Source organism: Medicago truncatula, chromosome 6 (assembly GCF_003473485.1).
Source record: "Medicago truncatula cultivar Jemalong A17 chromosome 6, MtrunA17r5.0-ANR, whole genome shotgun sequence".
NCBI lineage: Eukaryota > Viridiplantae > Streptophyta > Magnoliopsida > Fabales > Fabaceae > Medicago > Medicago truncatula.
In genome coordinates this window covers 36,434,927-36,507,015 of record NC_053047.1, presented here as the reverse complement: position 1 = coordinate 36,507,015, position 72,089 = coordinate 36,434,927, and the positions used below count along the sequence as shown (strand labels likewise).

At 33.8% G+C, this 72,089-nt stretch overlaps 9 protein-coding genes across 10 annotated transcripts; 1 reads left to right on the top strand and 8 right to left on the bottom strand.

Annotated features, from left to right (window-relative positions):
* Nucleotides 1–10,126: 10,126 nt before the first annotated feature.
* Nucleotides 10,127–11,383, bottom strand: LOC11419328 (uncharacterized). Its single transcript, XM_003620215.1, has one exon. It carries the CDS (start codon nt 11,381–11,383, stop codon nt 10,127–10,129), a length of 1,257 nt encoding a protein of 418 aa, XP_003620263.1.
* Nucleotides 11,384–18,140: 6,757 nt separating this feature from the next.
* Nucleotides 18,141–19,073, bottom strand: LOC11419329 (F-box protein CPR1). Its single transcript, XM_003620217.3, has one exon. The coding sequence runs from the start codon at nt 19,071–19,073 to the stop codon at nt 18,141–18,143; it is 933 nt and encodes a 310-aa protein (XP_003620265.2).
* Nucleotides 19,074–23,826: 4,753 nt separating this feature from the next.
* On the bottom strand, nt 23,827–25,643 carry LOC11420207 (F-box protein CPR1). Its single transcript, XM_003620219.4, has one exon. The coding sequence runs from the start codon at nt 25,506–25,508 to the stop codon at nt 24,114–24,116; it is 1,395 nt and encodes a 464-aa protein (XP_003620267.2). The 5' UTR covers nt 25,509–25,643; the 3' UTR covers nt 23,827–24,113.
* A 1,475-nt stretch (nt 25,644–27,118) lies between these two features.
* On the bottom strand, nt 27,119–52,360 carry LOC11420208 (pentatricopeptide repeat-containing protein At1g62670, mitochondrial). Its single transcript, XM_039826683.1, is given in 6 exon segments — nt 27,119–29,578; nt 29,678–29,886; nt 30,047–30,244; nt 36,257–36,566; nt 50,861–51,868; nt 51,870–52,360. Coding segments are annotated over 3 exon segments (1,716 nt in total). The 5' UTR covers nt 52,280–52,360; the 3' UTR covers nt 27,119–29,578; nt 29,678–29,886; nt 30,047–30,244; nt 36,257–36,268.
* Nucleotides 31,875–32,552, bottom strand: LOC25497367 (uncharacterized). The gene has a single exon (XM_024786564.1). It carries the CDS (start codon nt 32,550–32,552, stop codon nt 31,875–31,877), a length of 678 nt encoding a protein of 225 aa, XP_024642332.1.
* A 5,028-nt stretch (nt 52,361–57,388) lies between the features above and the next one.
* On the bottom strand, nt 57,389–60,703 carry LOC120575769 (putative pentatricopeptide repeat-containing protein At1g12700, mitochondrial). Its single transcript, XM_039826684.1, has 2 exons — nt 58,892–60,703; nt 57,389–57,633 (listed from the first exon to the last, which is right to left on the bottom strand). Exon 1 carries the CDS (start codon nt 60,620–60,622, stop codon nt 58,904–58,906), a length of 1,719 nt encoding a protein of 572 aa, XP_039682618.1. The 5' UTR covers nt 60,623–60,703; the 3' UTR covers nt 57,389–57,633; nt 58,892–58,903.
* Nucleotides 60,704–61,275: 572 nt separating this feature from the next.
* LOC112422905 (uncharacterized) lies at nt 61,276–65,016 on the bottom strand. 2 transcript variants are annotated; one of them, XM_024786686.2, is made up of 3 exons: nt 64,856–65,016; nt 61,799–62,483; nt 61,276–61,683 (listed from the first exon to the last, which is right to left on the bottom strand). In XM_024786686.2, the coding sequence occupies exons 2-3, from the start codon at nt 62,480–62,482 to the stop codon at nt 61,480–61,482; spliced, it is 888 nt and encodes a 295-aa protein (XP_024642454.1). In that variant the 5' UTR covers nt 62,483; nt 64,856–65,016; the 3' UTR covers nt 61,276–61,479. The 2 variants fall into 2 exon arrangements, with proteins under 2 accessions (XP_024642454.1, XP_024642453.1); XM_024786685.2 differs by lacking the exon at nt 64,856–65,016 and adding an exon at nt 62,860–63,212.
* Nucleotides 65,017–66,558: 1,542 nt separating this feature from the next.
* On the bottom strand, nt 66,559–68,215 carry LOC25497365 (pentatricopeptide repeat-containing protein At3g22470, mitochondrial). Its single transcript, XM_039835008.1, has one exon. It carries the CDS (start codon nt 67,594–67,596, stop codon nt 66,709–66,711), a length of 888 nt encoding a protein of 295 aa, XP_039690942.1. The 5' UTR covers nt 67,597–68,215; the 3' UTR covers nt 66,559–66,708.
* Nucleotides 68,216–70,206: 1,991 nt separating this feature from the next.
* Nucleotides 70,207–71,782, top strand: LOC25497364 (inactive protein RESTRICTED TEV MOVEMENT 2). Its single transcript, XM_013597387.3, has 2 exons — nt 70,207–70,400; nt 71,212–71,782. The coding sequence occupies exons 1-2, from the start codon at nt 70,289–70,291 to the stop codon at nt 71,595–71,597; spliced, it is 498 nt and encodes a 165-aa protein (XP_013452841.1). The 5' UTR covers nt 70,207–70,288; the 3' UTR covers nt 71,598–71,782.
* The last annotated feature ends 307 nt before the right edge of the window (nt 71,783–72,089 follow it).

Genomic DNA, 72,089 nt, shown 5'->3' with positions numbered 1-72,089 from the left:
TTCTTCTACGATGGTACGTGCTAACGCCGCCACGAACGGTGGTGCTAATGGAGGTGGTGTTGTTCCAACAATTCTCGATCCGTCTCAGCAACCTTGGAACATCTATTACGTTCATGCTTCCGATGGTCCTTCCTCCGTCACCATTACTCCGGTATTGAATAACTCCAGTTATCATTCATGGGCGCGTTCAATGCGAAGAGCCTTAGGAGGAAAGAATAAATTCGATTTTGTTGATGGATCAATTCCAGTTCCTACTGAATTTGATCCTAGTTTCAAGGCGTGAAATCGTTGCAACATGCTTGTGCATTCTTGGATCATGAATTTTGTTCAAGATTCAATTGCACAGAGCATTGTTTTTCTTGAGAATGTTATGGATGTTTGGAACGAACTCAAGGAACGTTCAGATATACGAATTGACTTGTGTAGTTAGGATTTCACCACTTCCTATAATCATAAAAGAACGATTTTCAACAAATGTCTCAGTCAAACCCCTTATAGGAGTAAAACTCCGCAATTTCTCATTATTCCGCTTCAAGGTCAAAGAAGAAGTTATTCAATTCATGACAAGATTTATAATAGAATAACAAAAACCAAATTCTCTGAATTAAGATACTTTTGAAATGACATTCTCAAAACCTATGGGAAAAAGGCAATGCTTCTTTAAACTTCTCTGAAGTCCAATATAGAGTCAAAAACTGGAAGCCAGAAACAACTGGAAACAACAATGGAGATAGCATTTGAAGTATGTGAGAGCAAAGCGATTATATTAGTATTAAAACTCTAATGGTCAAATCCATCCAATTGCGAAAAAAGACTTCTTTAATCACGCCATCTTTGTTGAGGACAAAAACTGCAGCTTTGATCTGTTGATGGTGTGGAAGCATGGTCAGTAACATTTATATCACCAGTCATCAAATGAGGGATAACTTCTTCAGCAAGCAACTGTTCCTGTAAATGAATATCAGTACAAAAAAGAATTGTGAATTATAGGAACGAAATTCAGGAAAGAAGATGAAGCTAACAACCTTGCAGAACAAGAAACTGTAAAAGAATGAAGAATGTTCTTCAAAAACACGAAGAAACAAGGAGGAAGATGATGAATTTCCAATTAATTCACCAAGAAAACGCAGGAAACTTTGAGAAAATGCAAGAAAGAGCGACAAAATGCAGCGGAGAAAAACAGTTATGGATCTTAACTAACTCTCTTCAAAGAGAGATTCTGATACCATAATATGAAATGTATGAACAAGGGTAAAATTCTCATTAGCTTGAATAAGAGAGTACAAGATCAGTGTATTTATACAAGATGAACTGCACTACTCTCTATTTACTTGTACTGCAAGCTACACGTGTCTTCTCTTCATTGCATGTGTTTTTCTCATGGTGTAATATCATCTGGACTTCTAACTCATGAATACAACTATGCTTCCATCTTGCTTACATTTATAATCTTTCACCCTTCGATTCCATGATTCTTTAACACCAGCAGATATATATGCTAAAAAGACTGCAAACTAGTGAATTGTTAGATTCATGACCAGACGAGTAAAAGCAGATGTTGACAGGAAATTTAAATGAGTAATTCTTATAGTTTGAGATGTTTTCATGTGAATGCAGCAGGGTGTGATCGAAATGAGTCATATGTCTTTCTGTTTCAGCCAATGTTGTTGAAGCAGTGTTGTCAATTAATGTTGGCGGTCATCAAAAAGGCTCTTTATGAACTCAAATAAGCCCCATGGGAAGTTTAGTAGCATAAATAGTTAATCTCAACCCTGTGACATAGCTAAAGTAGCAGTTTCTATCATGCAAAAGCTTGAGATATGGAGCTAAAGTAGCATAAATAGTTTCTATCGTACATAAGAAAATTTAAAATTGATAGGAGTGACAGTGAGAATAACCATAGAAAAGTGCCAAGCTTTTAGATTATGTTAAGAGTCGATTATTATGTCATAATCGCAATGTTAGTTACATATCAGGTTAATCACCTTGTATAAATATTCATCACTCTTTTGTAATTGTAAATTAAGGAAATCATAATGAAAGTTGTAGAGAAATTATTATCAAAATTCTTCAATCTTTGTGGAATTCTATCATGGTATCACTATCTCATTCCTTCTAGGAACTTTTCTTCCCCGGTTTTAGAAAGTGTTCCAGTTAAAGGTTGACGAAGGATCCAGTTGACAAAATTAATAGTTCAAGGACTTGATTATAATTTTTTTAGCTCAATTGATATATTTAAAAAATTTCATATAGTTTACGGACCTACAAATTAATCAACTATTTTGATTTCTTTTCTTATACTATTATGAATCAAACTTTTTATAAAGATAGTCACAATTTTTCTTTCTCGTATAAGTATATTTCTTTATATAAGTCAGAAATGTGTAAAATTAAGTATATTTTTTAATTTGGGTGCAATTTACTAAAGTTGCAAAATTGAGTAAAATTATTAGATTGTATTTTTTTTAAAGGAGTAAATTTATTAGATAGTGTTTTTTTTAAGGAGAAATTCATTAGTTATTGATTTTAGGGAATAAAAAAAGTCTCCATCGTAAAAAAAAAAAAAGAAAAAGAAACCTGTATTAAGAGATTGGAGAAACAGACACAAAACAAAACCCTAACAAACAGTAGTGGCCGCATGTTCACCTTCAAAGCAATGAACAAAAATCACAGGCGAACAAGCTCTTCTCATCTTGAATTGATGGAGATTGGAGAAAAAGAAATCAGTGGTTGCTGCAACGAATGAAAAGGTGAGCACAGCATACATATCTGATGATATTGCCTTCTCCATTCTCTCAAAATTGCCTCTTAAATCTTTCAAGCATTTTGAATGTGTTCGCAAATCATGGTCCCTCCTATCTGAAAAACATCACTTCATGAACATGTTCCGCAATAATTTCTTATCCAATTCTCACCGTAACGGTGCATCTCTCCTACTCTCTGTTATTGAACACCGTAACAGTTTTGTATTCTGTTTCTGGTTAGAGGTTCAAAAATAAAATCAAATTAGATTTTTCAAATGCATTTAAAAAATATCTTTATTTTCATATTTTTGGTAGTATTAATGGTACACTTTGTCTCCATCAAAATGAATATAATAATTGTAACGAAATTGTAGTGTGGAACCCAACTACCCAAATAATTAAAGTTCTTACACCTAGTAAGGTTGAGTTGGAGAATTTGTTTAATATTTTTGCTCCTTCCCGTCTTCATGGATTTGGTTATAACCATGTTACAAATGACTATAATGTCATTCAGCATATAAAAGTTTGTATAGAAGAAAAACCATCATATGAATACTCTAGTGACCTCAAAGAAATTGTATCTTACTGGTTTGGAGATATTAATCCAGTGCCAAAATGGGAGATATATATATAGCCTAAGGAGTGACTCGTGGAGAGAACTTGATGTTGACATGCCGTCTTCTGTGGACTGTACTGATGTGTGAAAAACATGAAGATAACCCCATTGGACCATGTTTGGTATCATTTTACTTGAGCAATGAAGTGTCCCTCACAACACCCATACTCCCAGACGTAGATGACTGTTTTGATGTTAAAGCAAAGTGGATAAACTTGGGTGTGTTAAATGGGTCCATAGCATTGATCTCATATAATGAAGAGACGACTACTTTTCGTGTATCAATTTTGGGTCAACTCGGTTTCAGAGAATCGTGGATCAAACTCTTCATGGTTGGACCGTTGCCTTACGTTGAGCGTCCTATCGGAGTGGGGAAAAATGGGGAAATATTCTTTATAAGAAAAGATAAAGAAGTAGCTTGGTTTGATCTGAGTACTCAAATGATTGAGGAGCTTGGTTATACAACAGAAAATCTTCATTGTAGGATAATAAATTACAAGGAAAACATTCTTCCATTTGAAGAATAAGTAGTTTGTTGTTGTTGTTGTTTTTCACAAAGAAGTATATGACTGTGATTGTTGGGATATCACAATTATTGTCAAGTAAACTAAGACACTGGTTGATCTTGCTTTTGCATTTATTTTTTTAATTAATGTTTCCTCTAGTTTTATTTGCATACTTATCTGGCTTCTATATCAATAAAATGAATGATTGCAGGGACTCTCTCCTTCTCTCCCTTCCTCGCGTATCTGGTTCAATTTGTTTATTATTGTTGCTACTATTTTTTATTGTATCTTTCTTCATCTTATTTTCCAATCTTATGCTATTATATTTACTACTTGATTTCTTAAAATGTTAGCTAAATGATTGAAATCATGGTTAGGGGTATGGAAAATGCAAAGGAATAAATGGAAATGAAATAATAACATAGTTGTGCTGGAACTTAATTGAATATTAGTTAGAATTCGGCAACACCAAAACTAAGGAAATATTTGTGGAAACCATAAATCATCTCTTTTTTAATTGTCCTATCTATGTTATCAGCTGTGTGGAGCGAGTCATTGAAGTCGCTGGATTATTCGTGCGCCTTCATAAATCAGTACAGTCCACAGAAGACGGCATCTCAATTTGTGCTCAGAGTAGTTGAGCTGAACATCGTCTGTTTTCCACAAAGAAATAAATTACATATGCGTTGAGCTGAACAGTAGTGTGGAGAAAGTTATTATCACAACTGTGTTAGTAGAAGAAAATAAGAGTATTTACCTGAAAAGGGACTGTTTTTCTCTTCTTCATCTGCTTTGAACCTTTTCGCATTTAGTTCTCCTTTGCCATGCAACATATTGTGCATGTGATGTCGATGTGTTCTTGGATGATATTTGAACATTTGGTATTTTCTTAATGTTATTTTTAACTTGTTGGGAAATGATATTATTAGGTAGCTTTTAAGTGTCTTTGAGCATTGGTGCTTCCATCTTCCTAGAATTGAAAACATTAGCCATTGACGGTAACAAGTAGGGAGAGGAACATCTTCAAAATCTGAATTACATGAAAGTAACTTCATAAGGTGAATATTTAAGACAATAATCCAAAACCTTGGTGAAATGTTATTTGCAATCAAAACCTTGCATGTTTTTTATTTCTGTTTTGTTCTGACAACATAAAAAAAAAACTAGATTAAATCGGTTGACTCAAGGTTTAATCACCTTGTCTCAGTTAGTTTTAAGCACTAAATTCATCTTCATAGTTTTTTGTCTGATTTTAAATATAATGCATAAGAACTAAAGTAATTAACTCAAATCAATAGATTGTGTGTTGGGAATGCGGATAACGCCCATGTTTAAAAGCGTTGACCCGACCAACCAATTTTGGATAGCCGATGAGTTGCCGATTTTCACTGAATTTGGTCGGTTCACACCGATTCTCACAAGTGTGGTAGTATATGACAAATCCAACATGTAGTTTCAATCAGTAACCTCACTGATTCCCGACCATACAAGTTCAACCGCCCGATTCAATTTGGTGTTTTTTTTTTTTTTTTTTTTTTTTTTTTTGTGAATGTAAGAAGACAATGTGAGTTGCCAAGTTTAAAAGCGTGTCCATTTCTTTAGTGGTGCAGATTGATTGTTCCTCACTTGTCTTTTACTCATGTGTAATTTTTTTATTTATATATCTAAAAGTATATAAATAATTTCAATTTTTTTTTATAATTTCAAGAATTGGAGTCAAATATAGATCAAAATATAGAATATGCATAATTTGTTTGCAAAGACTAATGTTTTGGCATCTTTGATTTTTAATTAAAGAATACAAGAACAAAAGAAAAAGCTTCCAACATAAAAACCATACATATAAAATCTAAAAAATAAAATAAAGAAGAGAATATGAAAGGAAAAAAAAAATACAGAGTGAAAATAAAAGGTTGTATATATTACCGGTAGAAACAAACATTAGTGGCCGCTAGTTTACTACTTTCTCTTGCGAAACCCTAATAAACAAACACCAGTCTTCAAAATTTCTTGAAAGCTATGAACAGTAATCGCAAGCGAAGCTTTTCTCATCTTGAATTGATGGAGAATAATAAATCAGTGTCTGCCACAAACGAAAAGGTGAGCACATATGTATCCGATGATATAGCCTTCTCCATTCTCTCAAAATTGCCTCTTAAATCTTTTAACTGATTTGAATGCGTTCGCAAATCATGGTCTCTCTTGTCTGAGAATAATCACTTCATGAGCATGTTTCGCCACAATTTCTTATGTAATTCTCAGGGCGTCCCCATGAAATAGAGGCTCGGCTCTCTTTTTAAAATAGGTCTCTAGTAAAATAAAACGTAATTTTTTTGTGTAGCTAACTTTTATTAAAAAAAAAAAAATCAGAATCAGAAAGGAATTAAAAAAAATTAGGTGAAAGAGGTGAAATTTACGTAACGGTATCGTTTGGATTTGTCACTCCTCTGTTGTGGAAAAGGGTAAAACGAATGGTTTATGCGAAGAAAAAAATGATTGTTGTGATTCTTTCAATGAACTAACTTTCCAAATTGACTGATTAAGTGATTATACAAATTAGGTGTGGTTTGATAGGATCCGATTTATGTACAAAAAGGAGAACTAGAGTCTAGAAAAAAACAACTCAAACGTGTACTAAAGAAAGAAACGTGAGGCTGAGTCGGTTTAGTCGTCTGTCCCTGATGAAGCTCATGATTTTGTTTATGTTCATGTTGCGTCTCGTCTTCATGGATTTGGTTATGACCATGTTATAAACGACTATAATGTCATTCGGCATGTAAATGTTTCTATAGAATCATTAGGTGAATACTCCGGTGACCTTGAATAAATTATGTCTTTAGACGGGATGGATGCAATTAATTTAGGGCCAACATGGGAGATGTATAGCCTAAAAAGTAACTCATGGAGAGAAATTTATGTTGACATGCCGTCTTCTGATTTTGAATGTTTACTCTCATTTTATTTTCAAATTTACCTTTCTTATATATCAATAAATTGAATGATCATTTGCCGTTGTCAAATGGTCTTTAGTTTTATGTAGAAATAACTTATATATGGAAAAATCAGGAGAGGGAAAAATATAATAGGTGGGCTACAGCAGCTAAACAACCACCTGGTTTCTCTTTCACCCGCGATGGCACAACATGGTGGAGAGACGGAAGAAATCGGGAACGAAAGTAGTGAGGATTAAACTGCTATGGTTGCAGGGACTCTCTCCTTCTCTCCCTTCCTCTCATTGCTGGTTCCATTTATTTATCATTGTTGCTACTATTTTTTATTGTATCTTTCTTCATCTTATTTTCGACTCTTATGCTATTTTTTTACTACTTGATTTCTTAAAATATTAGCTAAATGATCAAAATCAAGGTTTGGGGTATGGAATTGAATGGAAATGAAATAATAACATAATTGTGCTGATTGTGTCTGTGGTAGAGACAAGGGTTGTTAAGGTGCTTAATGAAATAATAACATGCTGATATTTCAGTATCTATGCACTACCGATGCTTCTTTATTAATCAAATACTTTTGCTTTTCCAAAACAAAGGAAATATTTATGGACAAGTTTTATTGTGTTATAGCTATACATTTCACTACTAGAAAATCTAAGATTGGATAAATGCCTAAATCCCCTACCACCAATACAGGTTAAGCCCCTTAGATAATTGGTACAAATTTATAGGTTAAACTTAAAAAAAAAGTTTAAATATGTCTTGTTCTTGTATATTTTGGTTTTGGCCCTTGTAAACTTTTTTTCGGACTCCCTCTCTGCCAAGTTCAAAACCATAACACTTTTGAAATAGGCCAACTAAGGACAATCTTAGGTCAAGATCAGGGATAAACTTCAATTCGTCGGCGTACTGTATTAGCGGTTGTGGAAACCTTGAAACTGTAAATCATCACTTTTTTAATTGTCCTATATTATCGGTTGTGTGGAGAAAGTCTTTGAAGTGGCTGGAGTTTTCGTGCGTCCTCACAAATGGGGTGCCCAAGCACCTCGTTCATTTCAATGGTCTAGCTCTTGGTGGCAAACTGACCAAGAGAGAAGTTGGCGGTAGTACGGTTTTCCAAAATTTGGGTAGTCTTTGAAGTAGGAATATCTTTTGAGAATCCTTAAATCTAAGTCAAAAGGATTTATTTATAGATTAAATCAGTAGCTCTAGAATCCATTTGTTTATGTTGCTTTTGTTTGGTGGGATGGTATTTTTGTGGGGGCTGTGTTGTTTTGTTCTGCTCTGCTGATTTATTGGTGCAGATCTTGTAGTGATCCTGGCATGGCAGAATCCGCTTTGGCTTCCTGCGTAGTATGTGGTTCTGGCAGTGATCCTGGTGTGGCAGAATTTGTTTTGTTTTGTTTTGTTCTGCTCTGCTGTTTTGTTAGCATTTTTATTGGTCTGCTACTGTCGGACTATTTTTGGTGTGATTTTTTGCTTAATTTTGTGAGCAAGTTTTTGCAGCTTGGTTTAATATCGTGTTGTCTTTTCCTACTACTGTTGGATTGTTAGTGTGGGTGAAGCTTTGTTTTTACTGTCATATCAGACATTTGTGTTACGCATTCTTTGCACCGCCGTTGGCATAATGGCAGCCAAAACAGCCGAGTGCTTTTAAAATTTGTGTGGATTGCACTGCCATTTTTAATAATTTAGTAAAGAATAAAATTGTGATTATTGAACATGATTACCATTTTTAAGTACCAATAATTTTGATACTAGCATGTGAGTTCTTTAACGATTTAACAAAGAGCAAAGAAACAAAGGCACTAACAGAATTGGTTTTGTTAGTTGAACTGACTCTCAGTTGCATCAATTTTCTCAAAAATGACTTTAGGAATCCAAATATCTTGCATAGAATATGTGACAAAAAGAGTATCATTCTTGCTGCCAAAATGTGATAAATACCACAATAACATCTTACAACAAACAAATTTCATGCTCAATGAACTCACAAAGAAGGGTAGATATTCATGAAGTCCACAAGGAACTTCTGGGTAAAAAGGCGACCCTTGAACACCAAGTAATTAGGCAACGGTTCACATCTCTACTTGCAAGATCAATAAATTGACTCTTAATGAAACACCATATCATGGTTTGTTGAGACGAGAACTGTTATTTGATGACTGAGTTAAAGTCAGCTACGCTTATTAATTGATATTTCAGATAAACAAAGAATTGAATTCGAAAGAAACGTTTACACAAGCTAAGGAAGACACCCATATTTGTTGGGAGGGTCACAAACCATTTACGTCTATAGACGAGGTCATCAGCAAAGAGTATTTGAAGCCTATTAGTCAAACCCCTTATAGGAGTGAAACTCTGCAATTTCTCATTATTCCGCTTTAAGGTCAAAAAATATAATAACAAAAAATCTGAATTAAGCTCCTTTCGAAATGACATTCTCGAAACCTAAGGGAAAAGAGACCATGCTTCTTTAATCTTCTCTGAAGTCAACATAGAATCATAAATTGGAAGCCAAAAACAGATGGAAACATTTCTTAATCAAGAAAACAGAAATCAATATGCTATCTGTCACAATCCTAGAAAATTGATCAATGGAGATAATATTTATATCACTAGTGATCAAATGAGGGATAACTTCTTCAGCAAGCAACTGTTCCTGCAAAAGAATATTAGTACAAAAAAGATGTAGTTAAAATTTGTATAGCCTAAAAAAGCTACATGTAGATGTTAGAAAAAATGAGAAATTTTTTTGTACAATAAATAATATGCAAAGATCATGTAATTTAGGTATAAGTATGAAGACCAAAATACGTACAATGTTGTGTGTCATATATAATAATTGGGACCGGTTATAAGCTCTAGTATCAATATTTGTAGAAATTGTTAAGCATATATTTGAAATGTTCCACTTAAATTAACTTATAACACCACTTATTAAAAAAAAAAGCTTATAACACCCATGTATGAAGCATGTTATTGACGGTAACAAAATTCAAGTATGTGAAAATTGGTAAAGAATAAAACAGAACATACTCCGTAATAGTCTACTTTTGAGCACTTGTGTATGAAATTCAAAAAATTAATGCAACATCCAACATTAATTATATTCAATGATATGGAAATCAAATCAGTTTGTAAATGGAAAGAGAAAAAACATTCAAAATAAAATTGATAAAGCAAGATCAATTGATTTCATAATTTACTTGACAATAATTGTGATATGCACAATTGACAAACCAGTTTGCATAAAATGTAATATCTCAACAACCACAATCATATACCTCTTGGTGATAACAAGAAAAACAATTAGCTACTTGCTCCTCCAATTGGAAGAATGTATTCCTTGTATATTATTATTCGAGTAGAACAACCCCTAGCTTTATAACCAAGTTCCTCAATCTTTTGGGTACTTAGATCAAACCAGACTAATTCTTCGTCTTTTCTTTGAAAGAATATTTCCCCTTTTATCCCAACTCCGATAGGATGCTTAATGCAAGATAGTGGTCCAAGAATAAAGAGTTTGGTCCATGATTCCTTCATACCTAATCCACCCAAAATTGATATGTGAAAATTAGTAGTTTGTTCATGATATGAGATCAATGCAATGAAATCATTTATCACTGCCAGGTTTATCCACAATGCTTCAACATCGAAACAATCATCTAAGTCTGAGGGTATGGGTGTTACTAAGAACACCTCACTACTCAAGTAAAATGACACCAAACATGGTCCATCAGGATTTTCTTCTTCATCTTTTTCAGACAACCAATGACACACTCCACCCAGGTATACTTGGGTTCCCTCAGTATAGTGTGAAGAAGATGGCATGCTAACATCAAGTTTCCTCCACAAGTTACTTCTTAGACTATATATCTCCCATAAAGGTCCTAATGATATTTCTCCCGACCAATATAGAGACATTATCTCTTCTACGTAACCAGGGTATACCAGTGATGGCACTATAATAAAATGTACATATCGAATGACTTTAATGTCATTTATAACATGGTCATAACCAAATCCATGAACGTCGGAAATAATACGAACATCAACAAAATCCTTAGCATCATCTGGGATAAACCACTTAATTGAACCAATGTTGTAAGAAGGAAGGATCTTGATTGCCTGGGTTTCTGGCATCAACAATATAATTTTGCCCGAATGATCATACTCATAGAGACAAAGTATACCATTAATACTACCAAAACCAAAAATACGAAAATTGTATAGGTTTGCGAATGGATTTAAAAAATCTAATTTCACCTTATTCTCAAACCTCTCACCCGAAAGAGAATAAAAACCATCTTCATAATAGGGTTCATTCAACTGTAAGAGTAGAGATGCTCCGTCGTAATAAGGACCACAATGCAAATTAGATAAGAAATTGTTGCGGAACATGTTCATGAAATGAGTATCTTCAAATAAGAGATACCAAGATTTACGAACGCATCCAAATCGCTTCAAAGATTTAAGAGGCAATTTCGATAGAATGGATAAGGCAATATCATCGAGTATATAGTTTCTCACCTTTCCCTTTGTTGCAAACACAGTTTTCTCATCCATTGCAAATCGCAATCGTTGATCTGCGAATTCACCCGTGCACACGTAATTCCACTCTCCTTTATCTCACGCAAAATGAATTAGTTTCGAGAGCAGTGGTAACCCTAGCGAATTTACTGGTGTTTTTGCTAGAGTAATGAAACAAGCTACCCCTAACTTTAAAAGGGGAAGAAAAGGCATTGACATCATAAATTATAATTTCCTCTCTCTTCTATTAAAAATGATTTTCTTTAAAAAATAATCAAAATAGCTATTATAAAATTTATTTTTTAAGAAAACTAATTTTGTGAATACCTACACATAAGCAAATTTATTTTGTTCTCAAGATTTTGAATTTATTCCAATATTACGAATTTTAACCTTGACAAATATGAAAAATATCATATCAAATCAAATTGAATCGTAATAAAATCAAAATAGTACGTCAAAAAATATAATAATCCATCAAATTATCATGATCCAAAATAGTTTTATTATTTCTTTAGCCTGGTTTGGCAGGATTGATCCATGATTATTATTAATAATTTATCTTTTAAATAATTTTTATAAAATATATTCAAAAGCCTCAAATTTTATTTTTGAATGGCAAAAAATATATATTAAAACATAGTACAAAGGTATTCTAGCTCATCTAAGAAAGGTAAGATGCTATGGAAAAGTTTCCAAAACATAGTCACTTTACATCCTGTCTGTACTAAACATCCATTCCATCATTGGCTTTATACTAAAACTTTTCATAAATTTATAGAGCTATATTTACACACACATGCACTATATTTCACTGCATTTATATGTCAACATTAAGCTTAGACACACAATGTCAGCAACAATTACCTAGAACTCAACATTCCAGTCCCAGCCCTTCAATATTACATTGTAACATGGTCATTGCCATAGTGAAAACTACGAAATTTTAAAAGCATATGAGAGTTAGCAAGAGTACTGTTCATGCAGACAGAATGATCAATATTGCTATAGCATGTTATAGTTACCAAACAAATTATTGTGCAGTACACATTGTCAGAAGCATTACTTAGAACAACTAGGATCATATAGGTTGGATCTATAATACAGAAAAGAAAAGGCCGCCTGCGTGTGCATGCTTGTTTGTCTCAGAAGAACAAAATGATAAAATCATGCGGCAGAAAATATCTTCATAAACATTTATAAGGCACTGCAACGACATTGTTATGATACAAATGATGGAGTCAGAACTCCTATGTAAAGCCGGGCAACAAGACTGCCAGGTGGATGCGGTTAGAAATGATGCGGAAATCAAAGAGAGTATAAGAAGCTGCATGAAGCTGTGCACACACCAGCTCGCAGAAACCAGAAGCCAAACTAGCAGTCAGAACAGTCCGAAATTACCACTGCAAAACCATGACAGAAAAAAGCAGACCACCGAAGCAAACTAAAGTCAGGCAGCCCCAAAACAAAATATACATCTTATCAAACAACTATAAGGATCCCCATCTCCATAATACAAACAATGCAGCATTTTCAATCTGACGAATCCCCATCTCGACGACATAACTTTGATATCCTCCGCCACCTCTTTAGGATCCTTACCTTACCTTCCAAATGGTCAAAAGATGTGAGCCAAATCAAACAAAATCCCTTCCTAAGTTTCTTATTTCTAGCACTCCGCTCAGACAAGAAACGGAATAAATAAATTCCGGGGAATAATCACAACCAAAACAAGCCACAGAAAGACATCATACCAAACTTGTGAGACGAGATCACAGATTAAAAATATGTGAACATGAGTTTCTATGTTACCAACACAAGACACAATGCTTCGATGCATGCAAATAAATTACACAAGTATTTCTCATAAGAATCCTATTATGAAGAATTTTCCATGAGAAAGCAAGAACTTTGTTGGCGCCAGGCTTTTCGAAAGACTATGAAACACACTTTGTCTCCAACGTCACAAGATAAGTCTCATTCAACATCTTCTTAGCAATCAACGAGTATGCTGATTTAAAGGTAAAATCTCCATCATCATCGGGACTCCGAACCCACCTGTCCTCCTCCACAGATAGATAAGCTATTATTTAACAATCATGAAGCTGCATTATTGTTTATGCTTATTCTATCTTACATTATTATCCAATGCAAATTAAGCTGTTATGATGGTGCAGAGGAGTTGAATTTCTATCCATCATACATAACCAAATTAATTCAGCATAAGAACTAGCTATACCCACCGACAATAGAAAGAGCCAAAACATTGCATTTATAATTGTTTTCACTAAAGAGACTGAACTCAGCTAATATAATAATACTTAGCAACAACAGAAAGAGCCGAAACCCTGCAAAGATAACATTTCTCTTTAAAGTTACACCAAATGAACTCATTTTGTGTCGGTAAGTAAAAGCTATGAATCAAATGTGACTTTCTCTAAACGTACAAAATAAAGCTACCCCTATGCATTAACAAAATTTAATCAATCTGCATAAAAATCACAAGTGCATGTTACAAAATGATACTGTTGTAACACAACAATGATGAGAAATTGAAATGAAAAGTACCTAATTGTCACAAAGTACATATATCTAATCTTTTTTCTCGCAGTCTTTCAAATCCAATACATCTAAGTTCCCCCAGCGTAAAAAAACGCTATAGTCCAACCGCATCTCCCTTCCAATTCCGAAACAGAATGACTATAACTCAAACACAGCCCTTTTTAGACAACAACTAAGATTGTTAGGACTAGTCCAATAGGTGGGAGAACCTCATGGTTTAAGTACCACATGTGGGACTCCTAACATAGCCCTTTTTAGACAACAACTAATGCCCTTGCACAACACCATAACTTCACAATATGTAAAATAAGGCTACATGATTGGCACATGGAAATTTGTATTATTAAGCATGAAAGTAAATAACTGAGTAATTGGATGTGTATTGTAGAGATACATACATTATCATATTTAATCCAAGCTACAGTTGGCTTGAATGAAGTTTGAGTTTTTGTGATTTCATCCAAGCCATTTGTTAGTAACATGAATCACATATTAGCACAATAGTTCAGCTACAAGGCTATATGACATGAAAATAGTTGCAGAAAATATATTCCATATAGCAGTAATATAATTATGCCATGAACAAGCACTAAATGAAGCCTTTCTGGTTGTATGAATTTCAATAATCAGAATGGAATTCAAAATAAACTACTGGTCTTGAGCGAATTTAGTGAAACTGATATGAATCTTTACAGCAAAGATGACATGAAAGAGAATAGTTGATTTGAACTAACTCATCAAGCATAAACCAGACCAGTTTATTATCTGGATTTGGAATACAAAAGAAAAAATAAACAAGAAAACAAAACATAGTTGAACAGATATTGCTGGTACAATGTAATGAAAGTTCAAATAGAGATTTGTTGCTCATTAGATTATCAAGTTTTTCATATAGAAGTGAATTCTACATTAAACTAGAGGGCATCCGGTAAAGCAAAAAGATCATTCTATTCATTGATACTTGAACAAAATTATGTTGCAAATAAAAAGAGAGTAAGCATTCAAAATAATATTGTTTTTTTTTGTTTTTTTTTTTAAAATTCAAAATATATTAATAAGTTCAATACAAGCATAATGTGTGCAAGTAAAGAACAAGGATACAAAGATTACAAGAAACTTGATACAGAGAAGCCACAACAAACCAGCAACTCTAACCCCTACTACAAGATACTACCACACCTATATGATCACCCACCCCACCATAAAGCTAACAAAGTGCTAGAAGGAAAGTACCAGATACCTACAAAAAACTAAGAAGCCACCACTAGAAAACTATAAAGATCCTAAGGCAGTAAATACATACTGTTGAATGCATAGGACTGCAAAATGGTATGGATAAAAAAACTTATTTTTATTTTATATTTTTATTCGTAAAAAATATCGAATATTGATATCTTTATCTATAGATAATTAAGTGCAGTAATAAAGCCGAGAGAATAAGTTTGTTACATAAGTAGACCACTGAAAGAAACATTGATAATACATTCAAATTAACATAGTTCATTTCTGAAAAAGTAGAATCCATTCAACATTGTTCTGTCTCTCTGCCATAGGTACCCTTGACCTCCATAAAACTGGTTATTAACTACAACATTGTTCTGTCTATCTGTCATTCTCTGCATAACATTGCAACAAAACATGAGTTAACCAAAAGAGTACCAGTCTTGCAGCCGAAATATGATAAATACAGCTATAACATCTTAAAGTTACCAACCACAAGATATCTATTAGAACAGACAAATATCATGCTCAATGAACTAACATAGAAAGGTAGTAGACAATTTTGTCATCCATTGACAATTTCACTTGAGTGACTGGAATTGTCATTGCTTCATAAACAGAACTTTGAGCAATAACTGTGCAGTAAACATTGTCAGAAGCGTTACTTGGAACAACTAGGATCATATATGTTGGATTATAATACAGAAAAGAGATGTCAGCCTTGAGTGAGCGCATTCGTGTGCACGCTTGTCGTGGAAGATCAAAATGATTAAAGTGCGCGGCAGAAAATATCTTCATAAACATTTATCAGGTAAGAGAATTACAAAGGAATAAAACATAACATTGTTATAATACAAATGGTGGAGTCGACACTCCCATGTAAAGCCGGGCAACAAGACTGCCAGGTGGAGGCGGTTAGGAATGATGCAGGAACCAAGGAGGATATGAGAAGGACTAATCATAAACTAAGAGATTTGAAGTTAGTGTGACAGTGAGTATAAGGGTGGGGATAGCTATTGGAAAAAAGAGTGTGAAAAATCTATACTCTATCTGCTACTATCCTTCACTGCAATACCTTACTTGTTTCAATCTATTCTTAGTATGATTTCAAGCATATTCTGTAACGGTCTACTATTGAGCATTTGTATGAAATTCAAAATAATTATCCAACATCCATAAGTGAGGCTATGTTGAAATTAAGCTACTTATGAAATGACATTCTCAAAGTCACTGGCAATTAGAAATCATAAACTGGAAGCTGGAAACAACTAAAAACATTTTAAAATCGAACAAAATACAAAAGCCAATATTCTGCTATAATCCATGATAAATTTAAACAAAAAGATAAGTCTAGACAGTTCAGCCAGTAATCATAGGATAAATATGATGCAATCAATGATCACTCGGAAGAGAGAAAATCATAAATCTGCACATTGAATTTAGGCACTTATGAAGCAATGTCAGGTTTCTACCTGCATCAATAAATCGGCTTTATACATCATATTGTTACAATCAGAACAGAATAGTTATATGACGACTGAACTAAAGGAAACTGTCTCCCCCTTTTAACAGGTAAAGTGATCCGGCAAAGGCATTGTGATGCTTGAGCAACATTATGCTATGATTTTCCGTTTAAGTTATTCAAATCGACTGATATGTAAGAACCCATGTGTGATTGGAGAAAAACTACTAAATGACCATCAACCACTTATCTAAACAAATACATAGAATCCAAGTAACCAAATAGCATGCAATTATAGCAGAAACCTGACAGATTCAGTTAATGTGCCATTGAAAGGGGTAAATAATTTACCTGCCCTCTTCAAAGTGTAGGGTAAAAGATCGGAAACATCCCTAGCACAGGAAGCAAAATCCACAAACAGAGGAATGATCCATGAGCAGCTGAGAGTTTAATTATCGCCTGCATCATAAGACCTTAAATGTAAAACACCAACAAGGCGATAAATATCAATCAACCAAGCCCATATGAAACATTACATTGAAATGGAGTCCCGGAAAACTCTTCCTCCTAGAAAGAGTGTACCAATTTAAATTGACTGACCTACGGAAATAATTCATGAAGAAGATTAATTTAGTTGAACTATGCCGTCAAGCTTGAACACGCCCAGTTTGTTAATTTGGATTGGAATGTAAAAGGAAATATAGAGAAGAAAGATAAAGACAGTGACATTCAAATAGAGGTTTGATACTTATTGGATAATCAACTTTTTCAGATAGAAGATATTTCTACACAAAACTAGAGAGATTTGTGGCTGATTAGATTACCAAGTTTTTCATTCTTTTCATTGATATAGAAACAAAATTAGATTGCAAATAAAAGAGAGTAAAGATTCAAAATAAAATTGATTTTTTGAAAAGCCAAAATATATTATTAATAAATTCAATACAAGCACAACGTGTACAAAGGAAGGAACAAGGATACAAAGATTACAAGAAACTTGATACGGAAAACATCCCATACAGAGAAGCCAGAGCAAACCAGCAACTCCAACTGCTACTACATAATACTACCATTACTAATCACTAGAAACAAGATAGAGCTATGATAACACTCTCCACCATAAAGCTAACAAAACGTTAGAAGGAAAGCACCAAATGCTTGCAAAAAACAAAGAAATCTAGACTAGAAAACTATAAAGATCCAAGACAGGTAATACATATTGTTGAATGCATAGGACTGCAATATGGTATGCATAAAAATCTGAACGCATAACATCCCAACGGCGCAAAATTCCAGCATAACAGTACCAACCGTAGATACAGATCACAGTGTCCACAATGCAGCCATGACCAGGATACCCCTCACCAATATAACAAATGAAACCAGAGAAGTTGTGTTATCAAAATAAAACTGATAAAGCAAGACCAAATGATGTCTTAATTTACTTGACAATAACTGTGATGCGCACAATTGACAAGTCACTTTGTATACAAAGTAATAAACCAAGGACCACAATCGTATATACGTTGGTGAAAAGACAAACAATAATTAATTATTTAATCCTCCAAATGGAAGAATGGTTTCCTTGTAAACTATTATCCGACATTCAGGAAAATCCACTTTAAAACCAAGCTCCTCGATCATTTGGGTACTTAAATCAAACCAAGCTAGTTCTTTATCTTTTCTTGTAAAGGATATTTCCCCCTTTGTCCCCACTCCAAAAGGACGCTCAACACAAGGCAATGGTCTAACTGTGAAGAGCCTGGTCCATGTTTCCTTCATACCAACTTCACCCAAAATAGATACATGAAAAGTAGCCATCTTTTCATGATATGATATCAATGCAATGGACAAATTTAACACCACCAAGTTTATCCACTTCCACTCTGCTCCAACATCAAAACAATCATCTACATCTGAGGATACAGGTGTTATGAAGAACACTTCACTGCTCAAGTAAAACGATACCAAACTAGGTTGAAATGCGATATTATGTTTTTTCCAATATCCATAATCATTCTGACACAACCAATGACACACTCCATCCATGTAGACATGGGTGCCTTCCGTAATATCCAAAGAAGGCGGCATGTCAACCTCAAGTTTCCTCGAGGAGTTACTTCTTAGGTCATATATCTCCCATAAGGGTTCAAAATATTTGTTTCCCAGGCATCTGCAGTGCATATTTTCACGATCTGGAAAAAATAGAAAACGAATGACTTTATAGTCACCTGTAACAGAATCGTAACCAAATCCATGAAGATAAGATACAAAGCTACAATAACGCTTAACATCATCCGGAACGTATGATTCAAACGGAGTGGGAGGAAGGAGGTTGAATTTCTGGGTAGCTGGGTTCCATAATACATGTTTGTATACACAATATTGATGTAGCAAGATTGTGTCATTAATACTTCCAAAACCAAAAAGATCAATATAGGTTTTGTCTTCAAATGGATTTGAGAAATCTAATTTAACCATATTCTGAAACTTGTCACCCTAAAGATTATACAAAACTTGTAGCTGCTGGTAATGTGGCCAGGTCGTAACCTTTAGGAGTAGAGATGATCCATCATCAGAAAGAGAATTAGATGATAACAAATTGTTGCGGAACATGTTCATGAAACGAGTATTTTCAAATAAGAGAGACCATGATTTGCAAACGCATTCAATACGCTTGAAAGATTTAAGAGGCAAACTTCGTTTGCCACTGATCTGTTCTTCTCCATTGATTCGATTTTGGAATTATGGATTGTTAGGGTTTTGAGTCGAAAGAGCAGTGAGCCCAGACTGAAAAAAGGGTTATTTCCACCACTCTCTCTCTTTTTATTTCAAAGTTTTGTTTCTTTAACCCCGTAACCCTTCAAAAAATAAAAAAAAAGCTAAGCTCACCAGGACCCTTCAAATTTATTTAAAATAGTCATTAGATTTTTAAAATTTTTGTTTAATTAAGCTTCAATTTTATTGTAGATGTATCACAAAAGTATTTATATATTAATAAAATGAGAATTCGTTTAAGCTTTGTCTCTTCACTATTTTGTATATTTAATTTATTTTATATTTTTCTCATTTTTAATGATGTCATCGTAATAATATGCGTCAATGTTGTAATGAAAATATGGGCAAAACAGAAATTCGGATTTTATAATTTAAAAATTCCTACAATCTGGTTCGGATTTCATAATCCTAATATTTATACATAATAGTATTTTCGACAAAAAAATAAGGCACGCGAGTAAGCCATAATGTAGTAAAAGTAATAGTCTTGTTAGAATGGTAATGAATGAATATTCAATATTCTATATTTTTTCTTCTACTTACACCCTGAAAATTTTCAGGACACCTAAATTTCATTAAAATTTATAGATAATACAAAAATTGGTCTTATGCATCTATTTTGGAAAAAATACCTTATCACTCACTCTAAAGGTTCATTTGCTCTATCACAAACGTTCATGGATGTGCGTCAATCTCAATGAAATTATGCTTCTTCAATGATCATTTTATGTGTTTTCATAAAATAAAATAAAAATTGCCGCTGTTTGTTTGAAAACTCAGTTTTTTTTTTGCATTTAATTATTTCTTTCTCTTCAATTTCATATTTTTCTTCGGTTTTAGAGGTATAGTGTAAACCCGGTTTACATACACTACCGTAAATGCAGTTTACATGATTCACGTAAGTTGAGTTTACGTAGATTTTTCTTTGGTTTTAAATGTTTATGTGAATTGAGTTGTTTACGATGTAGTAGTTTGTAATGCATGCAACTTGAGTTTATGTAGACTTCAATTATTGGACAATATATACGATGAAGTATTTATTAAACTCACTTGTGTTGGTTTGGTGGTGTTGGCATGAGACCTTGTAATGTGTTTCTCTCAAGGTCTTAGATTTGGTTGATCACGAAAATTGAAAATCGTGACCTGGTCCTTCATAAATCGCGTGCCAATTTCAATGGGTTTGTTCAGGTGCGCAATTGCACAAGCTGTCTATGTTCAAATTTGAATGATAGAAAAGAGGTTGATAGAAAGGACCTATCTGAAAAAAACTTGAAATTTAAATGACCTATCTGAAACTTTAGAAACTTAAAGGATCTATCCGAAACAAACTCGAAACTTAAAGGACATATTTGAAACCTTAAAAACTTAAAGGATCTATCTGAAACAAACATGAAACTTAAAGGACCCGGAAGGTATTTGGCCTTCATTTAACTACTAATTTTAAGATGAACAATACTATAACCGTTTATCCTTTAAAAAAAGAAAATACTATAACCATTTTCTATTAGATAATATTTGAATGATGTCAAAATTGAAGTTGTTGACATAACATTTTACGAATTTACGTTATTTATGTAAGTTTAGTTAATTTGGTCAGTGATAAAGTATAATATATGTGAAGGTCAAAGTTTAAATCCCTAAACACCTCATTTATTCACCTTTAAGGTAAATTTCATTAACGATTAGACTGTTTGATCCAATTTTTTTTTTTTTTTAAGAATTTACGTTATTCCTCACCCTATAAAAAGTCGTGCTTCAAAATATAATTTAGACCAAAAAATATTTTTGTCGTCCAATGTGGATTTTTGAAAAATAATTAGACTTAAATATATTTTTGTTCCTTATAAATATTTTAACTTTTTGTTTTAATTTCTCTAAAATCTTTTGACGACTTTTAATCCACAAAGGTTTTCAATTACAACTTTGATCACGGCTTTTAAGTCAACTCTTGTGTATCATTTTAAATTATATATTTTTTTTCACAATCATGTTTAAAATATTATAACAATCTTTTCCAAAAAAAAATTTACTTATAACAATCATCCGGAAGGTACTTTTATGGTTTTGTGAAGATGGAATAGTCTTGAAGATGATAATGTGGGAATAATTGGTTTATATGGAATGGCTGGGGTCGGAAAAACTACCCTTATGAAAAGAATTCACAATGAATTAGGAAAGAGGGAGCATAGTTTTGATTTAGTGTTGTGGGCAGTGGTTTCTAAAGATTGTGATATCAATAGATTGAATACAATCATGACCGACATTAGCAGAAGGTTAGGGATCGATGGTACTTTATGGAAGGAAAGTAGTCGAGACCAAAGAGTAGCAAAGATTTATGTGTTGATGTTAGATGATTTATGGGGAAAGCTAGAACTACAAGCGATAGGAACAAGCTGTTTCTGATTGTGGTTCAATTGAAGCTAAAGATGAGGAACAAGCTGGCTATCACTCCGACAATGATAATATATTCACAAATCTTAAGGTTCTTCGGCTTTTTGGTATGCAAAAACTAGTGAGCATCCACAAGAGAGTAAACTTATCAAGGAGTTATACCTTTGGTAATGATAAAAATCATGACAGATTCAAGATAGAAATACGGATTTTGACCTATTTTTTTGTTGTTTCACAGTTCATGACAGATTGAAAAGCATGGAATCGAAAGTTGAAAACAAAAATAGAAATACAGATTTCTTAATGCAAACTGCAAAGTTGGTTAGCACTATCAGCAACTGTTACAGTACTTTGTACCAAAAACTCTTGCAGCACTTCTTCTCAAATCAAAATCCACAATGGGCAAAACCTCAGCAGCTCCTGCGTAAACTAAAGAGAAATATGTCATTCAATTATGAAAACATCATTAACAAAAAAAGGAGTGAAGTAATAATAAGATATAGCCATAGGATTGTATACCATTACCAGAGCAGCGAGGCCAACAGAAAAAGTAGCTTGACACACTCCATCGTTGTCGACATGGTTTCAGCTAGTAAGTAAGTTGGACAAGAACAAGCTCGTCTATCAAACTCAGTTTTTGCCTCAACAAACATCTCCTTGGCAACATGAATGCACATTATTATTCCAAGCCGACAGTCACATTTAAAAAATTTAGCGTCAACGTTGCACTTCACTTCCCCCGGTAAAAGATGATAAAAAAACAAATTGCATTGTAACATTATTTTCCATACCGTCTAATCTAAACACCATGACATTCTATATTTTCCCACAGCAACATTTCCATCACAAAATAAACAATAAGAATCCACATGTTTGATACATTTGTAATTTTGTCCACCATCGCGTCTGTCTATTTTGAAACGATCCTTCCAAAAATCTGGTCAAAATTTTTGATTAAGGAAAAGTTCTGAATATGAAAATTTCCATAACAAGAAATTACTAACTCTAAGTTCTCCACTTGTCTGGATTAGTAAATCCTGGTAAGGAAACTCGGTACAATTAGTTTCCAATTTCTTTTGAATACAGTTTTCATCAATGTCTTCTAAATGACGAAGCTTGTCTTGAACTCTCATAACTAAATTTGGAGAATACACAAGATCTGTGGGAAGACATTAAGTTAATGACGATTCTTAGTTTCAAATGAACCTGGAATACATGAAATGAAAACAAAAAATTACTATAGTAGACCTTTTCAATGTTTTCTTCTGACCTACATATGAATAAACAGTTCTAACAAATGAGATTTCTTGTTCTGTTATACTACCAACAAATTCAAAAGCATCCTTCATTTTACCACTTGGCCCTTTCACATTTGCAAATACCAGTGGCTGGCATGATAATCATGATTGAAAATGGAAAAGAAACTAGTGCAAGTATCCAAGATAGGAAGAGTGTCACTATAAAGCTAGAGAAATATGCTGAGAGGTAAACCAAACAAAAACTAGTGTGACTTCTGCTTTACTGTGCTTGAGGATGATACCACTATCATTAATCTAACACATAACAACTTGAAAAGTAATGTTCCAATTGTTTTTACATGGATAAAAATTTGCCACATAATTCTGAAATGACTTTTACAACAATAGAGATAAAGGTCAAGTATTAGTAATGAGAAATGTTACAACATTATAGCTCATGACAGAACACTGATTGACCGAAGTACTGCAAGAAAAGTAATGACACTAAATCTGGCAGGTATAGTTGGATCGTTGTTTGAAAAGAACAATAGTATAGAGAACATGATTGAGTGATAGAAAACTAAATTGGGAGACTGGTGAAGTAAATTAGGAAATTCATATGGCCATCTTGTCCAATACCTCATGTGAACCTTAATAAAAGGAACATGAAAAAGATTAGTTGATTTGAACAAGGCCAGTTTATTAATTTGGATATGGAATGTAAAGGAAAATATAAAGCAGAAAGTTAAACATAGTGGATACAAACAGAATGTAATCAAAGTTCAAGCAGAGATCATTCTTTTCATAAAACTAGAGGGCATCCGGTGAAGCTAAAAGATCATTTTTTTCATTGATATAAAACAAAGATACAAAGATTACAAGAAACCATAACAAACATGATACAGTTATGATCACCCTCTTCACCATAAAGCTAACAAAGCGCTAGAAGGAAAGTACCAGATACTTGCAAAATAAAATTGAAAAAGGAATATCAAATGATTTCTTAATTTACTTGACAATAATTGTGATACGCACAATTGACAGGCTACTTTGAATACAAGGTAATAGCCCAATGACCGCAATCATTTTCCTCCCAGTGAAAACAGGAAGAAAACTACTTACTTGTTCCTCCAATTGGAAGAATGTTATCCTTGTATATTATTATCCGACTAGTATGACCCACTCCTTTGTAACCAAGCCCCGCAATTCTTTGCGTACTTAAATCAAGCCAAACTAGTTCTTCATCTTTTCTTAGGAAGAATATTTCTCCTTTTGTCCCCACTCCAATAGGACGCTCAACGCCAGACAATGGTCCAACAATGAAGATCTTGGTCCACGATTCTTTTATGCCAAATTCACCCAAAATTGATATGTGAAAAGTAGTTGTGCCTTCATGATATGACATCAATGCAATGGACACATTCAACACTGCCAAGTTTATCCAATTTTCTTTAACATCAAAACAATCATCTACGTCTGAGGGTATGGGTGTTGTGACGAACACTTCATTGCTCAAGTAAAATGATACCAAACATGGTCCAATGGGATTTTCTTCATGTTTTTCACACAACCAATGACACACACCATCCATATAGACTTGGGTTCCTGCATTACAGTCTAACGAATAAGGCATGTCAACATCAAGTTCTCTCCATGAGTTACTTTTTGAGCTATATATCTCCCAGGGCGCTAAAGATATATCTGCCAATAAGTCCATAACATCTTCAACATCACCAGGGTATTCAAATGACGCAAGTACAATAATACGTACATAACGAATGACCTTATAGTCATTTATAACATGGTCATAACTAAATCCATGAATACAAGACATAACAGAAAGCGTAACAAAACCCTGAGCAAAATCTGGGATAGATGATCCAACCGACTCAACCTCGCTAGGAGGAAGGAGCTTGATTGATTGGGTAGTTGGATTCCACAATGAAATTTGGCCTTTGTTATCATAATGATGGAGACAAAATGTGCCATTAATACTACCGAAACCAAAGATACGAAGACGAATATGGTTCAGAAATGAATCTGGGGCATCTAATTTGACCTTATTCTCAAAATTCTCACCAGAAAGAGAATATAAAACGTATCTACGGAGATCAAAAACAAAAACCCTAAGGAGTAGAGATGCTCCTTCGTAATAAGAATTAGATAAGAGACTGTTGTGGAACATGTTCATGAACAAACTATTTTCATACAAGAGAGACCATGATTTACGAACGGATTCAAATCGCTTGAAAGATTTAAGAGGCAACTTTGAGAGAATGGAGAAGTGAATATCATGAGGTATATAGACAGTACTCACACTTTCATTTGCAACTGATTTTTTCTTCTCCATTAACCAAACATCTTCATTTTTCTTCCTTTTGAGAACTCTTTTACCTGAACGCAAGTTAATGAAACTGTTCTCCACTGAATCTAAAGTGTTCGTGTTCTCCATAGAAGCTAAATGAACTTCATTTGCCACTGATTTCTTCTTCTTCTTCATCTTCTCCATTGATTCAATTTTGGAGTGTTTTAGGGTTTTTTGATCTTGGAATGGTAAACCCTAAACCCTAACCAGCATGTGGATTTGATTTTGGAGTGTTAGGATTTTGAGTCGAAAGAGAGATTCATACTACAAAAAAGAAGGATGATGTTTCGTTTTTTTTTTTTTTATCAATTAGTCTAGTGGCTCACAATTTAACGGTAAAAATGGAGTGTCTATCATTTGAATTCTGACCCTCTACACATAAAATGCAATATCTCTAAACTCATGGGCATACTTGTATTTTTATTTTATTATAGTATTTTTTAAATATTTTCTTTATATAGGATTTTTTTACAATAGAAATTAAATTTATTTTTTAAAAGCTTAGATGTATTTTTGATCCCCCTTATTATTAATGGCCCGGGGCAATAGTTAAGAAGTTAAAAATAAAAAAATTTCATTAAAAATAATAATTTTTTGACTTTTATAAAGTGGAATGTTCCATTTTCCATCCTTTTTCAATGCAAAATTTATATACTAGTCTCTTTAACTAGTGCCCCGTTCCCTATTTTTAAAGGTTTAGATGTACTTCTAGTATTTTATTTTTTCTTGAATTTTGGTCCCCATCTCATTGTGGGATTAATTTTGATGATGTGTGAAGATCATTAATGACATAGTATTGTATAGAAAATATCCTCAATTTTAATTTTGAATCTTTAAAAAAATTCTCAAATTGAAAATATTTTGTATTATAAAGAAAAGGAAAATATTAACAAGTGTTCCAAGGGCAATTGTTTAGCAGTTTAAAGTGGAATTTTTTTTTGAGAAATTGTACATTTAGGACATTGAAACAACAAAAAGTAATTCTTTCTATTTAAAATTTATCAATTATTTCTATTTTTAAATCCTTAATAAGTGCTCTTAAGATACTTGTTAGCATAAATCTCAAGAAAAATAAACCCCAAAGCCTTATTCATTCTATTTTTCCTTTTTTTTCTCTTAATCCCAAAGTCTCTCATCTCAAAAATTCTCAAACAGGCTATGACGTAAACTATGCAGCAAAAGACAACCTACCATGTCTCTGCCCTCCTAAAAAAAACAGCATGTTAGTACCGCTATGACTGGTGTTTGCGGTGAGGTTTGATTCGATTTTAAATCTAAAAGTCATATGAACCGCAATATAAAAAAGCATGTAGTTTGATTTGATTCCGTTGATTTTTAAAATAAAATCCGAACCAAACCAAACTAAATAAAATCAATACGGTTTGGGATGATGCGGTTTTTTTTTTTTTTTTGAGACAATATAATTTTGCATTCACATGAATCATAAGATTTTTTTATTTGAACCTTTCAATTTCGATCCAACAAGAATGCGTGAGCACATCAAATTTTTAATTGCATGTAATTTGATTTTGTCATTTGCAATATAATGACATTTGGACTGTTCCATACTCTTTGTCATTGGTCTTAATTTTGAGTTTCTATCGACATTTCTAATGCTTTTTGTTAGGTGTTCATTAACATGTATATTATGAAACAAAGAACCTCGATTCATTATGTTCGAAAAGAGTTACAAACTTGAATCAAAAAGAAATATTTCTGCGCTGTCAAATTATGCATAATGTCGATGTTTCTTTACATATGTACTGTCGAATTCGACAGATGCTAGGTTCTATGATACAAAATAAAGGGGACATATCTCCTTCAAATATAACTCGAGTGTTCCTTTAAATGGAGCTCCAAATACACGCTTCATTTTGGCTCTTACTTTGAAGATGGAAGCACTAATGCTCAAAGACACTTAAAAGCCACCTATTATCATTTCCAGGAACAGTGTCATTAACATCGCATGCACAATATGTTGCACTACATCGGGAGAATGGTGAAGTGGATTTTAAAGCATAAATTTAAACATGAAGACAAGTGGTGGCAGTGATAATAGATGATGGTTTATTTTTTTAAAACATGGCTAGCACAAGGAGTACAAACCTGCGAAGGAGGAAAAAGAGTACAAGAAAGAGGGCCTTAAAATGGACAGCCCCTCTCCACCCGACAACAACTCAATAAAAAAAACCCTATAGTCCTATTACAACAACAGAAACAGGACCATAAAACAGATAAAACACCAACAGCAGCAGCTGCAACTGAACCGCAAAAACACACCAGGAACCCTGCTACAGCAGCCACACACAGCACTCCACCCTTGCTCCCCACAGCAAAACAAACACACAGGCCAACTGAACAACTGCTCCATACAGCAGGCTCGCAGCAAGAAAGAGAAGGCTACAGCGGAACAAACAGCACCCAGCAACCAGTATGCAATAGCTCGGACAAAAAGCCATTACACCATCCCACCGGATCAGCCCCCAAGACAGTAACGGGGATTCCAACACCATTCGTAGAACAAACATGTCGCAATTTTCAATCTAGCCGAACTCCAATTCCATGATAATACCTTAACTTGGTCCACCATCTCTTCCACCCCAATACTAATGTTATTAAAGATCCGATTATTTCTAGACTTCCACACCACCCAAACGGCCAAACCACCGCATGCCAAATCAACCACACCCCTTTTCTAAGAAGTTTGGATCGCACCTCTCTAGTCCTGCAAAAGGTGTGAATGAACAAATTCGGTAGAATGATAAAATTGAAATTCAACCAACGCATCACCTCCCTCCAAACTTTCGATACTATGTCACAATGGAGGAAAAGGTGAACCGTCAATTCGTCTTCACCATCACAAAAAACACACCGCCTTGACTCATCCGTCTCCATGAGCCTACGCTTATCAAGGTTCACCTTTGGCGGGATTCTATCAAGCAACAAAGTCCACGAGAAAGCCAGCACCTTTCCGGGTGCCTTCCCCCTCCAATTCTCCCGGAAAATAACCTCCTCCTCACGATTCAAAACTCCATTCAATAGACATAGATTTTGGAGTAATAGAAAGCAAGACTTAACGGTGAACATCCCGGCCTTGTCCGGTTTCCAAACCCAGGAATCCACACCAACCCCTCTAGCCACCCCCTCCAACCGCATCAAAAGAGAAGTAAGGAGATCATTTTCCCATTCAAACAACTCACGCCTCCAACCCAAAGTCCATCTTCCCCCCGCCGGGTTCGTAACATAAAACTCATCCACCCTCCCGTCGTGAGCGGTGGATAAAGAAAAAAGACGCGGGAAAGCTACCATTAAAGGCACATTAGACACCCACGGATCTTTCCAAAAAAATGTATTCACCCCATCACCCACCGTTCTAATCAACTCCTTATTAAACCACCTAACCCCTTGAAACTCCTCCACCCCCATTAAGTTTTTCCACCATCTCAAAGCATGTGAAGGCCAAACCTCCCCCACCAACCTACTTCTTAACCTCACCTTAGGGCCCATACTTGTCCTCTAAAACTTCTTTCCCCAACACCGGCTTATCATCAATAAGCCTCCATTTCCATTTGGCTAGGAGACTAATATTGACCAATTTAATATCTCTCACCCCAAGACCCCCATGACTTCTAGGTTGACAAACTTTCGACCACTTCACCCAACAAATCTTCTTATGACCCCCAATACCACCCCAAAGAAACCTCCTTTGAATACCCTCCACCTTGTTAATCACCTTAACCGGCATCTTCAAAAAGGAAAGATAAAAAATAGGTATCGAATTTAACACCGAATTTAAGAGGACAATACGCCCTCCTAAACTAATATATCTATTCCCCCAAGAATTAAGTTTATCTTTAATCCGCTCCAACACCGGCTCCCAAGTAGACATTTTCCACCCACCGGTAGGCCCAAGTACATAAAAGGAAGAGAACCCACCTTACAATTGAGAAAAGATGACGCCATCCCCAAAAACTCCGCCGAAACATTCACACCCATTAGACAACTTTTATGGAAATTAACCTTTAGGCCCGACACCATCTCAAACCCCCATAACAAAGCCTTAAGGGTCCAAAGATTCTCAATAGAAGCTTTTCCAATACACAATGTATCATCCGCATATTGAAGGTGGGAAATCACCGAACCTCCCCTCTTAACCTCAAATCCCTTAAAAAGATTCCGGTTTACCGCATTCTCCATAGATGATGGTAGTTCATCTAGTAATCAAGAAGATGATGCAGTTAAAAGTCACACCGAAGAACACAAGGCATATATACTACAAATAGAACAAAATAAATAACAAATAACAATAGAACCTTAGATTTTTCAGAACCACTTCGTCCAACTAGTCCTACTGTTTTACATGCCTGAACTTTAAGATTGAGTCCCTGGAGAATCACTGTATCTGGCCGTGAAGGGTAACTAAAGTCAACATATGCTTTCTGTCAATAATCTTGAAAATTCGAGTAGCGTCTAGTTATGCCTCTAAAATGAAGCTAGATTTAGTGGTGCACTCATCAGAGACCTGCATATATTGTAAATTCATGTCAAAATTCTACCAAATGAAGTCAATATTACAAACATGTTTTTTACAGGAGTCTTTACCTTAGAGCTTGAAACATGTGTTTTTAGTTGGCAAGAAAATTGTAACAAAAAAGGAAAAAAAATCGGTTGAAGATACTTACAATCCTCTCCAAATAATACATATTTCAGCACAAAACACTTGGCCACCCTTTTCTCCGTTGGTCCTGACCAGAAAACTCCCAACCCAAGATTGGAATGTCCACCTAGAATATAGCAACCCTAAACTTCCAGTAGCCACTCCCTTTGTTTGACATTGCTTTATGCCAAGCTCCATACATGTTTCATGAGACGAGCTGAACCTTTTCAATGTTTTCTTCTGACCTACATAGGAATAAACAGTTCTAACAAATGAGATTTATTGTTATGTTATACTAACAAATCCAAAAGCATCCTTCATTTTACCACTCGGCTCTTTCACAACCTTTGCAAATATGAGTGGCTGGCATGATCATCATGATTGATCATGAAAAGGAAGCTACTGCAAGTATCCAGGATAGGTAGAGTGTCACTATAAAGCTAGAGAAAAATGCTGAGAGGTGAACCAAACAAAAACTAGTCTGATATCATTAATCTAACTCATAACAACTTGAAAAGACCTTTACAACAGTAGAGATATAGGTCAATTATTAGTAATGAGAAATGTTACAACATTATAGCTCATGACATAACACTGATCGACCAAAGTACTACATGAAAAATCGAAACCATGCCAAAAAGTAATGACACTAAATCTGACAGGTATAGTTGGATCGTTGTTTGAAAAGAACAGTATAGAGAACATAATTGAGTGATGAGAAAACTACATTGAGAGACTGGTGAAGTAAATTAGGAAGTTCATATGGCCATCTTGTCCAATACCACATGTGAACCATAATAAAGGGAACATGAAAAAGATTGGTTGATTTGAACAAGGCCAGTTTATTAATTTGGATATGGAATGTAAAGGAAAATATAAAGCAGAAAGTTAAACATAGTGGATACAAGCAGAATGTAATCAAAGTTCAAGCAGAGATCATTCTTTTCATTGATATAAAACAAAGATACAAAGATTACAAGAAACCATAACAAACTAGCATCTCCGACAACACTTACTACATAACACTACCACTACTAATCACTAGAAACAAAATACAGTTATGATCACCCTCTTCACCATAAAGCTAATAAAGCCCTAGAATGAAAGTACCACATGCTTGCAAAAGACAACGAAGTCTCCACTAGACAGTACATACATACTGTTAAGGCACAAAAGACACAGATCAATGTACCCACGATCAGGATACCCTTAACCACAATCATATATCTGTTGGTAAAAACAGGAAAAAAAGGTAATTATTTATTCCTTCAAATGGAAGAATGCTTTCCTTGTAAATTGTTATCCGACATCCAGGCCTATCCACTTTAAAACCAAGCTCCTCAATCATTTGGGTACTCAAATCAAACCAAGCTAGTTCTTTATCTTTTCTAATGAAGAATATTTCCCCCTTCATACCCACTCCAATAGGACGATCAACACAAGGCAATGGTCCCATAGTGAAGAGCTTGGTCCATGATTCCTTCATACCGATCTCACCCAGAATTGATATCTGAAAAGTAGTCTTCTTTTCATGATATGAGAACAATGCAATGGTCCCATTTAACACTGCCAAGTTTCTCCAATTTGTTCCTTTAAAAAAGTTTCTCCAATTTGTTTCAACATCAAAACAAACATCTACATCTGAGGGTATGGGTGTTATGAAGAACACTTCGTTGCTCAAGTAAAACGATACCAAACTAGGTTGAAATGAGATATTATGTTTTTTCCAGTATCCATAATCCTTCTGACACAACCAATGACACACTCCATCCATGTAGACATGGTTGCCCTCTGTAGTGTCCAAAGAAGGCGGCATGTCAACATCAAGTATCCTCCAAGAGTTACTTCTTAGGCTATATCTCCCATAAGGGTTCAAAATATTTATTTCCCAGAGATTTATTGCGCTCATTGTTTGGATCTGCAAAGAAAATATAACGAATGACTTGATAGTCATCTGTAACACAGTCACAACCAAATCCATCAATATAACACACAATGCTATAATAACGCTTAACATCATCTAGAATATATGACTCAAACTGACTAGGAGGAAGGATCTTGTATTTCTTGGTAGATGGGTGCCACAATGCATGTCTGTAACAACATCGTTGATGGAGCAAGAGTGTGCCATTAATACTACCAAAACCAAAAATTTGAAAATCTCTATCATGTTTAAATGGATTTGAGAAATCAGAATTAACTATATTCTGAAACCTGTGACCAGAAAGAGTATACAAAACTTGCATCTGCTGCATATCTGGCCATGTTGTAACCTTTAAGAATAGAGATGCTCCGTCGTAATAAGAATTAGATGATAAGAAATTGTTGCGGAACATGTTCATGAAATGAGTATCTTCAGACAAGAGAGACCATGATTTGCGAACGGATTCAACTCGTTTAAAAGATTTAAGAGGCAATTTTGATAGAATGGAGAAGGCAATATCATCAGATATATAGGTAGAAGAGGAACGAACTTGGGTACTCACAATTTCATTCTTCTTTGTTGTAGACACTGGTTTCTTCTTCTCCATTGATTCAGACTATAAAAAGAATGTGTTTCTTCATGTTGTGTTTATGTTGTTTAATCATGGGATCCTTTGGGAGTGTATTTTTTAGTAGAAAGAGAGGGAACTTTACTTGTGCTGGAAATAGCAGTTAGAGACCTGCTATTTCTTCATCATAAATCAAAATCTTTTGTTCACTTCTCAAACTTTAATTTAAAATCTACAATACTTGACAATTTAATATTTCCTTTTTCAGCTCCATCCAATTTATTAATTCTCATTTACCTTTTTCCCTTTTCCATTATTGTGCTACAAAAGTTAAAGAGAGTGCAGGAATCATGCACGCCTATGCCTATTTTCTGCTGGCAAGAATCTTATACTATATATACATAAATTATTTTGTATGTTAACATTTAATTTGGATCATACATCATATCATATCATAGAACCAAAATTAAAATTTCGGTTCATCCAATGTTGGTACAGCTTTTGGCAGATCAATTAATTGTTTGTTGGTTCTCGTGAGCTTAGCACATTTGGGACAATGCATAATATATATATAAAGTTTGAGGTTCAAATCCCGACCACCATAAAAAAAAAATAATAATAATTGTTTGTTGTCTATATACATTCTCCGGTCACTAATAAATAAAAATCAACATTTTAAATTCATTTATTATATAATGTACGTGGTTTATAATAAAGACCACATAAATCATTAATTAAATAAAGAGTTTTTCTACTTGCACACCCTAGTTAATCATGGTTGCACCCCAAAATGACAAGATTACCCTTTCATAAAATTTGATTTTCAAAAAGCCTATTCCTTCTTTTTTGGTTACACCTCAAAACCCTTCTTCCAAAACCATAATTCTTCAATCGATCGATTGTGTTATGCGAAGATTTTCAAAACCATACTTTCTCACGTCCATTCATGATTTCAAAGAAAATTCGAAGCAAATCAGGTTAGCAAGTGTTGTTCTTCAATCGATTGTGTTTTTCTTATTATGGGTTCTCAGTTCTGATTTTGTGTTTTCCTTGTTCTGCGATTCACAGTTCTGCGATTTTGTAAAATCAGTTTAAGTAGGTTCATGTAAACTCAGTTTAAGTAGGTTCATGTTAACTCAATTTAAGTAGGTTCATGTAAACTCAGTTTAAGTAGGTTCATGTAAATTTAGTTTACATGAACCTACTTAAACTGAATTTAAGTTAACCTTGCCAATGTAAATTAAAACCGTAATCGTACAGTGCATCATTGCAGTTGAAGGAAAAAAATTGAAACTAGTAAATAGAAGAAGAAATTCATTTACTTATATCCAATTGAGTATGTATGAAAAATATTTTGATTCACTCTTTAATTTTCATGGAGATTGATATTGATTGATCGATCGCTTTGTGGGATGAAAGATGATGAAACTCACTGACAATGAATAAAATTAGGGTTTTAAGAAAATTTATATAAAAGGGCAATTTTGGTATTATAAAAAAAATTAAAAAAATTTGGGTGTAACCAGAAAACATGGGGTGTAAATAGAAAAACTCTTAAATGTAAAATATAGATTTTTATTTAAAATAGTAATGTACGTGGTGTATATGAATACTTTTTTTTCTTCCTTTTGTATTTTTTTTTTTAACCATTTTGTTGTGTGTTGTCTAAGTCTAACATGTGTGATCAAGTTATCAGATGTGGAGTAAGTTTCAAGTTTCGTGGCTCAATGTACTTTTAGGATGAAAAAGTGAACAATGTTTACGGGGCTGTTAAAGTTTACATTAGGGAAATCTAATATGTGAATAATTATTTCAAAGGAAATGCTAACAACAGGACATTTTTAAAAGAATTTAAATAATAGATTTTAATGAAAATTTGTGCGTGTTAATGTATTGGAAATGAAAAATTTTGATTTTTAAAAGAAATAATTTTTTGAGACTGAATAGTCAATTATTCTATGAAAATGTAACTTTCGTCAAAATCCTCTTGAATTTTGCATGTCAAATACCCTCTCCTTCTGTTTTGATTGCTTGTCAAGGATATTGAGTTTAAGCCTTCATCTATGATCTTGAGTTGGTTAACATTATCATTTAAACTTTGGGACTGATTGCTTGTTCAAATTACAATACAGTAACAAATACTTTCCTTTTTCTACACAGGATCATCATCCAATTGGATTATAAGAAGAAAAATTACAATACAAACCTCTGTTAAAGTTTTTGGTTCTGAGCTTACATCATATTCTTTCTTCTTCTGAAACCATATAGCAATCTGTCTTGGCCGCACTCCTTCAAATTTATGGTCACCAACAAAATTGAGAACACGAAATCACATCCACAATAACAAACTCATAATAATTAATAACATCAAGAACTCCGTTGAACAATCGAAGAATGCATAATCAAACTCAGATTTCATCATCACCACACTCACAGGTGCATTGCAGGTGGAGGACTTGGCCGCACACGTACTTGCAGTTTGTCCCTAATCAAGTCGGAGTTCGTGTGTGCAATCACGGAAACTATATGTGCATGAATATTATGCATGCGAGCTCATGAAATAAAAAATCATCTCGGAATAACACAGCTGTATAATGAAGGTGCAGGGCACGAAACCAGAGTATACGATCCAGAATGGGTAAAACCGAACTAATATTCAATACATTTCCATATTCAACAAATCATCAAACATAAGCTTATGCAACCCCTTGAACACTCTCAACCAGCATGATATATTAATATGTGGCCTCCTACCATACTAAGAAAGGATCTAGATGATTATCCCAGATTTTTAAAGATTCACAAGTAATGAAACTTTCCAAACAGTTGGCATATGTCGAAAAAGTTGGAGAAAATTGGGTATTTCACTCTACCATAGTTCAATATTTTGAATAGTTCACTTCTTTTTAAACCGATGCTTTGTGTCCCCAATTATAAATATCCAAGCATCAAATTATCTCAATTCAATTCATTTACATCTTAGAATTTCCATCCCACAGCAAGGAGATATCATGTTAAAATTAACTTAAAACTACTTTTCTATATTTAAACTAGGGGGAACAAAGCTGTAATTTTGATTCACTTCACTTACTAATCAATCTTGCATCACTTAATCACAATTTTAGAGTGATTTTTATCAAGTATACTAGTTTTAGAACCTTATTAAGTCTTAAACCAAACAAAAGCAAAAAAGATAGCATACTAGCCTACCTCCTTGCTAATAGCATTCAATTACCTAGATTTTGGGAAATCAATATATCCTAAAATCTCACAACTTTACATCCAGGTTTATACATGTTCTATAAACTATTTAAACCAATATTTCAGATAAATAGCCATTCAAAAGTGCAAAGTCAGCACTGATTGTAAAAAATAGAATCATGCTTTCTAAAAATCATTCAAGCTCCAAACTCTAAACCTAGTTCCAAATGACCAAACAATTTGAAGACCATTCTAGTTTTTAATTCTTGTCTTTGATGCATATCTGAGTACACTATGCAGCTGCAATGAGACCTTAGTTACTCATTACACATTAGTTAAATTTAGCCATAAGAACATAATACATAATTCTTTGCTTACTTCACTTAAGTTCCATGCCAAGTTTGTGCCAGTCGTGTAAGATACAGGTCATAGAAATTCAACCTTAAGTTTATCATACTAAACTTAACTACATAAATGAAATGATGAAATAATGTTGAAACATAAACTCAAAACAATAATGTATAAATACAAAAATATCTTACATAGTTTCAGTTTTACGGTAGACCTCTCGCGATCATTTCACGAAGAAGTTTCTCTGCCATATCATTTTCATCTTTTTTGAACAGAGAAAGGATAATTATTTCATAAGTTTTAGCATCTGGAATGCAGCCATTGTCTTCCATTTTTGACAGCAAGGCCAACGCTTCATTAAACAAGCCCTCGACACAAAACCCTTGGATCATAATGGTATATGCATAGACATCAAGATTGTAGCCTTTGACCAAAAGATCTTCAAAAACTTTACGTGCATCCTCCAGTTTTCCACTTTGGCACAGTCCTTTGATAAGAATACTGTATGTGGATATATCTGGTTGAAAACCCTTGTCTTTAAATTTCGTTAACAATGCAATTGCTTTGTCAACTTGATGGGTTTTGCATAAAGCATCTAATATAGAATTGTAAGTACATATATTAGGTGGTACACCTCTATCATGCATCTGATCGACAAGCTGCAAAGCATATGAGATTCTCCCTGATTTGCTTAAACCATCAATAAGGGAACTGTAAGTTACGACATCAGGAATAATGTTTTTGCGATGCATTTCTTTAAAGAGATTCATGGCTTCATCAAACTTTTTAATCTTACAAAACCCGTTAATCATGATACTGTAACTCTGAATATCAGGATTCACTCCCCCCTGAGCCATAGTGTTGAATATACTCTTAGCCTTATTCACTTCTTTAACTAGGCAATATCCATCCATTAAAGAGTTATAAGTAACAAAATTAGGTTTGATGCCTTGTTTCATCATCATATCAAACACAGTTTTACCTTCTTTCATCTTTCCGTCCTTACAAAATGCATTAACCAATATATTAAAAGTATACACATCCGGTTTGATGTTTTCCAATATCATTTTATTAAACAGATCAATTGCATCTTTCAGTTTACCAAGAATGCAAAAACCACTAATTAAAGCACTGTAAGTAACAACATCGGGAGAAATCCCCTTAGAAACCATTTCAGAAAATAAATCAAAAGCTTCATTAACAAGTTTAACTTTGCACATGCTATCAATAATGGTGTTGTACATTACCACATTAGGCTGAACCAAATTACCATCAACTCGTTGGAGTAAGTCAAGGGCTGCTCTTGTTTCTCCTACCTTACATAAGCCATGGATCAAGGTCCCATAGCTAATTTGGTCGAAATGAAATCCAAGCGCCACCACCTTATCATGAAAGAGAAATGCTTGCTGGATCTGACCTTTGAGACAAAGACCCTTGCTGAGTGTAGTGAAGGTTATGGTATCTGGCACGTAACCCATTTTGAGAATCTTTGCGAAAACAGAAAAAGCAAAAGGGATAAGACCCAATTGACAGAAACAATTGATAAGGATGTTGCAATTGACTAAGTTAGGTTTAATTCCTCTAAATTCCATTTTTTGAGAAAGGTAAAGAACAGTGTGGTAATGTTTGGATTTGACAAGGGAACCTAAAATCTTATTGAATTCGAAGGCAGGTGGAGTGGTATTCCGACGGAGCAAGCGATTGAACAAAGAAACAGCATCATCAACATCATTATTACTATGGAATGTGGTTGAAGTTGAAGAATAAGAAATAAAATTTATTTTTGAAGAAGAATAAGGAATGAAATTGAAATGGGTGTTTTTAAGAAATTGAAAAGATTGAAACTTTTTTGGAACAAAGTGAGAATCAGGAACAACACAGTACCTCGGCAACATCGAAGAAGAAGAAGAAGAACTAAACATTGCTGTGTCCTCCGCAAATGAATTTGAAATGAGATATGTAATTCCGTTTTTCGCAAATGTATTATCTCGTGACTGTGTCCAGTTAGGATAACACTCGATGACGAGAATTGTTTTTTCCCACGTTGCATAAGGATTTGGCACACGAGTAATTGACGTATTTGTTCTCTCGGCAATTAACTGTCGAAATTTTAGAAATCCGGCTGCAGTTAACTGCTGAGAAAAACTTCGGTAGTTAACTGCCGAAGAAAATGATATAAGAACAAAACGTAACAATGGAGTTTTCAGGTTTATACTGTTGTATTTGATGATTAGTATGATTTCCTAATCTATAATGTTGATATTGATCATAATTTGAAGTGAAAATAGAATATAATAGATGAATTTTTGGAAGTTCTGAATGAATGTTTGATTGGAGTTAATTGTTGTTGTTGATGCTAATTTGTTGTTTCTTTGATGTCTGGTTGTATATAGGACTCGTAAACATTTCAGGAAAACCTTTTGGGTGATCAGGGGATTAAAATTGAGTTTTTGGAGTGAGGAGAAGTCTGAAAATCGTAGCTGTTACCCTGCCCAGATGAGTGGTCGCTTAAGCGAACATCCCATCGCTTAAGCGAGCGATCACGATCGCTACCCAGATTTTGCTGAAGCCAGGTCGCTTAAGCGACCAGTGAGCGAGCCGTAAGCGTAGAATTAATTTAGATACGACATTGTGTTCGCTTAAGCGAACTGCGAGCGAACCGTGAGCGAGCGAGGACCTCAACCTTGTGTGAGCTGGTCGCTTAAGCGAACTGAGTGTTAGTCAGCCCTTTTCTGAATTTTGCTTCGTGCACAAGGTAACTTTGTGAGTACTTCTAGGTGTTTCCTCTAGCTTGTACGACCTTTGTATAGACATAAAATCCTACTTATTTCATGATGATATTTAGTTGGGTAACTTTGTAAATTTTGAAGATATTGGAATACGTGAATCAAGTGAATGAACATGTTGCATTAAGGAGTGGTGAGTCATATGAGTACATATGCATTAGTCGTTGAGTTGTATGTAGATATACACTAGAGGAGTCAGTTGCATAAGCATAAAATGATGTTATGATGAGGACTTCGGTTCTGGAACGCCTTGTCGTTCAAAATGATGGAACACTATGTGTTCAAAACGATGTTATGATGAGGACTCATGTCCTGATAAAAGAATGCTTTAACCATTCTATAAAGATGAGAGCTTCGGCTCTGTTATGGTACCACATGCATAGTTGCATCGTTGAGGAGTCTTAGTAGAGTTGTCATGTCTTGCATGAGTCTTAGAAGTGAAGTCGAGTGGTCGCATGAATCATTGTTACTGTTGCCATTATTGTTGGATGATGAAGTTGTTAATGATGCTATATTATGACTGCTGAATGATTATGATGATAGGGTGTTAGATTTATTTATGTTATTATATATTATCATTATTGTTTGAGAATCTCACCCCTTCTGCTTGAAAACGTTGCATTTCCAATGGGTAACTTGCAGGTGATCCTGAGTAGTAGGTGGTGGCTCACAGTGTCTAGGGCTCTGATACGTGGGATGAGATTTTATTGCTTGAATTCTTTCCTATGTATCAATTTTGAAATGTTACTGATGTAGCCCTTTGGTGATCGACTTTTATGTTGAAATGGCTTTATACCAAGAATAATTATTGTAGACTGAATGATGTTGCAAACAATCCGCTGCGAGTTTAATGACAATCTTATGAACGACGTTTGATTAAATAGATTTTTATATACTCTCTATTTAGTAAATTTTAAATGAAGAAATGTAGCATGCCTGTTATGATTACTCTGATTATTGATGTATTATTATTAATTAAATTGATTTTGGGAAACGGGGTGTTACAAAAAGCATCTAAGGTTCAACTCAGAAGTCAAAATTACAAAATTCGACAAGCTCTCTGGTCATGCTCGCTATGGTGAGTAGGGTTGCTCGCTGTGGCGAGCTACGACTTGTAACTCACGAGGCGGAGGGTACTCGCTCGCGTGGCGAGCGATGAACTTCATCACTCGCGAGGCGAGGATCATCGTTCGTCATGGCGAGCGATGAATGTTGGCTCGGGCAGAATGCAGTTTTCTTCAAAAATTCATCTAATCTCATGGTTTAAAGCCTAATTTCGATTCTAGAATTCATCATATTCATAATCTAAGGTCATAGGACAGTTTCTACATCAATCTAATCAATTTTCACCGTTTGATCATCAATTTTAGGGATTTGACCTAGTTTTCGGTTTCTCCAATTCAATCCTAATTCTTGCTAATTAATCATCAGAATTATAAGAACTAACATTACTGAATCGTTAGTCTCACCCTTACCTTAATGTGAAGAAATCGCAGCCTTCCTAGCCTCTCTTGCTCTTCTCTTGGTTTTTTTTTCTCCTCCTTTTCTCCAAAAACAGTCGTACGTACAAAACGTTTTCTAAAACCTAGGTCTTTCCTTTTTATATCTCCTCCTAATATCTTATCTCTTATCTCACTTTCTCCCCCAAAACTCTCTAAAATCTCAAAACAGCCCTCAACTAAATATTTTATTTTATTTTCAAATCTTATTTTATTTAACAATAAAATAAGTCTCATATCTCATAAAATCATCAAAACTCATAGCTCATCTAAAAATCATCCAAATCATCAAAGATCAACAAAATTCACACATATATTATATAAATATAATATAATCGTCTAAACTTGATTAAATAATTAATTAATTAAAAGTGGGCGTTACAGAATACGTCAGAATGCTTCTTGGAGCGGATGGGGGGTGTGTACCTGCAGACACTCCGACGCTCAAGTCAGTAGCGATCAAAGAGTGAGGGTTTGAGAGGAAGAAAGATTCTACCTTGGGGACTGCATTGAGTCCCCTATTTATAGAGGTGGAGGGCTGCAGAGCCGTTGTAATGGCACACCTAACTCTGACGGTTACGAAATCGTGGGAAGTGTAACCGCCTGTGAGTTTATTGCGGGAACGTGGAAAGAGACGTTGGGGTTCGTTTGAACCGGTCTCTTTCGTTCCGTGCACCCCCCCTCGCGTGGAAGGGGTGTGTCGCGAGTAATTTTGCCAAACGTGGTGTTTGGGCTTTGGATGGTATTGGGCCTAAGTGAATGGGCCAAAGATCTTTTTGGTCGGTCCAGAACACTATGCGTACACAATTTCTTATCATTTTTGTTAAAGAGACGGAGGGAGTACAAACTAAGATAGTGAGTTATAGATATATTGGGGATGATACATATTGAGTTTGTTAGAGATATATATGCAGGTGATGATAGAGAGAAAGTTAGTTAAAGAAATTGTGTATAAACAACAGTACAAGAAATTTAGCATTTTGCGACACCTATTCTGCGACCCTTGGCTCAAAACTTCCCAAAGTACACTACTGCGAGTTGTTGCAACTGTTTTGCCCAACCGTTGCAAGTTTTGTAGTGATTTTCCCTTTACTCTTACCAATTAGTCAATTGTGCTTTTCACCCAAAATATTTTCCTCTCCCGCATTCTCAATTTCATTCCCACGGTTCCCACTCTTCAAAACCCTAAAACCTCCAATGTACAGGAGTTGAATTTTCACATTTGTCTTTATTCAGACAATAGAGTCATGACTCTGTTGTAGAAAGACAAAGCCTTGCAGAATAATTTTTGTAAGACTGGCAGCTAAGAGTGACTTTTTCACCAAAAAACTAGCCAGCTATGTGATGAGATAAATCCGCAAGTGCACGATTTACCGATGTAGTAATAAAAGAGTATCGTTCCGACAGGGAGTTATGAATTCAATTAACTTTCAACAATGAGTAGAAAAGAGTTTTGTTGTAAAGTTTGGATTTTTAGAGATTAAAAATAACAATAATAAAAAGCGTCTCGGGATTATTGGTCCGTCATGGTGACAAACCCTTCTCAAAATCAAACCTTAAACCTAAAACTTTATGTTAGACCTTCTTTCTAAAGACAAGTTTCTCTTTAGCCTATCACATCTCCTTTCGGTCTTAGTGAGTGTGTTTCTCTAGCAACCACGCCTATTTTCATGGTTGATTGCTATTGAAATCCTTGAAGCTCGAAACTTTATTGTCTCAAGGTTTGCTAGACTATTTGCATGTTTCGCAATCCTCGTCTATATTCACTTGTTCCAATATTAAAACTTCATCTTTCGATCCATCGTTTAATATTTATGATGAATCAATAACAACTATTAAACTTAATCTTTCGATCCATCGATTAATGTTTGTTATTGATTATAAGAACGGTGAAATAGATTAGAAATTAGGGTTACATAAAATTAGGGTTTAAAGGCTTGGTTTTGATTAGGATTACGTAATTAGACTTATCCAATAATCCCAAGACAAGAAGAGTCTACTCACTCACGTTCATTGTAGACATAGAAGAGAAGAAGAAGAAGAAGAAGAAGAAGAAGAAGAAGAACATAAAATAAAGGTGAACTTTTATTCCAAGAACAAAAGATGAATTGTTATGATAGCTAGCTACTCTATTTATAGTCTATAACGACTTAAAACCTAAGCAATACATCACTAGAATGTTCCACAAGAAACCACAGGCTTTTAGGTCAAAAATAAACTAATAGGTAGCTTGTCTTTGAAGCAGAAGCAGCAAAAGAGCGTCTTGGGGGTTGGCACGACCGTGTGGCTGGTGGCACAGGCCGTGCCAAGCTTCTGACTTGGGGGAATCGTATTTTTGTCTTAAATCTTCGTATTTTCAACCCGAATCAGCTCCTAATCCTCTTTCTTTTGCTCCAAGACTCAATTTTTCAATTATTCGTTCCTGAAATTAAATAACTTGCAATTGAAACGAAATCAAATTTAAATAAAACGGACTCAAATATTATATTAAAAACACTAATTATTGACTCATCGCTATGTCTCTAAAAGTACCTACGTGCAAGGCTGGCGATGGTGGCAGCGACAGAAATAGGCAGTGGTTTCATGTATTTTTACATTTGTTTACACTAGTCTTCCTTATAGGTTCATGATCCGTAACCATGATTTGACATGGCTCTTTTGGTTCATTTTGAGTTGTATCTTACTTGGAGCAAGGAATTAAATTACTGTGCTGTATCTCTTCTGGTCCAGTGCTCCTTTCTGCAAGTTAGGGGCGGGCATGGTTCGGTTAACCTAAAACGCCAAACAGAAATTTTGAAATCGTTCGGGAAAATCGAACCGAACCGTTTCAGGTATGGAGCTAACCGAACTGAACCAAAGTTATGGTTCGGATAACCGTTTTCTTATCTATGAACCAAACCGAACCAAAACCAATATTTTGAACCGAAATGTATTTTTTTTTTACTTTTGTGAATTTAATTGTGTTTTTTTTATCCAAAATGCAAAATATTTTTTTATTTACTTTTTTTTTAAGAATATAATTTTTTATTAATATTATTATTACACAAACAAAGTAAAATAATAAGTTTAATGCAAAATATATGAAGAAATAAAAATTACAGTATGAAAATTATTATCGATTAATTTTTGAAAGATATGAAGTAATAATATAGATTAAATTAATGTAATATATAAGATTAAACACGGTAAAAAATTATGTATTAATATTTACTTTCGCGGTTTGGTTTAGTTTGCTTCAGATTTAAAAGAAATTATCCGATCCGATCCAAGTCAAAAAAATCAACATAAGAGCACATAAATCACAAGAGCACTTCTTTTGGTAAATTTCAAAATGCAATAGAAGTACATCTTTTGTACAGTTGACATCAACATAAAAGCACATAAATCATAAGAGCTTAATCCTTAAGTAACAATAAAATCAACTTCAGTTTGAAGTATAAAGATGCACAATAGTTCCTTAGTTACTCTCAATACATCATACTTGCATAAGTTAATAGAGTCAACATCCTTCCAAAGAAAACTATTACAATGGCAAAACAAAATAAAGCTAAATGTTTATAATAGCAAACATCTTCTCTCTACAAGTAGCTAATAACTTCAACTTTGAAATCCAAATTGATCTCTGGCTTTATGAATTATGTTTGATCATTCATATGGTATTAGCCCTGCAAAACAAAAAGATATGAATTGAAGTGAATTGGATTAGAAAGGGATTCAAGACATTTTACAGTAACTAATACTATACATTTGCATTCAGATTAAACAATTATGTGTCAGATAAATGAGTCTATATATCCTGAATTGTAACTGAACACATACTAATCAACCTATATATAGTCTTAAAATTACATGAGTTTCTTATGTAATTAAAGGAGGAATCTCAAAACTTGATCGGACAATGTTCTCAAATTAGACCTTATAATGGTCGTATGCTATAAGGACACTATAATGCCCAAGACAACATCTTACATTAAAGACAGAGGCCAAAATACTAAACAAACTAGCTTCAAAACAGAAGCAGCTCAAGACAACCTAGGGACACTATAATGCACCAAAGATATATATTGACCAAACATATTTATCTCAAGTGTTACCTTTATGATTCAAGTGGATGGTTTTCAATTTGTATCATCTAAGTGGGCTGATTCTTGAGATGTTATCTCTACAAAAAAAAAAAAAAAAAGATATATGTTAACCAATGTTGAAAATAAGAATCAAAATGCACAAGAGTAATAATATAGATACGAGTAAATTTACCTTTCTCCAATCTATGGATCTCATGAAAGTCCTCTTCAGAAAACAAGTGGATGGCCTTTCCTTTCAACCAGTCTTGCATGCAAACAAGCGCTTCCACCATTTTGGGTGTTAGACAAGTTCAATAATCACTAACAACCCTTCCATCAGTGCTGAATGCCGACTCTGAAGCTACTGTAGATGCAGGAATAGCTAACACCTCTCGAGCTATGCTTGCCAAAATAGGATATCTAGTTAAGTTGGCTTTCCACCAACCTAAGATGTCAAAATCAATTTCTTTCTTGTAAGGCACTCGAGCTTCTTTTAGATATTCTTCAATTTCATCTTTAGAATCAGAAACATGCCCGGTTTCTTGACTGTAGTGGCACCAAATATCATCGTCATCCTTCTCATGCCTGGTTTCTAGTAGACTAGATTGAGAGTAATCTGTACCACCATATTGAACATAAATTTTTCTAAAATCTGACATCAATTTGTCCTTCAGGTGTTTAGCTTTTCCGGTGCTTGCATATAGAAGGTCAATATAAAATTCAGCAAAATGCAGTTTCGCCCGTGGATCAAGAACAAAAGCAATCAATAGCAAGATAATTAAGGTGTCTGGATCTCCCCAATACTTGTTGTACTTAATTTTCATCTTGTTCGCTGTCTCCATGATGTACTTATTTATACTACTCATATGCTTGTTGATCCCTTTCCCAATGGCGAACACCTCTGCCATATACGAAGCACTTGTCACATACAAAGAACCAGACAAACGAATTGTAGATTTATAAAACAGCTCAAACAAGAGAAGCACCGATTCAACATAGTCCCAATCTCCATCTGTTATTCCATGCGTTGTTTTCTCTTCCATTTGTCGACGAAATGTGACCTCTCGTACGCTTAACTTGTGAAAGGCCTTTCTATACTTCAAGGCAACTGTCAACATTGAATACATTGAGTTCCAACGAGTGTCATCATCAAGTACAACAACACCTTTTTATGGAATTTTCTCATCAGAAGCACATATCATGAACTTTTCCAATCTAGATGGCGAGGATTTGACCCATTTAACAGCATGACGAATCTTTGAAATAGACCCTTGTTTATCCTCCCTCAAGCCAGATTTCACAATAAGGTTTAATACATGCGTGCAACACCACATGTGAACATAATCCCCATTTAGGACGTGATTGTCCCAAGAACTCATCATGTTATGCAGATATCGAATCATAACATCATTTGCCTTGGCATTATCCACCGTTACCGTTAATATCTTACCATACAACCCCCAATCCCTCAAATAAGTGTCAACATATTTACCCAACATGTCTCCCGTGTGACCCGTGATTTGGCAAAAGTTGATGATTTTCTTGTGCAGCTTCAATTCACGATCAACAAAATGAACGGTCAAACTCATGTAATTTAAGTTTTGATTTGATGTCCATGTATCAAGTTGTCAAACAAACTCTACCACAATTCTTCAAGACTTTTTTCAATTTTCCAAACTCCTCATTGTAGAGCGCCCAGATGTCACGCCTCAATGTATATCGTGAGGGGATGTCGAATCGAGGCTGCAAGATAATCAACAACTTTCTAAATTCTTCATTTTCCACAAATCGGAATGGGAGCTCCGCACACACAAAAGTTCTCACTAATTGCGCTCGGCATGCCTCTTGATCAAATTTGGAATAGCCTGGAGAAGAAACAACTTGACCCTTTTTAACGATTTTTCTCCTTTTCCTTGATTGGGTCCCTTGGGTGTCACCAGAGTTATACTTAGCGCATCTTCCTAGATGATTCCACATACCACTTGTCCCGCTAATCACAATGAGCTGAGGGCAATAATTGCATTTAGCCTTTTTCTTTCCATTTTCCCCTATGCCAGGTACCTCTTTGAAATTTTCCCACACACTAGACCGCTTGTTACCAGTGTTACCAGTAGATTGAACATAATGTTCAGCATTAGATTCAAGTTCATTTGATAGTTCATTCGACGCATTGAGGTTTGTATTTTGTGGCACTGTGAAGTCTAAGGTATTATCTGACATCTGTGGAACAAGAAAATGGACAACAGATCAGAATGTGATAGAAATAATGAAGAAACGCATAAACAGATGCAGCAATGCAATAAAAAAATTTATGCACATAAGACAAAGAACTCAGTAATATCCTTTATATTATGTCCCACTACAACAAATCTAATATGAAGCTATGCCTTGTTGATACGTTAGACCTTTTAATATATATGTTTTATGGAAAAGCTTAACATCATCAGGTTGTGTATCATTAACTACAAAGTGCATTGTCACTAGACAAAATAGACACAAAATAGACTAGACCTAGACCAAGCTAGAATTGTTATACATATTATGAACCATCTAAGTTTCAAGTTGTGTATCATTAATCAATGATGAAGCCAACATGTAATTAAATCGTTCTATGAAACCAAAACAAAAGCATCTTAGTTTAAATATATACTCATGCTTATTCTCAATCCAATGTATTCACAATTTGCAGTTTTGAATTTGAAGTTGATTACATTGGGCTTCTACTAATGGCATCAGCTGGCTATGATCCTCGGCTGGCACATAAGGCATACGAGGACGTAGAAGAGTTCCAGGATTCTATGCCTGTAGGCTCTGTCTCTGCCTACCCAACAGGAAGAGAAAGAGTCAAAGCGTTGCTTCGGCCTAAGATAATGGAAGAAGCTCTTACTTTGTATAATGATGCAAGAACAAGACGTGGGATTGAATGATTTCATTCTTTAGGACAACGCATTTATCACCTCCATAAACTATAAGGTAACAAACTTTATATACCTAACAAGTTATGTTAAACTTAAGTGAAATACCGTTGTCATGCGGTGGAGCATGATGTGATTAAAGGGGTTCCGATGAATCTGAGTTTGATTCGACTGTGATACAAAGAGAGCAAGTTGGTGACACAAAAGTGTGGTATTTTAGAATCTTTGATTGGAGATGGGGTTGCTAAATATTTGCAATCCAATCATTTTCACAAGAATCCTAAAGAGTCTCATTGAGGAGAAAATATAAAGAAACACTCGAGCACGTGCAAAAACAAACATCATAGATGCAGCTAGTAGCAGAAAATGGGAATTTGTTGATTCCTTTCTTCAAGTTTCAGCATTTCATGTGCAAAACTATACATTTTATTAGGCGTATCATGTGCAAAAATATACATTCAAGTGAAAGTAAATTGTATCCTTTGTTAGATATATATTGGAGCAAAGTAAATTGTGTGAATGTTTTAAACCTTTAACCTTCTGCTAAACATCTATATTAACTAATTATGATGAACAATGTTTTGGCACAATATTTTTGTTATTTCTTTTATTCTTGTTGTACAATGAGACAAAGGTTGGGAACTGGAACTGCATATAGTATAAAAACTAAGTAGACATAATAGAAGCACTTTCATTTCAGCTATTACACATATGAAACAATTTAGTATACAAGGTCAGGTTATCCCATTATGTATATACTTTATTTTCTTTTTTTATTTACAGAGTGATATTTTCAACAAATAATATTTAAAAAATGTAAACATTATTCATTTAAAACAAAATTTTAATTTTCATTCCTCAATATGCGCTTTAAACCTTAGTTTTGTTTACTAACGAAGGAGTAGTACAAAGCAATAGGGTCAAAAATTGTTTGGAATGTGTAGTAATGGAAAATATGAAGTTTCATAAGGATAACGACCGCTACCCCAAGCTCACTTAAATGATGGCATGAGTCTCTTCAAACTTAACCAAAGATTTGGATTCAAACTCGAGCTTGGATAAGCAAGCAACCTTCAAAATTATGAAGAGTTTGTCATACATTTAAGTCATACAAGGCTCGAGGGAATAATTTCCACAATAGAATACTCGGTTTACAACCAAAAATGATGACGACCACTATGCAATGTGTTAAGCTTCTATTTTGCAGTCTATACGTATAATTCCATTTATTTATTTTTATTTTATTTGGGAAAAACAACAAGAACACATATGACTGTTTTCTTAAATAGAAAACACATGAGTGTGATTGTGAGAGAGTCGGTCGTGTTATTTAATGCATGAAAATACTAATCACACTAGTTGGTTAGACTAATAATCGGGCTCTTAATGAAAACCTTAGAATCTTCCTCTATATTTTGAGATAAATTATACTTATACTTCTACAATCTATAGTTAGCATTATCGGGTTTAATTTAACTTGTGAATGTGATTTACTTTCACATGCTGCCCGTTTTACCAACAAAAATACAAAGGGACAGAAGCTAAATCACATTCAGCTTATAAAACTGATAAAACCATACATTACAGAAGAAGAAAAAAAACCGGCAAACCAATTTCAATAACCTCCACACTTTCTTGTTCTCTTCCCAAAATGAAACTAAATAAGAAAAGAATTGAAAATCAAAGTGAGACAAACTTTTTCGGCTTTTCTGTAGTATTGCTTTTGTTATCAGTAGACAGTAGCAGTCTAACATCCTTTTTCGGCTGATGCGAACAAGAGTCACACCAAGTATGTTGCACCATTGTCAGAGATTGATGGATTTTCATCGAGGAACATGGATATGATGCACTTCTATTCCTGCAAACAAAATATATTATTACTATATAATTTACTTAATCAGAGTCAAGCACTAAATTGTTAGGTGATATTCTTTGGTACAATATAATATAGGTGACACCGGTTCCTACAAAGGCCCCTAAATTGTTAAAAGTATTCAAATAATAGGATTTTGGTTTTAGGAATTCCAGGAAAGAAACAGAGAACAGAGACCGAAAAATGAGAAATATCTCGAATAGGTGCCACTTGATCAACACACCCTCTGGAAATGTCACTTTTCTATGAAAAAACATTTTATCAATAATACCAGGATTCAAGTGAAACAAAATGGATAGACTACAATGAAGTGAAGACTTGAAGCTGTTTTGTAAAACCAAATTCATACACTATTTTTAAAACTACTCATCTTTTGTGTGCTCTTAGATATCATGAAAAACGAAACAACATTTCTACAGTAGTCTAAAATACAAAATAAAACTGATCATGAAGAATCAACATACTAATCCATCTTACATGCCCTCTAAAAATCAAGTTTCCAAACCAGACTAAATCAACATTTTCTAATCTATAATGTTGATTCCAAAATACTAGCATCTCATAAGGAATTGGAGAGGGGAGAATCGGTCCTCCCAAGCCTTTACAGATCATTCTTAGCCTTTCATCTCTCTTCCACCTTTCCTTAGAGGCAAGCATAAAAAAAATACACATCATGCAGATTCCAAAATTTCTGCACCCTCATCATACACACAAAATAAGTATCTTTTTTATTTCGCTCAATGCTTGTATACAGTCCTTTGTCAAAAATAGGTGTGACTTTCATAACTCAGTACACTCTATTTGAATGAAAATGCAAACCTATATTTTGCCGAATCCAATAACAAGAATGTAGAACTAGTAGCCAAACACAAGAAACCAGGTTCAATTTCACTTAACTGGACTTAAACAAGCTGCCATATGCTGGCTATCAAATCAATTGTTAAGGCAACCCCTCCAATGAAATTAGCGTATATAGGAATAGGAGTTAGGGTCCTTCAAAGTATCACCCAGAATAAATAAATAAATGAGGGTCCACGAGTTTTCACAATCTCAAATAATGCACCATGATAATTATTTGTACCTGCCAACAATATGGATAAAAAACTCTAAACGATAATATCAAGTTGAGAGAATGCACTGTCAATGTGGTAATTTAAAATCATCTAGAGAAAGGCAAATGAAAGATACACATGACCTATAAAGGGGATTTGGTAAACACACTTAACAAAAGAAACAACAATAACAAAATTCTTTTTCCCATTAGGGAGGCAAGTACATAAAATGAAATGATGCAATTATGCTTAAATATAAATACAATATAACAATAGATACATAGAAAACATCTTACCTAATTTCAGTCTTACAATAGACCTCTCGTAATCATTTCACGAAAAAGTTTCTCCGCCTTATCATTTTCATTGTTATCCAACAGAGAACGGATGGTTATTTCATAAGTTACGGCGTTTGGAATGCAACTACTGTCTTTCATTTTTGACAACAAAGACAATGCTTCATCAAACAAGCCCTTCTTACAAAACCCATGGATCATAACGTTATATGTGTTGACAGTTATATCATAGCCCTCGACTTAAAGATCCTCAAAAATATTCCGTGCATCCTTTAGTCTTCCACCTTTACACAATCCATCAATAAGAATAGTGTATGTGTACATGCTTGGTTGAATACCCTGGTCTTTAAATTTCGTTATCAATGCAATTGCTTTGTCAACTTGATGGGTTTTGAATAAAGCATCTATTATAGAATTGTAAGTAAGTATATTAGGTGGTACACCTCTATCATGCATCTGATCGACAAGCTGCAAAGCATATGAGATTCTCCCTGATTTGCTTAAACCATCAATAAGAGAATTGTAAGTCACCACATTAGGAATAATGTTTTTGCAATGCATTTCATTAAAGAGATTCATAGCTTTATCGACCTTTTTAATCTTACAAAACCCATTAATCAAGATATTGTAACTGCGAATATCAGGATTCACTCCGCCTTGAGCCATAGTGTTGAATATACTCTTAGCCGTATTCACTTCTTTAACTAGGCAATATCCATCCATTAAAGAGTTATAAGTAACAACATCAGGTATGATGCCTTGTTTCATCATCATAGCAAACACAGTTTTACCTTCTTTCATCTTTCTGTCCTTACAAAATCCATCAACCAATATATTAAAAGTATACCCATCCGGTTTGATGTTTTCCAATATTATTTTATTAAACAGATCAATTGCATCTTTCAGTTTACCAACAACGAAAAACCCACTAATTAAAGCACTGTAAGTAACAACATTGGGAGAAATTCCCTTAGAAACCATTTCAGAATATAAATCAAAAGCATCATTAACATGTTTATCTTTACACATACCATAAATAACGGTATTGTACATTACCGCATTAAGCTGAACCAATTTACCATCAACTCGTTGGAGCAAGTCAAGGGCTGCTCTTGTTTCTCCTACCTTACATAAGCCATGGATCAAGGTTCCATAACTAACTTGGTCCAAATGAAATCCAAGCGCTACCAGCTTGTCATGAAAGAGAAATGCTTGATGGATCTGACCTTTGAGACAGAGACCCTTGATGAGTGTATTCAATGTTATGGTATTGGGATGATAACCCATTTTGAGAATCTTTGCGAAAACAGAAAAAGCAAGGGATAAGACCCAATTGACAGAAACAATAGATGAGAATGTTGCAATTGAATAAGTTAGGTTTAATTCCTCTAAATTCCATTTTTTGAGAAAGGGAAAGAACAGTGTGGTAATGTTTGGATTTGACAAGGGAACCTAAAATCTTATTGAATTCGAAGGCAGGTGGAGTGGGATTCTGACGAAGCAAGCGATTGAACAAAGAAACAGCATCATCAACATCATTATTACTATGGAATGTGGTTGAAGTTGAAGAATAAGGAATCAAATTTATTTTTGAAGAAGAATAAGGAATGAAATTGAAATGGGTGTTTTTAAGAAATTGAAAAGATTGAAACTTTTTTGGAACAAAGTGAGAATCAGGAACAACATAGTACCTCGGCAACATCGAAGAAGAAGAAGAAGAACTAAACATTGTTGTGTCCTCCGCAAATGAATTTGAAATGAGATATGTAATTCCGTTTTTCGCAAATGTATTATCTCGTGACTGTGTCCAGTTAGGACAACACTCGATGACTAGAATTGCTGTTCCCACGTTGCATAATGTTGTGGCACATGAGTAATTGACGTTTTTGTCCTCTCGGTAGTTAAAGTTTTAGAAATTCGACTGCAGTTAATTGCTGAGAAAAATCTCGGTAGTTAACTGCCGAGGAAAATGTTATAAGAACAAAACAAACATAGGAGTTTCTAAAACTCCATTGTTACGTTTTTTGATCTCCAAGGTGCGATTTTGAGCTCTTTCAAGCCATTTCAAGCCAATTTCAATCACAAAAACAAGTAAGTTTTTTTAATTCTATTGCATTGTTGTTTTGCGGTTGAATTGTTTTTTTTTTTTTTTTTGTTAAATTTCGATTATATAGATTTTATTAATTTTATGATATGTTAGGATAGTTTAGGTTAGAATTGTTACAGAACTTTTATTGAATTGTTAAGTTTAGGTTTTGATGAATCGTTGTAGAATTGTTTAGGTTTAGGTGTAGGTTTTGATGATAGTTTAAGTTTAGGTTTAGTTTTTGATTTTATGATTTTATGGCATTGTTGTTTAGTTAGGTTTTGATCGTCATTTGTTTTTAATGTAGATATGTCTCAGAATCAGAATCAGGGTAACGTTCAGGGTGACGAGAAGAACAAAGAAAAATCGCCTATGATGTGGCACGGAATTGTTTGCGATGGTTCCGAAAAAAAGAAGGGTTCGAAGGTTTCGGTGTACAATCACTCGAGGTTGAGGATGAGCGGGAGGACATGCTATTTTGGTCCTCAACCAAAACAAGGTGCCGCAGGGGCTGTAGCGGAAAACCCGATTGACTTGTGTGACAAGGATGAATGAATGAATGCGTAATTGTTTTCAATTTTTTTATGTTTTATTTTTGTGTTCCGCACATTTTGTTTGACATTATGGTACTTGGAATAAAATCGCATTTGGAATAATTTCGATTAAACTCGCGTTTTTAATAATTGCGTATTCGAATAAAAAATTAATTAAATCTAACGTGAATCCAACTAATTAAAATTGCGTAATGAATAAATAAATTCGAAAAGTGAATAAATAAGATAATTATTGTTCCATTCAAAACAAAATATATGTTATCACATTACATTGCATTACACATTACATTATATTCCAGAATGTACCTTCCAACTGCAACAATCATCTTACCACTAAATGGGACAAATTCAAACTTGCTAACCAGCAGGACTCCAGTATTCGATCTGCATCTTGAACGCTGGTATTCAAGTGTCAAAAGAATGAGGTGCATTCCTTGACACTTGAATTGCCCCCATCCAGAGTAAGACAATTGTTGAAGTTGGAATGTGCATTCCAACTGCAACAATTGTCTTACATTTGAATGAGATAAATTCAAACCTGTCAAACAACAGGACTCAAGCATTTCGCTCGACGTTCATGTTTTCCTTTGAAAAGAATAAATTTTTGTTAGGCTTGCTTTAGATGATGATATTCAAGTGACAACGAAATGAGGTTCATTCCTTGACACTTAATACCTTCATCTAAACCAGCCTAACAAAAATTTAATCTTTTCAAAGGAAAAACATGAATGCCGAGCGAAATGCTTGAGTCATGTTGTTTGGCAGGTTTGAATTTATCTCATTCAACGATAAGAAAATTGTTGCAGTTGGAATGCACCTTACCCTAACTAATGACGATCTTCTGGCGGAATCAAGTTGTTGATCATATCTTCAGTTGATCTCAGCAACGTCACCCGCATATCGATCCACTGGAACATGCTGTGCTCCCAAAACATGCTCTTCACGTTTTCGTCGTTTGTTAATTCCACCCAAGTGAATGAAACTCTCCCCTCGTCGAGCGTTGGACGTTTATACCACAGGTGTTCCACCCTCCTTGTGTCTCTGGGGTTGACTCCTTGGTTAAATTCAGTCAGTTCATCCTTGAGACCTCTTAGCGTTACACCAAGGCACCGAACCTTCAAATCTACACCCCGCCATTGTTTCAAATCTACACAATAAGAAATTAAAAACAATCAATGAAAAAACTCATTCAAACATTTCATCAAACACTTGATGTGCACATTATACATAGACTCTAAAATTCATAAAAATAACCCTAAAATTATAAATCATATACTCTTACTAAAATAAAAAAATTAATCATATAATATAATATAAATCATTCAACTTATGTTTAATCATATAATATAACATTAATTAACTAACATCTAATCTAAAAATGATTTATAACATGTATATCTAATTAAAAACTAAAATAAAAAAAATAAATATAAAACAACAAAATAATAAATAACCCTAAAATTCTAATTTATAACATAAACATCATTCAAATATTTTTAACAACATTAATCAACTAACATCCACACTAAAAATTATTTATAACATGTAAATCTAGTCAAAAACTAAAAAATAATAAATGTACTCAAAAACTAAAAAATAAAAACATTTATAACAACTAAAATGTAAGTTAATAGCATTGTAATTACTTACTTGTGATTTTGTTGAATAAATTTGGTTGGATTTGATTGTGTTTTTTAGAGAGATTTGTGAGAGAAATTTGAAGAAGATGAGATGAATAATGGATGAGAGAGCTTCTACCAGATTTGTAGCAGAAGATCCTCGGAAGTTAACTGCAGCCGAATTTCTAATTCCTCGGCAGTTAACTGCCGAGGGGGCAAAAAAGTAAATTACTCGTGTGCCACAGCCTTATGTAATGTGGGAACACCAATTCTCCTCGATGACATTGCGATGTCATGTAAGATTGATCCATCACAATGTGTCATGTGTTACCCTATATTAAAAAAAGGGTTTGTTTAAGCAATATTGCACATGTTAAAGGAACTACAAGTAATAACTTTACATTGAAAAAAGAAAAAATTATTTATTAAAAATTATATATTTAATATGAAATGCATTAGTTCCGATACAATATTACTATTTTAAACTTTTTAACATGTGCAAGTTTGCACATGATAGAAAAACCTTTAAAAAAAATAACAAAAAGCAAAACATTCTCATTAAAGAGAAAGAAAACAATATTCACCAAAAAAAAAAAAAGAGAGAAAACAATCACTTTTCTTTTAAGGGAAGAAAGAAAATGGTCGTTTATCACATTGTGGTTGGTTAATGCCACACGAGTAATACTGGAACCTATATGTTTTTACTCCTCTATCAATACAAACATTTAATTTTTTTTTTTTTTTGTGTTTATACATGCTTCTATATTTTTACTCATATAGTATTACTTAAAACCTATTTTTTTTCGTATTTTATACATGTATCAATATTTTTACTCATATATTAATAACGAGACCTTTTTGAAGGATTACTAAGGAGACCTATTTTATTTTTTATTTTTGTAATTTATACTTGTGTCTATAATTTAACTTATATATTAATACAGATACTGGTTTTTTTTTTATTTTTTATAAATTTATACACCTGTCATTATTCTTACTCATATTTAATATGAAAATATTTTTTTTTTGTAATTTGTACATATGTCTATATTTTTATTCATATATCAATACAGAGATTTATTTTTTTAATTTCTATGCAATTGACTTGCTTTCAAAAAAAGAGCGCAACGCATTCACCCGTCCGTATGCAAGGGTATCCTAGTGCAACTATTTTTAATATAACTTCTTATTAAATTGAGTATTATTTAGTTATTTGCCATAAATTTTTTGCATCACTGATATTAAGAGTCCAGATCCGCCTTCGATCACGGTTCAATTTGCCCACGTTAGAGCCCTTTCGGTTTTGCTAGTTATGTTTTAGTCTTGCTTTCTTTTTTTCCCCTGTTTTGCCTTGTATTCCAAAAATAAAAAACAGGTACTATGACCAGATAACCATAATATTATGTTAAAAAAGACTTATTTTCAAGTCTCACAATAAGAAACATGATTCAAAAGAAACATCATTAAAAAAGACTTATTTTATTACGTAAAAGTTTTTGAGACATGGACCAAAATAACCCTGTCAAATTATTTTGTTTTTTACACTTTCAAATGAAATATCACACTAAAATATGATAATAAACCAATCAAATTTCCATGTGTTGGAATAAATTGCTAAAACGTTAAGTCAGTCACACCTGTTCAAAATATTATTGATTATGCATTATAGATGACACTAATTTATTTATTTACAGACTGCCTTGTAATGTCTGTTTTTGTTTTTTATTTATGGTTGATTTAACCTTACTGTATTGTAATTAACTCTTTTCAGCTCCCTTTGGCACACCTTGTGCTTGAGGGACTGTATGTCTCTTTAATATATTTCTTTTAGTTTCTTAAAAAAAAAATTAATTAAATTATTTTATCAAAATTAATTGTATTAGATTCTAACATATAGTAAAAGGGTGTCAATTGTTTTTATTGTAAAAATTAATTCGGTTTGATTATTCTTCATCGTCAATTGTGAGTTCTACTAAACTTACCATCAATATCCACCAACTCAGTAAGCTTGCAGTCTTTGCATATATGATGGTTTACTATTTTCACTATCTTTGATCAGAAATCCTTTATCCAACCATCCCATGCACGAACACAAGTTGTGCCAAGTTCTTCCATAAGTCAGAATCACTTGGCTTAGCTATTACCATATCCAATGCTATATTGCTTCCATCATATTTTCCTTTAAAAAACCTTAGAAATTGTCAAATACCCTCTCCTTCTGTTTTGATTGCTTGTCAAGGATATTGAGTTTAAGCCTTCATCTATGATCTTGAGTTGGTTAATTATGATCTTGGCTGGTATTGGATGGAATGAGATCCATTGTATTCCATCCCACTCCATTCACTTTTTGCAAATCCAAACAATGGAATATAATTATGCACCACTCCATTCCATTCCATTCCATCACATATCACCAATCCAAACATAGCCTTAAACTTTGGGACTGATTGCTTGTTCAAATTACAATACAGTAAGAAATACTTTCCTCTTTCTACACTGGTTCAACATACAATTGGATTATAAGAAGAAAAATTACAATACAAACCTCTGTTAAAGTTTTTGGTTCTGAGCTTACATCATATTCTTTCTTCTCCTGAAACCATATAGCAATCTGTCTTGGCCGCACTCCTTCAAATTTATGGTCACCAACAAAATTGAGAACACGAAATCACATCCACAATAACAAACTCATAATAATTAATAACATCAAGAACTCCGTTGAACAATCGAAGAATGCATATTCAAACTCAGATTTCATCATCACCACACTCACAGGTGCATTGCAGGTGGAGGACTTGGCCGCACACGTACTTGCAGTTTGTCCCTAATCAAGTCGGAGTTCGTGTGTGCAATCACGGAAACTATATGTGCATGAATATTATGCATGCGAGCTCATGAAATAAAAAATCATCTCGGAATAACACAGCTGTATAATGAAGGTGCAGGGCACGGAACCAGAGTATACGATCCAGAATGGGTAAAACCGAACTAATATTCAATACATTTCCATATTCAACAAATCATCAAACATAAGCTTATGCAACCCCTTGAACACTCTCAACCAGCATGATATATTAATATCTGGCCTCCTACCATACTAAGAAAGGATCTAGATGATTATCCCAGATTTTTAAAGATTCACAAGTAATGAAACTTTCCAAACAGTTGGCATATGTCGAAAAAGTTGGAGAAAATTGGGTATTTCACTCTACCATAGTTCAATATTTTGAATAGTTCACTTCTTTTTAAACCGATGCTTTGTGTCCCCAATTATAAATATCCAAGCATCAAATTATCTCAATTCAATTCATTTACATCTTAGAATTTCCATCCCACAGCAAGGAGATATCATGTTAAAATTAACTTAAAACTACTTTTCTATATTTAAACTAGGGGGAACAAAGCTGTAATTTTGATTCACTTCACTTACTAATCAATCTTGCATCACTTAATCACAATTTTAGAGTGATTTTTATCAAGTATACTAGTTTTAGAACCTTATTAAGTCTTAAACCAAACAAAAGCAAAAAAGATAGCATACTAGCCTACCTCCTTGCTAATAGCATTCAATTACCTAGATTTTGGGAAATCAATATATCCTAAAAACTCACAACTTTACATCCAGGTTTATACATGTTCTATAAACTATTTAAACCAATATTTCAGATAAATAGCCATTCAAAACTGCAAAGTCAGCACTGATTGTAAAAAATAGAATCATGCTTTCTAAAAATCATTCAAGCTCCAAACTCTAAACCTAGTTCCAAATGACCAAACAATTTGAAGACCATTCTAGTTTTTAATTCTTGTCTTTGATGCATATCTGAGTACACTATGCAGCTGCAATGAGACCTTAGTTACTCATTACACATTAGTTAAATTTAGCCATAAGAACATAATACATAATTCTTTGCTTACTTCACTTAAGTTCCATGCCAAGTTTGTGCCAGTCGTGTAAGATACAGGTCATAGAAATTCAACCTTAAGTTTATCATACTAAACTTAACTACATAAATGAAATGATGAAATAATGTTGAAACATAAACTCAAAACAATAATGTATAAATACAAAAATATCTTACATAGTTTCAGTTTTACAGTAGACCTCTCGCGATCATTTCACGAAGAAGTTTCTCTGCCATATCATTTTCATCTTTTTTGAACAGAGAAAGGATAATTATTTCATAAGTTTTAGCATCTGGAATGCAGCCATTGTCTTCCATTTTTGACAGCAAGGCCAACGCTTCATTAAACAAGCCCTCGACACAAAACCCTTGGATCATAATGGTATATGTATCGACATTTAGATTATGGCCTTTGACCAAAAGACCTTCAAAAACTTTACGTGCATCCTCCAGTTTTCCACTTTGGCACAGTCCTTTGATAAGAATACTGTATGTGTACATATTTGGTTGAATACCCTTGTCTTTCAATTTCGTTAACAATGCAATTGCTTTGTCAACTTGATGGATTTTGCATAAAGCATCTAATATAGAATTGTAAGTACGTATAGTAGGTGGTACACCTCTATCATGCATCTGATCGACAAGCTGCAAAGCATATGAGATTCTCCCTGATTTGCTTAAACCATCAATAAGGGAACTGTAAGTTACGACATCAGGAATAATGTTTTTGCGATGCATTTCTTTAAAGAGATTCATGGCTTCATCAAACTTTTTAATCTTACAAAACCCGTTAATCATGATACTGTAACTCTGAATATCAGGATTCACTCCCCCCTGAGCCATAGTGTTGAATATACTCTTAGCCTTATTCACTTCTTTAACTAGGCAATATCCATCCATTAAAGAGTTATAAGTAACAAAATTAGGTTTGATGCCTTGTTTCATCATCATATCAAACACAGTTTTACCTTCTTTCATCTTTCCGTCCTTACAAAATGCATTAACCAATATATTAAAAGTATACACATCCGGTTTGATGTTTTCCAATATCATTTTATTAAACAGATCAATTGCATCATTCAGTTTACCAAGAATGCAAAAACCACTAATTAAAGCACTGTAAGTAACAACATCGGGAGAAATCCCCTTAGAAATCATTTCAGAAAATAAATCAAAAGCTTCATTAACAAGTTTAACTTTGCACATGCTATCAATAATGGTGTTGTACATTACCACATTAGGCTGAACCAAATTACCATCAACTCGTTGGAGTAAGTCAAGGGCTGCTCTTGTTTCTCCTACCTTACATAAGCCATGGATCAAGGTCCCATAGCTAATTTGGTCGAAATGAAATCCAAGCGCCACCACCTTATCATGAAAGAGAAATGCTTGCTGGATCTGACCTTTGAGACAAAGACCCTTGATGAGTGTAGTGAAGGTTATGGTATCTGGCACGTAACCCATTTTGAGAATCTTTGCGAAAACAGAAAAAGCAAAAGGGATAAGACCCAATTGACAGAAACAATTGATAAGGATGTTGCAATTGACTAAGTTAGGTTTAATTCCTCTAAATTCCATTTTTTGAGAAAGGTAAAGAACAGTGTGGTAATGTTTGGATTTGACAAGGGAACCTAAAATCTTATTGAATTCGAAGGCAGGTGGAGTGGTATTCCGACGGAGCAAGCGATTGAACAAAGAAACAGCATCATCAACATCATTATTACTATGGAATGTGGTTGAAGTTGAAGAATAAGAAATAAAATTTATTTTAGAAGAAGAATAAGGAATGAAATTGAAATGGGTGTTTTTAAGAAATTGAAAAGATTGAAACTTTTTTGGAACAAAGTGAGAATCAGGAACATCATAGTACCTCGGCAACATCGAAGAAGAAGAAGAAGAACTAAACATTGTTGTGTCCTCCGCAAATGAATTTGAAATGAGATATGTAATTCGGTTTTTCGCAAATGTATTATCTCGGGACTGTGTCCAGCTAGGGTGTATTGGATTAGGATTTTAAAGGATAATTTTTGAGTGAACCATCAAGTTAGTCCCTGAATTTTCACGCGTCGGCCAAATTAGTCCTTCAATTATGCGAAATTTCAATTTCATCCCTGAATTTGTTAATTGTCAATCAATTTAGTCCTTCTGGTCAAACGGGCCATTAACGGGGCTGACGTGGCCGTTAACCTCTTACATGTCATACGCCACGTAGGCAGGGACTAATTTGGCTGATAATTCCAAACATTTTGAAGGACTAAATTGATTGATTTGCAGAATTTTTTTTTTTATTTTTTCCCCAAACAACTCTTTTCTTCCCCAACGACTTTGTCTTCCCCAATTGTATAAAATTGAAACCCTAATTACACAATCTATAATCTACATTCTAATATCACCTAAATTTCCTCGAATAATAAGTTTAATGGTTATGAAAAGAGGTTGAAGATGATTCAGAACACACAAATTCGTCCACAAATCATATTTAAAACCATCAAATTAGTCCCTGAATATTTTAATCATATATCAAATTGATCCTTGAACTTACATAACACAGAAATTAAACTGTGATATTACATAGGCAAAAGTCATAGGTAATAAGTCATAATTCTGAGAAATTACATAAGCAAAAGCAACCCAATTTTGGGGCATTAACAAGTCATAAGACTTAAATGGCAAGTTAAGCAAAAAAAAAAAAACCAACTATGGGGCATAATTCAAATAAGCCTACATATTACAAATTCAAAACATCTATTAAACTTCAGGAAGCATCACTTCTTGGAAAATCCGGGAGTTGGTATAAACTCCATGAATTGAGGTTGAGTCGAACCGGGTGGACCATAGGTTGGATATGGAACCCTAATCATGCCAGCAGGAGTTGGATGAGCTGGTGCAGGACCCCTCGTTGGTGTATTCTTTGGCCTATTAGCTGAAGGAACTGGTCCTCTAAGGCCATACCTCCTTGGTGCAAGACTCTGAAATTTCAATTTCAATCAAATTAGTCCCTAAAATCATAACAGAATCAATCATATCAGTCCTTCAATTAATATACTAATTGTCAAAACGATCCTTAAAAATTAAAAGTCATACCTGTCCAGCATGTGCAACAACATTATGTTGCACAAAGTAAGGAGCATTTTCTGGCACAACATTTGCAGGCACTTCATTAGGATCAATTGTTGGCACAACATTTTCTGGCACTTCATTAGGAGCATTTCCAGGCACAAAGTTAGGAGCATTTTCTAGCACTTCATTAGGAGTATTCCCAGCATTTTCGTCCACAGCATCTACATTGCCAGCATTTTCATCCACAACATCTACATTGCCAGCATTTTCATCCACAGCATCTACATTGCCAGGATTTTCCTTTGGTCTCCTACTAACACCTTGCATCATACAACTTCTTGCATTATGACCAAGCAATCCACACCTCCCACATTGAGTGTCATTGTATGTCTTCTTCATCTGACTCCCACAAACAGGTTCCTCATTACCATCCAAAATATCCAAAATATGTTGATCAGTTGTCAATGGAGTCAAGCAGATGTTCAGATCATTTGCAACACCCTCATACGGCTTCATGTACCCTAGTTTAGATACCTTGAAGTAGCTTTTGCAATGTTTCACCATCTTCTCAATGTCCCACAAACACAACTCATCAACATATATCTTTTCCCATACACAGAATTCACCGCCAACATATTGCAGCCTCCGATTCTCATTTCGCACTAAATCACCACCATGATGCAGTATTAGTGTTATATGCTCTTCCATCCTACACATTTCGGCAACCTTGATTTTAATCACAAACAAAACAACAAAAAAATACAAAACTAAAATGCAAAACTCAAATACAAACGTGTAATTTCCTTCATTACAAAGTTAAATGTTCATCAAATTTAGTAACCAACCAGGAAAAAAATCAAATTTTCAAATTTTTACAACTTAACCCAAAACCCTAAAAACGAATAATCAAACCAAACCAACTGTCTCAAACACGCAACAAAAGGACAAAACGATAACGAAATGATCACATAATCTTAAAACGCCAAAACGAAATGATAAAAACTTAAAACCAAAAAACCAAAAAATGAACAAAAACGGTGCCAAAACAAACACAGAATCTTGATAAACACAAGGAAAGGTGTTACCTTTGATCACGGTCGAACACAGGAACTTCAAACACGCCAGAATCGATGGAGATGATGATGATTTTGGAGGGGTGACAATGGAGAACGTTTTAGCGGGAAGGAGAAGAGTCAAGGATGTTTTTGATGTTTCTAAGTAAAATGTGAAGAAGAAGGAATATGTAATGCAGGGGCAAAATGGGAAAAGCACGAAAAAATTAAATTGAAAAATGAAAAGTGAACTTTTTCCAAATCAATCAAATTCGTCCCTGAACACGTGGCTTCCTTCTTGCCACGCGTACAGGACAGCACAGCATGCCAGGCGACATGTCAGCATGGCTAACGGAGCCCGTTAACGGAGGGACCTTTTTGATGGACGTCTGACAAATTCAGGGATGAAATTGAAATTTCGCATAATTGAGGGACTAATTTGGCCGACGCGTGAAAATTCAGGGACGAATTTGATGGTTCACTCGATAATTTTTGTTTAAAAAAGTGTTGAGGATTTTAAAAGGCTTTGCAAGATTTTGATGACTTTGATGATTTTAAAAGATTATTAAGGATTTCAATGGATTTAATTCATAAGATTTTAAAGGATTTGAAATGATTTTATGGATTTCAAGAGATTTCAAAAGATTTTATGAATTTTAAGAAATAATTGAAAAAAATATCATAACTCACTCTCTTTCACAAAATCTCAATAAAGACTATTTTATTTATTTTATTTTATTTTTTACGGAAGAGCTAGAGCTACAAAATCTCAATAAAAACTCTTTTATTTATTTTATTTTATTTTTTACGGAGAGCTAGAGAGAGATGGTGAAGGAATCAGAGAGAGAGAGATGTTTTTTACGGGAGAGTTAGAGAGAGGTTTTTTACGTGAGAGCTAGAGAGAGAGAGAAGGAAGGAAGGGGAGAGAGAGAGAGAGGAGAGGAAAATAGAAAGTAAGAGAGAAGGGAGGAGATATAGGGAGAGATAGTAAAATAAGAAAAAAAAACAATCCTAAAAAATCTCATGTTTTTATGAAAGATTTTTTCATGCTAAAATTTCACTAGAAAATCCTATAAAATCCATCAAAATCTGATTTATTAAACAATCCTTCGAAATTTGAATGATTTTGAATACTACTAGACTTTTTTTTAAGTGATTAAGAATCTAGATTGAATACCACAAGACTTTTTTTAAATGACAAAGAATCTTGATTGAATAACACAAGACTTTATTTAAATTGGAAAGAGTCTTGATTGAATATCACAAGACTTTTTCATGATAAAAAAAGTCTTTTAAAATCTCTTAGAATCATGATCCAATACACCCCCCTTAGGACAACACTCGATGACGAGAATTGTTGTTCCCACGTTGCATAAGGCTGTGGCACACAAGTAATTGACGTTTTTGCCCCTTCGGCAGTTAACTGTCGAAGTTTTAGAAATCCGGCTGCAGTTAACTGCTGAGGAAAACCTCGGTAGTTAACTGCCGAGGAAATGTTATAAGAACAAAACAGACATAGGAGTTTCCAAAACTCCATTGTTACGTTTTTTGATCTCCGAAGTGCGATTTTGAGCTATTTCAAGTCATTCCAAACCAATTTCAATCACAAAAACAAGTAAGTTTTTTTAATTCTATTGCATTGTTGTTTTGCGGTTGAATTTTTTTTTTTTTTTTGTTAAATTTCAATTATATAGATTTTATTGATTTTATGATTTTATGATATGTTATTATAGTTTAGGTTAGAATTGTTAGAGAACTTTTATTGAATTGTTAGGTTTAGGTTTTGATGAATCGTTGTAGAATTGTTAGGTTTAGGTTTAGATTTTATGATATGTTATGATAGCTTAGGTTTTGATGAGGTTCATTCCTTGACACTTAATACCTTCATCTAAACCAGCCTAACAAAAATTTAATCTTTTCAAAGGAAAAACATGAATGCCGAGCGAAATGCTTGAGTCATGTTGTTTGGCAGGTTTGAATTTATCTCATTCAACGATAAGAAAATTGTTGCAGTTGGAATGCACCTTACCCTAACTAATGACGATCTGCTGGCGGAATCAAGTTGTTGATCATATCTTCAGTTGATCTCAGCAACATCACCCGCATATCGATCCACTGGAACATGCTGTGCTCCCAAAACATGCTCTTCACGTTTTCGTCGTTTGTTAATTCCACCCAAGTGAATGAAACTCTCCCCTCGTCGAGCGTTGGACGTTTATACCGAAGGTGTTCCACCCTCCTTGTGTCTCTGGGGTTGACTCCTTGGTTGAATTCAGTCAGTTCATCCTTGAGACCTCTTAGCGTTACACACCGAACCTTCAACCTCTGAGGTTCTCCGCCGTTGAATTGCGCATGAACGTCGATCCACCCGGCCATTGTTTCAAATCTACACAATAAGAAATTAAAAACAATCAATGAAAAAACTCATTCAAACATTTCATCAAACACTTGATGTGCACATTATACATAGACTCTAAAATTCATAAAAATAACCCTAAAATTATAAATCATATACTCTTACTAAAATAAAAAAATTAATCATATAATATAATATAAATCATTCAACTTATGTTTAATCATATAATATAACATTAATTAACTAACATCTAATCTAAAAATGATTTATAACATGTATATCTAATTAAAAACTAAAATAAAAAAAATAAATATAAAACAACAAAATAATAAATAACCCTAAAATTCTAATTTATAACATAAACATCATGCATGCAAATATTTTTAACAACATTAATCAACTAACATCCACACTAAAAATTATTTATAACATGTAAATCTAGTCAAAAACTAAAAAATAAAAACATTTATAACAACTAAAATGTAAGTTAATAGCATTATAATTACTTACTTGTGATTTTGTTGAATAAATTTGGTTGGATTTGGTTGTGTTTTTTAGAGAGATTTGTGAGAGAAATTTGAAGAAGATGAGATGAATAATGGATGAGAGAGCTTCCGCCAGATTTGTAGCAGAAGATCCTCGACAGTTAAACCTCAGTAGTTAACTGCAGCCGGATTTCTAATTCCTCGGCAGTTAACTGCCGAGGGGGCAAAAAAGTAAATTACTCGTGTGCCACAGCCTTATTTAATGTGGGAACAACAATTCTCCTCGATGACATCGCGATGTCCTGTAAGATTGATCCATCACAATGTGTCATGTGTTACCCTATATTAAAAAAAGGGGTTGTTTAAGCAATATTGCACATGTTAAAGGAACTACAAGTAATAACTTTACATTGAAAAAAGAAAAAATTATTTATTAAAAATTATATATTTAATATGAAATGCATTAGTTCCGATACAATATTACAATTTTAAACTTTTTAACATGTGCAAGTTTGCACATGATAGAAAAACGTTTAAAAAAAAGGCTTAATTGCTCTTTCCCCCCTATAGTTTGCCAATTGTGCGATTTTGCACCCCATAGTTTAAAACGAGCGATTTTCCCCCCTATAGTTTTCGCCCTTTCTGATTTTATGATTCCCATGACATTTAGTGCTGATGTGTCTGTTATTTATCAATTAATGTGTGTCACGTGTGTAATTCCATTATTTATCAATTATTGTTATCTTACATATTTCAGTTTTACAGTAGACCTCTCGCGATCATTTCACGAAGAAGTTTCTCTGCCATATCATTTTCATCTTTTTTGAACAGAGAAAGGATAATTATTTCATAAGTTTTAGCATCTGGAATGCGGCCATTGTCTTCCATTTTTGACAGCAAGGCCAACGCTTCATTAAACAAGCCCTTGACACAAAACCCTTGGATCATAACGGTATATGCATAGACATCAAGATTGTAGCCTTTGACGAAAAGATCTTCAAAAACTTTACGTGCATCCTCCAGTTTTCCACTTTTACACAATCAATCAATAAGAATAGTGTATGTGTGCATAGTTGGTCGAATACCTTGGTCTTTCAATTTTGTTAATAATGCAATTGCCTTGTCAACCTGATGGTTTTTGCATAAAGCATCCAATATAGAACTGTAAGTAATTATATCAGGTGGTACACCTCTATCATGCATCTCATCGACTAGCTTCAAAGCATAAGAGATTTTCCCCGATTTACACAAACCATCAATAAGAGAAGTGTAAGTCACCACATTAGGAATAATGTTTTTGCAATGCATTTTTTTAAAGAGATTCATGGCTTCATCAACCTTTTTAATCTTACAAAACCCGTTAATCATGATATTGTAACTCTGAGTATCAGGATTCACTCCCCCCTGAGCCATAGTGTTGAATATACTATTAGCCTTATTCACTTGTTTAACTAGGCAATATCCATCCATTAAAGAGCAATAAGTAACAACATTAGGTTTAATGCCTTGTTTCATCATCATAGCAAACACAGTTTTACCTTCTTTCATCTTTCCGTCCTTACAAAATCCATCAACCAATATATTAAAAGTATACACATCCGGTTTGATGTTTTCCAATATCATTTTATTAAACAGATCAATTGCATCTTTCAGTTTACCAACAATGAAAAACCCACTAATTAAAGCACTGTAAGTAACAACATCAGGAGAAATTCCCTCAGAAACCATTTCAGAATATAAATCAAAAGCTTCATTAACAAGTTTAACTTTGCACATGCTATCAATAATGGTGTTGTACATTACCACATTAGGTTGAACCAATTTACCATCGACTCGTCTCAGCAATTGCAAAGCTGCTCTTGCTTGTCCAACTTTACATAACCCATTAATCAAGGTTCCATAACTAACTTGGTCCAAATGAAATCCCATCGCAACCACCTTATCATGAAAGTGCAATGCTTAATGAATCTGACCTTTGAGACAGAGACCCTTGATGAGTGTAGTTAAAGTTATGACATTTGGGTCATAACCCTTTTTAAGAATGTTAGCAAATACAGAAAAAGAAAGAGGGTTTTGACCCAATTGAGAAAAACAATTAATCAAGATGTTCAAAGTGACTAAGTTTGAAGCAATTCCTTTTAATTCCATCTGTCTATGAAGTGAAATAGCAGTGTGGTAACAATTGATTTTAACAAGAGAACCTAAAATCTTACCAAATTCAAAGATGGGTGGTGTAGGATTCTTCTGATGGAGCAATCGATTGAATGATGAAACGAGATTGTGTTCATCATTTTTTATAATAGTTATGTAATTGAGAGTATAAATTTGTTGAAATGATGAATTTAGGGTTTGAAAATTGAAAATTAAAAACAGAGAAAGGAACAAACCTCATCATATTGTGGATGAATCTTGTTTGATGATGATATGGTTTACACTTTACAGACAATTGTTGAGAACAAAACGATTCTATGCTTACCCTTTACAGCCAATCTTGTGTATAAATCTCACTCATTCAATGTTTACACGCTCAAATCGAATGTCACAATTTGTTGGGTTTTTAAACCGTCATTGTTTTTAAACAGTGCATATTATGTAGGCAAGGTTCGATGTTCATATCCCAAACAAGAAGAAAAAAAAAAGTCATCGTTTATTCCTCAAATTTACTTAATTTTTTTTTTGTAAAACAAAATAAAAATTACTTTATTTGATGTGTTCGTTAATTTAATAAACCCCTTCAATAAGACTCTATGATTACGACAATCTCCGATCACTATTAAAAGCAAAAATTAACATTTTAAATTCATACAATAAATGATGTATGTGATATTTATGATAGGTCACATACATCATTTAATAAATGAATTTAAAATGTTGATTTTTGTTTAAAATTGTGATCGAAGGGTGTAAGTTGTTTCAATATACAATTATTTTATACATACATTCAATTATGTGTTGTCACACCAATTAATGAATACAAAAATAAATGAGTTTTTTTTAACAACAAAAATAAATGAGTTGTCATATAAATTCAATTATGCGAGGAGTGTTCTTTGTTATTACAAAATATTGTTTTGCAGGACACTGTTCATGACACTTGGCGGTGGGTGCTAGATCCTATTTCTGGATACACTGTTCGGGGAGTCTACCGTTATTTTACTACCACAGGTGACATGGTGGACATGTCTTTTGTTGATGATGTTTGGTATAAGTATATCCCCTCGAAGGTATCGTTATTGGTGTGGCGTCTTCTTCATAATCGCATTCCAACTAGAGACAACTTGGTGCTTCGCGGTGTTCTACCTTCTTCAGATGTGTCGTGTGCGGTTGGGTGTGTCTGTATTGAATCAGCGACTCACTTATACCTTCATTGTACGCTCTCAGCTGATATTTGGGCGTTGGTTTGGAATTGGTTGAACATTTCTTTTGTGGATAGTTGTGAGCTTCAACATCATTTTCTTCAGTTCACTAGCATGGCGGGTATGCCGTTCTCTACTCAATCATTCTTCAGGATTATTTGATTTGCCACTATTTGGGTGCTTTGGAAGGAAAGGAATAACCAGGTTTTCCAAAATACGATTTCATCTCCTTTTACTCTCATTGAAAAAGTTAAACTCCATTTATTCCTTTGGTTGAAATCGAAACAGGTGGCTTTTGTTTATACTTATCACGATTGGTGGAAACACCCCATTCATTGTATGGATGTTATCATGTAATTTTGTTTTGGTTGGTGCTCAGTTTTTGTTTCCTTAAATTTGTAAATACTTATCAGTGTTCCTTCTTTGCACACCTTATACAGAGGGAAATACCGTTGGTTTGGTAATATATATATATCTTTTGATTTGTTAAAGAAAAAAAAAAGCTCTATTTGATAAAAATAGAAAAATAATATTGCAATTATGCACCGAATATTGTATATAACCGACATATAATACCAAAGGTAAGATCCAAATAAGATCACTTGATATCTTATAGGCTAAATTAAATAAAAAACAAAAAAGTATAAAGAAGATAGAGATTAAATTGAGACTAAATCGAGTTTTGTTCATTTTCTTAAAAATAAAAACTAAAATGAATCTTCACCCTAAATATGAAGAGTATTAGTAGACTTAAAAGATTAATTTCATCATCCATGTGAGTCTAGCTCAGTTGATAGGGATATTATATTTTATATGCAGGATCGAGGTTCGAATCTGGGACACTCCACTTCTCCACAATTAAATTGTATGAGCTCTGGTCACTAGGCTACTCGACAAAAAAGATTAATTTTTTCAAAGAATGTTTGATTTAGAAGAAAGAAAGAAAAGGACTTTAAAGTAGAAGATTTTCCTTCAATTGAAGTTTACGTACGCACTAAATCCCACCATGCAATACAAAGAATATTATAGCAAGCAACCTACCTCACTTTGATTGTCTATTTCAAGCCAAAAAAGAATTGTTCCGAACCCAAAGAAAAATTAAAGAATGTGACCACCCTCACAAATTTCTTGCCTCGAAGCCATGTATTTGTATAAAAAGATTGAATCACAATTCTTTCATCTATTCAATTCAAATACATTTTCATAACTTTTAGCAATTGAAAATCTCAAATTAAAAAGAAAAGATAAGCCATTCATCACATTCAATGGAAACCAAAGTTGCTGGAGCTACTAGCAATCGATTGTATGAAGATTTTGAACCATACTGCAAATGGATCACAAAGGAAGGACAAAAGATTCTAGAGATTGATTTGAAGGGTATTATTTTATTTCCTTGATTATATGCTCTTGTTAGTATTTTAATTTCATATGAAATTTATATTTTAAGAGACAATTTAATATCCCTAAAATCAGAGGCATGGTATTGGGAACTTTAGTCCTTTAGGCAACAAAAAAATTATAGTTGGGTTATTTGGAAGAAGAAAAAAAAAGTTGGACCCTTACCGATTTTAATAAATTTAATATAATATTACATATCTTTCCCTTTTTTTACCATAAAATCCTCTATTTTACTAAATATGATAAGGGTTTGCTTTTAGCATAAAATCCTCTATTTTACTAAATATGATATGATATGATAAGGGTTTAAATTTGAAACATTCTTTTAGGCCGTATTAAAATGGCCACTATTTTTTCTTCTCAAAATATTTGGAAAAATAAAATAAAGATTGAATCCTTCAAAAAAAAAAAAAAAAAAAAGAGTGAAAAATCATAGTAGATTCCAAACAATTTATTTTGTCTAATTTTTTAGATAAGATTCTGATTAGAGATTATATTATGCAAGTCTCTAGTTACATTTTAAGCACATCAACCTCTAATTTTTATCCATTTTTTTTTGTCAAGAAAACCTAAAATAAAAAATGTTAGAAATTAAGATTAAAACACAAAAATAAAAAGAAAAGCATCATTTAATATACAAATATTAGTTTTTTTTTTTTGTAGTGGCCGGGGTTTGAACCTCAGACTTTTCATATATTATGCATTGTCCCTATCAACTGAGCTAAGCTCACGATGACATACAAATATTAGACTAATGGCACAATGATATTTTTATCTTGAATCATTTTAGGTTTCAAAAAGGAGCAACTTAAGGTTCAAACCAACAATAAAGGGATCCTAAAAATTTATGGAGAAAGAACTCTTGGTAGTAAGAAATGTAGCCGTTTCCACAAAGAAATCAGGATTTCAAGAGATTGTGATGTGAATGGGATTCAAGCAAAGTTTTCTCAAGGGATTCTTTCTATCATAATGCCAAAAACTGAAGTATTTCAACATACCAAAGATGCAACCAAAGAGAAACTTTCATTTTGGGGGGTGCAAGAGAGAAAAATAACAACCATTCAAATTGTGATGGGAGTAGTGGCTATGGTTGCACTAGGGACTTATGTGGCGCGAGTAGTAGTGAATAAACAACATTATGATGCATTTGGCAATGTTAATGTTGTGAATGTTTAATTTGAACATGATACATTATGCTAAGTAAATCCACAAAAAATGAAAAAGAAGCATAAATTTGCTTTATGTATTATATGTTGATGAGAAAGTGAGCAAGGTGAATGAATTTGCTTGTTATCTTCTTTTAACATGCTATCTTTGAAGAAAAATAATGCGGAAAAAAGGGAGAATTGTGATCATCTAAATTCACTCATTGTTTTTCATTGTTTTATTTAATCAAGGCCAATCAAGTTTATACAATCAGTCCATCGTCGTTAGAGTTTCAAATGATTTATAAGTACCGTTCATAATGGATAGTGGAACCTGTCACATTTTGGGATAAAAATTTGTGGGCCAACAAATCCTAAATATGCATGGAGGCTGTAACACCCGTTTCGAATTATTTAATTATTTAATTATTTAATTGAGTCTAGAAGTTATTTAGATGAGTTATATTATATTTATATGATATATACGTGAATTATGGTGATTAAGATAAGTTGATGTGATTTT

What these genes read in the sequence shown, in the direction of transcription:
- LOC25497367 (XM_024786564.1), bottom strand. Translation starts at nt 32,552, where the DNA reads ATGGAGAAGAAGAAACCAGTGTCTACAACAAAGAAGAATGAAATTGTG.
- LOC25497365 (XM_039835008.1), bottom strand. Translation starts at nt 67,596, where the DNA reads ATGGGATTTCATTTGGACCAAGTTAGTTATGGAACCTTGATTAATGGG.
- LOC112422905 (XM_024786686.2), bottom strand. Translation starts at nt 62,482, where the DNA reads ATGGAAGAGCATATAACACTAATACTGCATCATGGTGGTGATTTAGTG. An exon ending in TTGTTGCACATGCTGGACAG is followed by an intron (nt 61,684 to 61,798) that starts GTATGACTTTTA and finishes TTGAAATTTCAG; the next exon opens with AGTCTTGCACCAAGGAGGTA.
- LOC11419328 (XM_003620215.1), bottom strand. Translation starts at nt 11,383, where the DNA reads ATGGATGAGAAAACTGTGTTTGCAACAAAGGGAAAGGTGAGAAACTAT.
- LOC25497364 (XM_013597387.3), top strand. Translation starts at nt 70,289, where the DNA reads ATGGAAACCAAAGTTGCTGGAGCTACTAGCAATCGATTGTATGAAGAT. An exon ending in TCTAGAGATTGATTTGAAGG is followed by an intron (nt 70,401 to 71,211) that starts GTATTATTTTAT and finishes GAATCATTTTAG; the next exon opens with GTTTCAAAAAGGAGCAACTT.
- LOC120575769 (XM_039826684.1), bottom strand. Translation starts at nt 60,622, where the DNA reads ATGTTTAGTTCTTCTTCTTCTTCTTCGATGTTGCCGAGGTACTATGAT.
- LOC11420207 (XM_003620219.4), bottom strand. Translation starts at nt 25,508, where the DNA reads ATGGAGAAGATGAAGAAGAAGAAGAAATCAGTGGCAAATGAAGTTCAT.
- LOC11419329 (XM_003620217.3), bottom strand. Translation starts at nt 19,073, where the DNA reads ATGGTTAAATTAGATTTCTCAAATCCATTTGAAGACAAAACCTATATT.